The sequence below is a fragment of the Patella vulgata genome, chromosome 5 (assembly GCF_932274485.2).
Source record: "Patella vulgata chromosome 5, xgPatVulg1.2, whole genome shotgun sequence".
NCBI lineage: Eukaryota > Metazoa > Mollusca > Gastropoda > Patellidae > Patella > Patella vulgata.
The window spans coordinates 18980038-19052126 of record NC_065883.2 but is presented as its reverse complement, the minus strand read 5'-3'; the positions used below and the strand labels follow the sequence as shown (position 1 = coordinate 19052126).

Genomic DNA, 72089 nt, shown 5'->3' with positions numbered 1-72089 from the left:
GCAATTGTTTAAACGAGGAGATTCAGTCGCATTTCTTTCGCTGGAATCTCAGCCGTGACGAATCATTAAAATCAAAATACGGACTGAATGCACAAGGACAACCGATCCCGAAGTACCTTTCGACTGTTCAGCCAAGGGATCTTTTACATGCACGCCAATGTATACACGAGGCCTTGGTTTTCGTCCCATCCGACTAGACAGTTGTCCTTGACAAGGGTAAACCATGTCGGAAAATCCCGATGAACTTTCTCGGCCAATGCAGGGATCAAACACGCGACCTCCAGGCTAGCGAACCAGCGTCTTAGCCATAGTGGCTCCGCATGTGTGAGACAGACTTTAAAGTATGATATTGCTAACGACCTGCAAAATTCAAACGTAAAAATACATGTAAGCCTCTGCCATAGAAACATATGATGTTGCTGACACACACTGCATAGTAACTGCTATGTTTAAAATCAGAGATCGGTTCAAATATCTCGTACGATCGGTATCAAATATCTTTTCCCAGCAGTTTAATTGTCTTGGTGATATGATATATATTACTTACCAGTTATAGTTTCACATTTTCGAGTACAAGTACATATATTATTGATACATTTTGTCGTTGCAAAAACCACACAGGATAAAGATTTACAATCGCCGTCTTGAACACATGACTCACATGCTACGGTGGCTAAAATAGATAAACAAAAGTGAAAGAATACAAAAAGTTGGCATTGTGGAATATTCTGTTTTGGCGTCATTTACTGCTAAACGCTTTATGATCATCTCCGCTTTTAAAGGAGTCTTCCAGCTAGCTGTGAGTCAGCATAAGTATTCGACGTATTGCAAGTTGATTTAAGTAATAAACGAACTGCCGTGTAATATTGTGCAAGCCACATAATAACACGGAAGTGTCCGATGTATAGCAATTCACAACAACAGACGGCTGTCTAAAACAATATATGCACTAAAACCATTTTAGAATCTATACCGAACTCATATTAAAGTCTATCTAAGAGCAAACTATCCTTTTATATGGTTTTTGGTGTATATATATATTTGAAATATTGGAAAGTAGAACAAATTACCCGAAAAATTTGCACTGGTATTGTCTATTAGTTATAGCCGCCGATTGTTACTTTAATGATGATAATCAAATCGCTTATACCCCTGGTCATGCATCTTTATACAATCATGGATTCAAATTTACTTTCAAACCCTCATGCATAAAGTTATTGTTGCACACGTAACATTTTGATGTTCAAACAGACATCATGCGACGATTGAAAAACTGCGTTAGGCGCTCAGAGTTGCAAGAATAAACAATATTTTTAGAATTTCACATTGTACCAGTAGTGCATCACTGGGTAAAATCCAGTTATTCTATTTATTGTTGAACAACCCCACATCAATAACATTTCATACTAACCAATAAATACAGCTAGAAAGATCAGAACCTTCATTTTGCAAGAGAAGTTTTAATATAATGATCTCAAAAATTGTCTGATCTGTTTTTTTAAAAACATGTACCTGAAATATTACGTGCCTTATCTTTGACCTATAAAAGTGCTTCGTTTATGTTGAACAGCCAAAACGACACCCACGGTTCTAAATTTATCATTATCTGGATTGATAAAAACAATGCAGGTTGACCTACGGCATCATGGATTTTTCTCAGACTACTGTACTAAACAAGTACCACCGAACTATAAACCAGGAGCTGAGCACGGTGTTATCACAGTCAAAGGAACAAGTATGCTGAGATTATGACTATTTTCGAAGAGCGTCGCCGCCAAGAAGAACACGAACAACACGATGGGTAGCGGTTTGGGATCAGTTCCTGTTCCAAAAATGCATTCAAATGCGTTTTTGATACTGTACTTCCATTTTCGGCGACAGCAGTTAGTTTCATTAGTTTATAGGTGGGTGATTAAAAATACCCTATACGATAGCACCCAAGATGGCCCTCGATACCCTAAAATCATGTAAAATTCGTAATACATTTTAACGGGCATTTTAGGTGAACATATGATAATTTAACACCGTTGTAAATGGCAGCTATAGAATATGTACCCCCGAACACATACACATATTGACACATAAAAAACGACTACTTAATCAAATGGAAGGCATCTTTGAAAGATGCTAAATAGGCGAACATGTGATAATGTTACATAGTTGTAAATTGCATAAATGGAATCTGCTGCCCAGAAAACATATATATTGACACCCGAAAACCCGACGGATTTACAATACTATATGGACTATCTATCTTTCGCTTCATAAACCCAATGAAAAGACGTCTTCAAGAAATTGTGCACCATGGAAATGATAATTAGACCATTTTCAGATTCCATCTGCTGTGTCTCATTGTTAAATGGATTAAAACAACCCCTCTAAATTCGAAACAGGCTGTTATCTCCCAATTCACTGATAATATTTGGTTTATTATCTAAATAGTTCTATGTCAGTAAATATCTGTATTATATCACAACATTTAATCAAGATAGCTCTTCATCGTCGAATGACATGAATAAAATTATAGTATTCAAACCATGTTAACACAGAATTAAATGTCCAATAAAAACTCAGGGGCTATACTATATACCGGAAAACACCGGAAAACTACCGGAAAACACCATGTTACACTGAATACCGGTGTTTTCCGGTATTTAGTGGGGTTTTTTTCGGTGTTTTCCGGTATTCAGTATAACATGGTGTTTTCCGGTGTTTTCCGGTAGTTTTCCGGTATATAGTTTTGCTGAAACCCAGACCCAACAGATTAAAGCTTGTTATCTGTTCCACATACATAGTAAATACATGTATATATTTAATTTTCGTCGAAGTCACCGGAATCAACCGTAAATCGATAGAAACCACGGAGTTGTTCTACACGAAGATGCAGTCAAACAGAAACATTAAAATTTACAATTCAGCAAATCTGTTATATATTTAATCCCAAGTAAATTATTTTCAATTTTTCAGCTATGAGTGTTATGTTAACTCAGAAAAAAAAAATTATGACACTGTGTAATATTCAACTCTTCCTGCTATTAATAACGGGGGGTGGGTGGCTTAGTGGTTAGCACGTGTGCGCTGTATCATTAAGTCTGTCATTGAGTCAACTGGCGTGGTTTCGAATCCCCGGTTGTACGTGACAAGGAGTAGGGTCGCCTGTCCAACCTCGTGGGTTTTCTCCGGCTCCTCCGGTTTCCTCCCACTGCTAAAGACCCCTACGCGCAAGCGAATTATGGAAATAAAAATTGAACCATATGTTAGTCCCGAAATGACCTGGTTTGTGTCGAGTGGACGTTAAACCCCATTTCTCTCTCTCGCTATTAATAACCCGTTCAGCAAAGACTCTATGTGAAGTTTTGGGAAATCCCTTGCAAACTACGATATTGTGAAACTTTAATCTCTAACAGGAATATCAGTCCAAAAATTATATCAATTCCTTACAGTAGAAAAAATCCACCGATCTATGTATGACGGTCGGCATTTTTATTTGTGGTAAACAAAATCGATGAGCATCTTTTCAAACCTCTCGAACCCAAGCAGGAATATTATTTAGAATTATTTTTTGATTTTGTTTTCTTAATTAAATGTTAAAAATCAACCCGATTACATATTAGCGTGATATTTTACAACAAAAAATACCAACAAAAACACTTATCGTTACTTTAACTAGAAAATATGTTGTTTGTTGTATTTGTAATGGCATACATTAATAAAGAGAGGTAAACTATTTATCATATAGTATATATTTCAACACTATGAATTTAAGTAGAATGCAATGATAAATTTGTATGAATAGGAAGTAGGATAATGGCGGATTTGACTACCAACTTCTTTTACAGTGCTTAAAGGGTTACAGTTCTTATTTCCATGAACCTTAAATATCCAAATTTGAAAAAAAGGTATCTCAATAAAAAATGGTAACTATGTAATAATTATAAATTACAAATAAAATCATATAATACGATTTTGTTAATAATTGGTCTATGACCGCTCTATTTTAGAAATTGGGTTAATGATTCTTTTATAATAAGACGTGCACAATATGGTAAAAAATTGCATTTCGACAAAATGGCAATAATGTGGTAATAGAAATTTGGCGTCTTTATGACAGAAACACAATAATATGTGTTTCCCCGTTTCAATTCCAGTCCTGGACAAATAGAACTTTCCGCCGATTCATGTCGGTGAAAAGAAATTATTTTCCTCAAGAACAACCTGCAATCTCCACAGAGAATTGCCTTCTTTTAGTAATACAAGACAAGGCAAGAGCATTAATAATTTAAGCAAGGGCTGCACAAAATCTATATATACATGTGCGAATCATTCAGTAGGACATTACGATATTTAACTATTCTGCTACATGTTTGTAAATAATTCAACACGCTCGATTTTTATAATCACCCATTAGTGGAAGCAAAAAGAAAGAGATACTGCTAGCCTTTGTGGCATATATGATCATATCTAACAAATTAATGGAATATTGTTATTCGACCATGTCGAGTGTTTCATACTCGATAAAGCCTATTCTGTTGAACTCTCAGAGCATACGATGGCCGTTTAGTTATTGGAGAAGCAATTTTATGTCAATACCAATAGTAACGACAATAAATTTATGAATTTAAGTCTACTGGATATGTGTTTTCCTATTTTAAAGCTGTAGTATGTAAGAGATAATCCTGCCTATTGCAAATATTTCCTTTGGCCAAAAATGTTAGATGAATTAGTAATTAGACATTTATTCACATCACATGACAAGTTTATAATTATATAATTAACTCTCTAGACTATCGGATGGTTAGGATTTTAAACGGATTGAAACACGATCGCCATTTAATGATTTTCTTTATAAATGGATAATCGAGTCCCTGCTTATTACAACGGTCGCAATGAAAATCGAGACTACGCTATTCTTCACACATTAAAACTTAGATCAAGGCTATCCTACTTCTTTTATTATAGACGGTATAACGGATTTGTCCGACAATTAGGTACTCGGTTAAATTATTGCTATTACGAAGACTGTAAGGAGTTTGTGGAAAATGAATTAAATTATAGATGGAGGGCTTAGCTGATTAATAATTTTGTACATTAAGTTGAGTTCCTGACGCATTCGCCTTGTAGTGAGAAACACCTGGTACCCTTTGCATATCTGCTGAGTGTTCTAATTTAATTTTCAGTCCATCTGTGCACCCATCCCATATTACGTCACAATAGTCAAAATGTAGAAGAATAAGACTGGTATCCAGAGCGTGAGAGAAGGAGAAATGGAGTTTAACGTCCATTCGACACAAACTAGGTCATTTCGGGGCTAACATATGTTCAATTTTATTTCAGTGGGAGGAAACCGGCGGACCCAGAGAAAACCCATAAGGTTGGACAGGCGACCCTAATCCTGGCCACGTACAAGCGGGGAATCGAAACCACGCCATTTGACTCAATGACAGGCCTTATGATGCAACAAGCATGCGTTAACTATTCGTGATCTTATAAAAACCTAGAACAATTAATCATTGTACATTTCGACGAGTTTGTGACGCATTCGCCCTGCAGTGAGATACACATCCTTTCTTCACGGGACGTATCCAGTTTTTAAAGTATTTAAGGCGGTGATCTAAAGACCTAGGATAATTAATCATTTTACTTGTTTTGGCTAAAATAATGTTATCGTGTTTGTCCCATTTACAGTTTTTCTGAAAATTCAATCTCAAATGCCCGTGTTTATAAACTTTTATGATAGGGACATCGTCTAAATGTAGTGTAGGTAACAGTGGATCCGGTTTAGTAGTCAGTGCAAGTGTTTGAGTTTTTAGTCTTTTAGGACGTCACTATTTAAGTCAGCCGCGCATGCGGTTAGATAGTGTCAACTGTCATCTGCAAAAAATCTGACCTTCAAATTTATGTTCTTAACGATAACATTTATATAATTAAAAGAAAGGGAAGAGGACCAATGGCAAAGCCCTGTAGTACACCATGTTCCAGAAACAACGACCGCGAATTTTACAATATCTAGCCGTTACTAGATTATTCTGAAATTCCAGTATAGGAGGCAGACCACCATTAAATTTCACCATCTCGGTATTCACAAACTGTATTTCGTCTATTTATAGCAATTCTCTTTGTATCTTCTCTCCCCTTTTGCATGTTCATTTTTGTTGATTTTTTGGTGTAGAAAGGACGAAGAGGGTTTGGATTAACATTTTTTGCTAGGTTTTGGTAAATATTCATGATTTAGAGGCAGGCGGAAGGATAACGGAGTTATCAGGTTGGTTACGGTGTTATGTACGGCAAATAGTTACCTGTTTTTAGTATGCTTTTTCAAGTTTGTGTATCTCAAAATTTTGGTGGTCAACCTCATACAATTTGATGCATAGACATGACCATTTGTTTCTCTGTCTGTAGTGAAAAGTTCAGCCCAACTAAAATTTGGGGAAAAATTAGAGCCGGGTAAGGAGGCCAGAATTAACATTGAAGTCAATGGGGAAATTAATCGTGGTTTGCCTCCAGTATGTTTAGGTACGTTATTTCCCTTTAACACAGCCACGTGACCAATACCGCTGGCCTTCCGTACTTTGGTCCCTTACGCAAAACATATAACTTAAAAGATCGTCTTTTATAATAAAATTACTAACAAAACAAATAGCCTTCAGTCAATGTTATTAACGAGGCTCTGTTACAAAACCGGGTCAATGTGAAAAGACAGCAGGACATGGCTGATATCATGAAATGAAATTAAATGGTATTTTTTAACTACGGTTTATGCACCGCCTGGGCTAATATAACGACGACGGGCATGCGCCATACTGTCATGGGTTGTTTTACGTACAGGTGACCTTGGATTTTCGTTCCACATAAACGAATAATGGTGGCCCAAAGCCCAATGAACTTTCTCGACCAAAACCCGGAATCGAACACGGACCTCAGGGTTAGCAGGCCAACTTTTTAATCACTGAGCCACCACGGCTCTTCTGAATTTTACGAGATTATTATATATGGTATAGTTTGCGTAGGGGGAACGCGGGCGGGGGTAAAAAAATACCCCAGATTCTGCTCTGCAAATGAAGACCAATTGATTTTATGCATGAAGGATCTTGATGTTAACTACAGGTGATAGGGAAATCGTCTCAGAAAAATGATATCATGTTTGAGCTCGTATACCCTTTATGATATTTATCAGATCATTCTGAAATTTAATACCCTTAGAATTTTAATGAAAGGTTATAGTCCGACACAATGTCATCTCGCATCAAAATAACCCCCCGATATGGACGGGAAGCTAATTATTAGCCCCCCCCCCTCCATTCTTGTCGACAATTTGATCTATAAACAAACACAAAGAAATACAGAATGTGATTTTAAGTTACTTCTTTGTGATAATTCTTAAACATGAGTGGTTTGTGTTACCTGTTTATATCTGCGCACATATCTGCTGAAGTAATTCAATCCCCTATTGTTGTCATTATTAATGACAGCGTGGATCGGGAAGAGCAAGGAAAGTGTCCGGATGGGACGTAAAGTCCAGGTTCACCCAGTGAATATTGGCATGTACGTAAAAGTACTAAAAAACCCTTGGCAGTTGGGATTCAAAGAAAAGTAGGTGTAATCAACGCTCCCCGGCAAAATCTCCCCTCAAATTTTGCACGTAATCATCGAAGTGAAATTTAGCATATTATGTTAGATGACCAACATATTGTATTTAACGCATTCCTTTCTATTACATTAAATTTGGGACTGATATATATGTATACGAATATTCATTGTTCAGTCACAATTTGTAGGTCTGCCGTTACGGTTACAACCATAACAATCCTAAGCGGTCAATAGTGAAAGTCATTGCAATCCCTCGGCCAGGGATCAATGAAGTGTCATATTAAAATGAAACCCAAGCATGCTTACAAGATCATCATCAAAACATCGAAATTAACCAATCAAATAAATTTTTAAGTTGGCAAATGTCTTCTGAGTTTCTAAACTGGTAAAGTAAATGCCCGATTAATTCTATTGTATATTATCTAAGGTTACAAAGCAATAATTTATAGGATGACGGCTTTTATGCACAAAGGGCGACCTTGACATGTTCTGTAGAGTGTGACTTGATTTCAACTGAATACATTAAAGAGAGAGAGGAAATGGGGTTTAACTTTAACGTCCACTCGACAAAAACCAGGTCATTTCGAGACTAATATGGTTCAATTTTATTTCAATAATTCGCTTGCGCGTAGGAACCTTTAGCAGTGGGAGGAAACCCACAAGATAGGACAGGGGACCGGGCCTTACTCCTTGTCAGGTACAACCGGGAAATCGAAACCACGCCAGTTGACTCAATGACAGACCTTATGATACAACACGCATGCGCTAACCATTCGGCCATTCACCCCCTCCCCGCCCCCTTTTACTAGAATGGATGACCATAACCACCGTTGTGCACGGCACCTGTTACTACTGCTAGTGGATGCGGCGATACAACCTAATCAGCAGTAAATATTCGCGTGGCCGCTAATGTTACTGATTGGGATAACACCCGTAACAGTTAATTAGCTCTTAATATTAACTTTTTTATTCTGCAAATTAAATTCGAAAATAAGTTTTTAAATTATTAAAAAAAAAAAAAAATGTGCTGGATGTATATCTGGATAAAAAATATTTCCTATTTAGTGTAAATGGGTACATAAATAGTGTGCAAAATGAGTAAAAGGCACCAATTCTACCTGGACACACCTGGTGTAAAGTGCAATGTACGGACTATCGACCCCGCATGATGGGACGTCACACGCAGCCATATACTGCACTTGAATTTTAAGATAAGTCATCTTGCACGAGTTAAAAGAAGGCTTTCGCATTACCTATGTGTAACAGATTTGTGGCCATAGTATACAGTTTTATATAGTTTATGTTATTTTATTCATCCCTTTATGATCAGACATGATCAATGTGTATTACTTAGTGTCGTTTTGACTAGGATTCTATATTCATTATTGAATATCTCCAGGCCACCTTAATGCATAAGGGGGGTTGGATGGCTGAATGGTTAGCGTGCGCGCGCTGTATCATAAAGTCTGTCATTGAGTCAACTGGCGTGGTTTCGAATCCCCGGTTGTACGTGGCAAGGAGTAGGGTCGCCTGTCCAACCTCGTGGGTTTTCTCCGGGTCCTCCGGTTTCCTCCCACTGCTAAAGACCCCTACGCGCAAGCGAATTATGTAAATAAAATTAAACCATATGTTAGTCCCGAAATGACCTAGTTTGTGTTGAGTGGACGTTAAACCCCATTTCTCTCTCTCTCTCTCTCTTAATGCATAAATTTCGTTTTTTGGGGTGTTAGAAAATGTTCCGACATAAATTATTGCTCTGTGGCGTTAATTAATTTACAGTTAAGGTAATTAAGGCCTTTTTTTACCATGTCACGCTTTAAACAAAAACTGAACGTGAGAAAATTGTGTAATGTTCAATAGTTTCATTTGTTTTTTTCTCTTCTTTTTTTGTTCCATGTCTTAAAATGGATTTGTCTGCCCGTCACACTTTTTGGGACACAAAAACCCTGGTTCTTTTTGGGGGTTAAGGTTAAAACTTGTTGCAGTGGGTCATAAAATAATCTGTGAAAATCTAGGTGCTGTACCATTTTGGTCCTTAAGACAATATCGGTTCTTTGAGAATTGTTGCTTCACTCTGTCTATAGAGTCAAATCACACGTACATAATGAACATGAATATATAGTTATGAAAAAAATAAAACAGTGATATTTTGGTAAATCATAACCATTTTCAAAATATCCATCAAATTCTATCTGTTTATTGACCTATGGTTGGCAGACCAAATAAGGTAATATTTCCTCCTCTGGTCTTGTGAAATAAAGAGGTTAATTCCATATTTGGGATGGAAATTAACGTCAAGGCTATCTAAGACGTGCATAAATTAGGGGGTTATAAAAGAGGGTGTTGAGCGAAACTGGGCAGAGCTCACACAGATATTCCAAGCAGCTATTATTATTGAAAACGAGGAACCTTTAAAACCATTACAGTTTAACAGTAAAGTTGTAACAACCATTTATTTTGTAGTGTTATTACACAGACAACAAGGAAAGAAGTCCGATAATACTACAGTGCTAATATATATACGTAAAGTACAAACACCCAGAATAAACCTGTGTATATTATATGGACTTAATTGCATAACAATAACAGCCGTTCTTTTTTTTAAAGTACATATTGTTTACTTTTGAGATGTATGCGAATTATCTGTCCCGGTTTCACAAAACATTCTCAGACTTAGTTAAGAATTTACTCAAAATTGTTCCACTTATTTTAACTAAAATATAGCCTTATATAAAGCTTTTGTTATTTTAAAGGGCGTATGGCTCTATTTTTAAAAAAAAACATAAATGGTTCTAAAAGCACATATTAAAGGGACAATAACACTCTTGCTGGCTTGACAGCTCCAGTAAATAAATATTAGCCTTATTCTAAGTATTAGATATTTAAGTGTCTTACCTGTTGTGTAAATTATCCATTACGTCCTATTTTACTTGTCCAGAGGGTTCGAAAATATTTTTAAATCTAAGTCACATTTGAAAAGGTTTACGTCAGGCTTTTCAAATCATTTCGTTGAATTTTTCCATTTTTTAAATTAGGTGTGTTAAGATGAAATTTGTATCATCAATTAATTGGAATACTGTAAAATAGCACAATTTGTTGACCAGAATAAAGATTGGGACATATTATTCTGTTACAACAAGAGTGGTATTGAGCCTTTAAGTTAATATGAGTGTATATAAAGTGATTTATATTCAGTTTTATAAAAAAATTGTAATTTCTAATCAATTATGTTCGGTGAAATATGTGAACAGTCCAAACTGAACGACAGTTGTTTGCGCCTGCTTCGTCTGTTCTAAACGTTTTTATTATTATTATTTTACCATTTGTAAATCAGTCATTACTTTTTACCAGACATATACTAGATGAAATAAATTACATTGTTTAAAATTATCATCCAAATTTATACAAATGTTTCAACTACCAGAGAAAATAAGTTCTATCGGATATATATCTTTATCATGAAATGTTGGAATTAACCGACATTTATGTTAGATACATCTTTGTCATGAAGTCAGATTATACAGTTACATGTAAAATATGTATGTATACATGTATATTATTTTCAAAATTGTAATCAATCGAGGGTTATGTCATACATATGTTACAGTACAAATGGGGTTCAGATACATTAGGCAATATGGTTAGCTACACGATTATGTTAATGGTAATGGAGAACAATTTGTCATATTATGCGAAACCCATTCAGTTGTTATGTTGAAAACATTTCTATTATATTGCAAACATTCTATAGTTATATTGCAAATATTGTGTTTTTATATTGCAAACATTATGTTTTATCGGGATTTTCCGACGTGGTTTCCCCTTGTCAGTGGTGCAGAACGTAGGGCCTGGCAAGGACAGCTGTCTAGTCCTTCGGATGAGACGAAAAACTAAGGTCCCGTGTATAGATTGGAATGCACGTAAAAGATCCCTTGGCAGTTGGAATTCGATCTAAGAGTAGGCGATAGTGCCGCTGCCCGGGCAAAATTTCCCTCATAGCACACTGTATGGCGTATGCCCGTCTTCATTAGCCCAGTATAGGAGCAGAACAGTAGGACGTTAAACCTCATTTCATTTCATTTCATTTCATTATGTTTTATATAATGTTATATTTCAAACATTCTAATATAGGAACGATCTCTGTCTATAATCATGGTCCATGATATCTATAATCAATATATATATATATATATATATATATCCAAAATTATTTGCACAACCGCAAAGCTGCACTACTTTGTTTCACGGTAAATGATGAAAAGATAAAAAAAAGGTATGCCGACACAAACTAATTTCGAAACTGGTTTAATAAGATTTTAACATTTTAAAGTACTTTTCGTCCGTCTTGGGACTATTCATAAATAATGTCATTCTATATATATATATATATATTATATATATATATATATATTCTATGCAGCAATAGAATGTTTGGACATACCAACAAAATGGTTTAATAACATTTTAACATTTTAAAGTACTTTTCGTCCGTCTTGCGACTATTCATAAATAATGTCATTCTATATATATATATATATATATATTATATTCTTTTGTAATGCGTACCAATTTTTATCAAAGGAAATTCTTTATCTGCATGGTATACCACTACTTACATGAATACTCATTTTTCAGGCTATGAGAAGACAGCGCCAACACTAACATGGCACGCTTGAATGAGCAAGAAATGTGGCCATTTATTAGCAGTAGACATTGTATGTATATTTCATATTCATATACGAAGACGGAAAGCCCAAGGTTAGTCCATTTTTATTTTTAAGTTTGAACAATTTACATTGATGTGTGAAAAACAAAAATGTAAAACAAAATAATGAAATGAAAATGAAATTGCTACTGACGCCAAGTTCAAACACCATGAATAATTTACATTGAGTTTTAAAAAGCAAAAACATAAAACATATTAATAATGAAATGGAAATGAAATTGCTATTGACTCTTAAGATCAAACACCAAGAATGGAATTCAGATAATTAATTTTCAGTGTTATAAGCACACACGGGTTGTAATTTGAATATACATGTAGAAATGGTCAACAACAACAAAATAAAATATCTTAAAGATAATATGATGATGTGATCAGGTTATTAATCTTTTTCTTGTTGTATTGGTTGTTCTTTTTTTCTTACTGAGTTTAGTTTTTGTTTAAGTTTCAATAGTTTGTTTGTTTATCCCAATGAAATGAAATAAAAGGAAATGGGGTTTAACGTCCTACTTTTCTGCCCCAACTGGGCTAATGAAGATGGGCATACGCCATACACTATGGGCGGAATTTTATTTGGACAGCGGCACTTCAGCTTACTCTTATTTCAAATTTCAACTGTCAAAGGTTATTTTACGTGCACGCCAATGTGTACACAGTACTCCGGTTTTTCGTGCCATCCGAACAACTAGACACGTTCCCCCAAGATAACTTTTATTATCTCTAAATCCTAATTATTTGTAATAAGATATAGAATATTTAAAATCCATTAACCATAAACTTTTTTTTTTCCATTCATTAAACCATGAATCATATCTGTATATCAATGAAAGCTTGAACCATTAAGATAGTCCACGAACAATTTCTTTTCGTGCAATGTGTTTTACATTTTCGAGGCGACATTTTTTATGTACTCAGGGGCCGTTGTAGTTTTCGAAATCGCAGAATAATTATTATGCGGCAATGTTTCTCTTTTATTTCGATGTAGATTATGTGGATTAGGTAATAATATGTTACGCGTATGTGCAGGACCTTTTGGCCCTAGATTAATTGTAAATTAAGGGAGTTACAGCCCTATAATGTATTTGTAATCAAAACCTGTTTAAAGTAGCTAAGTCTCTAACTCAGTATCATTCAAAGTCTTCGACATTGAAAACACTAATTATTATTTGTCAATTTAAATCAACATTGATGTTGTAATCTTACCGGGAAAAGATGGGCTTTTTGATATCCAATATTTAAGACAAAATAAACATATTACCATTGGTACACGAATCGTGTACCATAATGCGTTTAAGGCCCATTTTTAACAAGGGACTCGAAGGACGAGGCTAGACATATTCCACAAATCATGTCAAACGGTGACGGCATGCGCATATTCATATCTGGAGAGTATGCGCAATAAATGCTATGTAGACTAGAATAACCAGATGCTAGAGATTGTCAGTCGATTGAGACTTCTGGCATATTTCGCCGAACATAACTGATTTGAAATCAGAGTAAAAACAAAAACGATTGAATGTAAATCAGTTTATATACATTCATATTACATTATTATATGCGTTGCGACCCATTTGTGTCAATTTCTAGGCCCCAAATAATAGCGATTTAGCTCCTTTAAAGGAAGCACTTAACCATCCACTACTGTAGCTGTTGTCAACGACGGAAATGTCTAGTAGTGAAACCATTTCTATAGGAAACAGAACGGTTTTATTTATTAATAGTTTTATTATAACAAGAGTTTAATGGCGACGTTTTCAAAGAAATGTATTGTCATGAATTGTTAATTACTATTAGTGTCAGTTACAAGAAAGTTTATCGAGCGCAGCCTATGGCCTTGGGGAAAGCAAATTATTCACGCGGAACTAGTTGACCACTTTGAAAATACATAATTGATTAAGACAAACTAATACAGTTTGCCATCAGAGTATCTTATCAAGGACAGCAGCACTACGGACTATTCTTATTTCGAATATTCCGACTGTAAGGGATTCTTTTAGGTCCACGGGACCTCGGTTTTTCGCACCTTCCGTTCTACACCACTGACAAAGGGTAACCGACCAGGCAGGAAAATACAGATGAACCTTCTCGGCCAACAGCGGCGATAACGAGAGCTTCTGGTTAGCGAACCAGTGTCTTACCCACTAAGCGCCCCTTATTTATTTTTAACACCGTAATTCATACACACTTTTCATATACTCAACTTACACTGTCTGTCTATAATTGTTATGTTTTCGAGTTTTGCCCCCCCCCCCCAACCCATTAAAGTGCAAGAAATATTCGAGCCGCAAAACATGCATGTACCTGAAGCCCGCGGCCTTCCTTGTTCACAAGGGTAGATACATGATTTTTCCATAGGGGTTGGGTGGGTTTCGTCGAGCGTATCGAGGACAGCATATTTGGTGACACTTTAAAGCGATTATGTAGAGAAAACAAGGCAAATTCGACCAGAAATGATATTCGCTGCATTAAAAGAGAGGGGGGGAAATGGGGTTAAACGTCCACTCGACACGAACTAGGTCATTTCGCTGCATTAAAAGAGAGGGAGAGAAATGGAGTTTAACGTAGGGGTCTTTAGCAGTGGGAGGAAATTGGAGGACCTGGAGAAAACCCACGGGGTTGGACAGGCGACCCTACTCCTTGTCACGTGCAACCGGGCAATCGAACCCACGCCAGTTGACTCAATGACAGACCTTATGATACAGTGCGCACGTGCTAAGCCATTCGATCATCCACCCCGCATTTCAAATTTACCAACGCTAGCAAACCTTATAGCATTGTTATCAACATCTGTTTTTCTATTGCATTAAAAGAGTTTGTTACACGTTTTGTTTTGCAGTTTCATATGTTCACACAATATTTCCAACAAAGAGATGTAAGAAATGAAAAAGAGCCAAGTTTTAAGCAGATCGAACTTAATAATTGTATTTTAGGTCTTTGAAGCTTGATAATTACAAATATACTGTTTATTTTTTAAATATAATAAACGATATTATATTTATTATATTTCATGAAATTTTATGTAATTGGCACTCAGTTATACATGTATTTATAAAAAATTGCAAAAGCAGTATCTAAACGGCCAATTAAATTCCATCGGAAAATGAAATAGACACATTTTATGTTATACATGTATAATGACGTTGGAAGCGGGGCGATGCGAACAAAATGAAATTACATTTTCATCTACCAGGTTTTGGCTAAATAACTCTTTTTATGTGTGAACTGTCAATTACAGACTAAGTTGATTTAGTACACACTATATATAATATATACGTGAATATGTGTGAAACTATTAATTTCCCAAAAATATTAATTAATGAAATATAAAGTCATCTTATTTCTCTATTCTTTGTCTATAAATTTAAAAACAATGTCGCAATGACAATATTGCTACATTTCTTCCCCCTTTAAGAATATATATATAAAATATAGATATTCTAACTAATTATTCACGCTTCAAGCAAATATAAATGATTACTATACTATAAAACTAAGCTGTGAAAACCCCCCACAAATAATCAAAAATCAAAAATCAAAAGTCACATGCAAAAGCGCTCCAAAAAGTTCATCACTGTAAAATCCTATGACAATTCACTAAGCCTAAACCTATACACAGAAAACACCAATTGTCTTTTTTAAATCTTCAAGTGTCCTAATTTCAAAACACTATAACACATCACGTAATATTTTATAAAGTTCAGTTTCACTTAAAATTCTGTCTCAAGATTTCTCAATTTGGTAAACTGGTAAACCATTTCTTCTTCTTGGATTTCTATTGGTCTGTTTCAGCTACCATAGTATCAAGTTGGATTTCTATTGGTCTGTTTCAGCTACCATAGTATCAAGTTGAAATTTTTTTTTTTCTTCTAAGTATGATTGGTTTGTACAATTTTATCCGTCAATTAAACATGTCATTGCCATCAGACCAAGAACTAACTATTCCTATATTTTATCATTAACTTTATTTGTAATTAAAATTTATCTTCATTTAGTTATTAATAAACTTTGATGTGTTTCTCTAATTATAAATCTTGAAACTAACTTTGACCTCTTGACCTTATGTTAGTAATCTACAATTTTATAATTTTATAATTTCCGTTTGTGTTTTAGAATTACGCCAAAACAATTTCAGTATTATTTTTTTTTGACCTAATCATTTACAATTTTGTATTTCGTTTTTTTATTAACGCTATCTACTATTACATAAACATTCCCTTTATTATTACATTAGCCAGGATGACACACAGATATGGCCACTATCTGAATGACAACCCATTTTATCCTACAGTAGGACGGTAAACCAAATTTTATTTAATTTATCTATAACTATGTTGAGAGAAAATGGCTGTACACTCCATTCAATCAGAACACAGTCTACATTTATATAAACATTACATTCCAAGCTTTCAGTTACTATATAATTTAATATCATTCAACTCATCACTGAAATCACGTGACTTTTACACACCTCAAATTTACACAATGTGAAAACTATTGTTTATAATAACCAGACATAATGTGAAATTACTCATTGGTAACCACCTCGCATGAACAATTTAAAGCAAAATTTAATTAATGACAAAATAGCATTTAGCAAATGTATATTTAACGTTTATATTACGTTTCTAAAGCAAAATTTAAAATACATAAAATTATATACGGATACAATTTACCGTATATTCCCACTTTTCTAAAAAGTGTCGTAGTCTTACATTAACCTCGTATAATGATAATCTCACAATTTAACGAGCCATTAATTTTAGTTTTCCGAGGAAAAACTATAACCAACATCCCTAGATTAACCATATGGGATTCAAAAGTTAAATTACTTAATTTTGAAACCTTGGACTAGAGCTTCAAAATTACACTACTCCACTTATCTAACCACAATGGACGACACAAAAACACGAATATTAGCAATTCCACCTTTAAGTCAAAAGTTAAATTACGCAATTTCGTCTAACTCGACTAAAACTAAAATCTTGAGACTTTGGACTAGAGTCCCAAAATTACATTAGCATTATATAGCTAATTAATCACACATACGAACGACACAAAAACACAAATAATAGCAATTCAACTTTTTATTCAAAAGCTGAAATTATTCAAATTTAGTCTTACCCGACTAAAACCATAATTCTTGAGACTTTGGACTGGAGCCTCAAAATTATATTATATACGAAACAACAAAAAAACACAAATTAACGAATCACAGTAGAAAGAAACGGCCATCTTGGAAACTAGAGTTAATCACTCACCAACATCATCCTTAGATCTGCCGTCTTTCTACTGCTATCCGGAGACAACATTAGTTCCTTACTTTATTCCCTATTCCGTTTCCTTATTATTATTATTCCTTAGCCATATCAAAAAAAAAAAAAAAAAAATAATTTAAAACCTACTCCCTAGAGACCCTCACTTTAACTTTAATTTTATTACAGGTCATGTTAACCCGATAATATACGCACCTAACCAGTAACATTATATTGTTTACTAAACCTGTCTATCAAAACTAATGAATGGCTATAATGTATTCTCTAACAGTTCAATTTCATATTTAGTTCCTATTCAGATTTTAACCTTAAATTAATATTATTTGGTCTGTAAACAAGTTTAACACATTTAATTTACCAAACAAAATGTATTTACCGACTTCTGCGAATATCTTCACCAGATTTCGTATTTCCACCAAAATTTGTTTTGTTGCTGGATTGTACAGGTTTTCTTCTTCTTAACGTCTTCCAGGGTACCCGATCTTTTAGTCACGGAGCCAAATCAAATATGTATTCTTCTTCTAAAGTGACTTCTTATCCTAAAGGTCGAAACTTCGGCACGGCACCAACTCGAATATGTAAGACTATGCTGTGATATGCAGTCGCTGGTTAGATGTGGAAAATATGCCGGGAGAACTCCCTACACCCAACGTGTGATGCTATGCAGTCGCTGGTTAGATGTGGAAAATATGCCGGGAGAACTCCCTACACCCAACGTGTGATGCTATGCAGTCGCTGGTTAGATGTGGAAAATATGCCGGGAGAACTCCCCACACCCAACGTGTGATGCATACTCTCTTTTCTTCTAATCTTCTTCCAGGTTACTCGATCTCGTAGTCAGGTGCACCAAATCGAATATGTATTCTTCAAGATTCCCTTGAAGGTCGATCCTGTTCACGGCACCAAATCGAATATGTAGTACCATGAGTCTTTAGTCAGACGTGAAGAGCGGGGTGGGAAAACTGGTCGCCACATCCTACATACGACCCATGCATCTTTTCTTACTACATATTTCTGTAGCCTGTGATCGTCTAGAATTTGTCTCTAGCTGTCTTTACTTCTGCTTCACGTTGTGTATTTACTTCTTACTGTTTTCTTAAGACGTTTGTCTTACCAGAAATAACAATGCAACAGTTCGCTTCTACATTTTATATAGCATAGCCGAATACATGTATACAAACACAGATTACAATACAAGCTAAAACCGTTTCTCAACCTCGCGGCTGTCTAGGAACGCAGATGGAACCTCTCTGGAATCTAATGGAAGTCTGATTTAAAAGTTTACTATGATTTCTTTTATAAGTCTTATGGATATCATGCACAATCAAGTCTGATCATGGCCCTGAACTTCTGCAATTAACGATATGATTGGTTAAATTAAGCCAAATGATGCAATGGTAAATTTCCATGCACGTGATATCTCGTGGTATTTTATAGACACATGTTTTGGCTAAATAACTCTTTTTATGTGTCAACTGTCAATTACAGACTAAGTTGATTTAGTACACACTATATATAATATATATGTGAATATGTGTGAAACTATTAATTTGCCAAATATATTAATTAATGAAATATAAAGTCATCTTATTTCTCTATTCTTTGTCTATAAATTTAAAAACAATGTCGCAACGACAATATTGCTACAGCCGGTGGTGACAAGCAGTATTATACGGTGTCCGGATTAAACCAGACTTTATTTTATAAAAATAATGTGTTGGTGAAATATACCTTGTTTACGTTGTTTTGACGTTGTTTACATCACGTGACCTTGACAAAATCTGCACGTGACCTTAATATTTAGATCTGAGAGTCGTTGAGCCCGTGTCCCTGTTCCGCACGATGGAGACGGTGGAGCGAAACCGGGAGTGGAAACACTCTTTAGCTTCGTTATAGTAGTCGATCGAGATAATTAAGTCGATCGATCGAGACAAGTCTTCTAATAACTCTGACGTCTCATCACGCGGCGTACAATCATTGACTCAATGGCGCGTGCATTGTTTACATATGACGTTACAGGTTCGTTCAGAATGGAGTGTTTCACTCAGTTTAATACCCATTTACAATAAATAGGAAATGATTTCTACCTACAAATACGCCAAACGTCTTTATTTATTTTTCAATACACAAAAAAATATTTTAGAATTTAATTTGCCGGAGGAAAAATTAAATATTTGTGGCTCGTAAGTCGCATCGATGTCATCCTTATCAGTGATTGTAGCGGCCTAGCGAATATTCACTTCTGATCAGTGTGCGATCGAGTGTAAATATAGGATTTATTTACATCAGGTATATATAACAGCTACAGTTACATACATACAACAACAATACGGGAACATAAACTATAAGGAACTAGTCTACGACAGGAACACCATTCTGCCCCTCTGCCAAGGCAGCGGCTGAACTTGGGTGAGTCCATGCACGCCCAAGCCTCTCTTCTCCGCCCGTCTATGGTCGTCTCTAGTCGACTGCTTAACTGTCAGCAAACTCCTCGTTATATACCTTCGGACAAATGGTCATACATGCAATTGTCTCTTTTATCTCGTCATGGCATGCTTACTGACCAGTGCGTATTCCTTTGCAGTAAAGCGGAACGTGTGCACAGATCATATGTAGTTTGTAAATGACATATGGGATTAATTACATGTTTAATTAGATCATCGCCAGTCCGTGCCTTAAAGTTGCAATTTCATATTTTTAAGTTATATTTTTAAAATTTATTAATATAAAGCCTTAAAATAGATGGTATCTATAAACAGTCCTACCTTGTTAAAGAATAATCTTATTAATCCTATAATTCACTATTGCCAGTTGAGAAATTGTCAAAAATATCATTTTCAACTTGAAATTCAAACGTTTGAAGATAGCTATTCCATGTGGGGAATAGAAAAACAAGGGAGGTAATTGTGTTATTATTTCCGGGGTCAAAGGATTTGTAAGTGGGAGAATAATACCTATGATCGTATAATAGTGAGTTGACAACCTATTGAGCAAAAGACATAGAAATAATTATGTTTTGACTTTCTTAGAAAATATGAAATTATCGCTTTAACAGAAGTTTATACAGAGTTGAAAAGTCAATATCATATATTTTCAAAACCAGCAGAGGTCATAAAGCTCTATGCACCTAAATGATCGTTCAATTTGATGAAAGGTATAGAACACTTTGTCACACAGTATACTAAGTCGATCGATCGAGATCCATGTAATTAGGAAAAAACAAAATCGTTGGATGTCTTTTTGCAGCCACCGTATTTTAAAGACTCATCCTTTTATATTGCTATATATATTCACCTTCACAGTTCAAGTTAAAAACTCGATCAGTTCTAACCATGGACGTTTAAAACTTACATTGGTTTCTTTTAATTTCACACAGTCATTTCTATGTGTATTAGATGGATACTGTAATAATGATTTGTACTTATGACATAATTATAACTGAGCCGTCTAAACCTTTCGTTCAGATCAAATCATGTACTACAATTATTATAAAATTACCCAAGCCTTTTATTTCATATAAAACTTGATGACGTGTTTTATACTACTTGTTTTTCCCCAGTTAATATTTAGAAACATTTAATGCAAGATGGAGCAATTACAATTTGCAAACGAAAAGGAAGATATGGTGATGGCAGATGAACAACCGCATAGATTAAAATGGAAGAACAAAATGGATTTTTTACTTTCCTTAATTGGATACGGAGTCGGACTCGGTAATATCTGGAGATTTCCATATGTGTGTGCTATGAATGGAGGAGGTTTGTATTCTATCAACAAATATGTTCTATGAAAAATAATTACCATCTGGGTCAACTTAAAAAATAAAATATAATAACTATTTTTGAAATCACCTCCAGTAAAATATAATCCACTGTACAGTTAATTAAATTTTCTAATGCATAAACCGTAGATTGGCGTCAATCATTTCGTACTACAAAGAAGTGACATCTAGGTTCAAGGAAAGTAAATGACCAGGCTATGAAAACAGAAATACACATTTAAAACGTAAAGGAAAATTACAGCTGTAGCATTTTTATACGTCCACATTTCAGTGTGGTATTAGGTTGTCACCCTTTCCGTCGGCCCGTCCCTTAACAAACAGCTTGTGAACGCGACAGAGGATACAGTTTTCAAATTTTGTGTGGGGCATTGTGATCATTTTAGGACGTGTCCTATCGATTTTAAGCGTTCCGTGAACATTTGTATCAGAGTTATGCCCACTTTCCCCAAAACCTAATGACGGGTGTTTTTTTTTTTTTAAATTTAATGGGGTGCATATGGGTCACGAGGGGGTTAACCCTATCGATTTTCAACGTTCCGTGACTTTACGTTCTGCAGTTACCCCTTTTCCGAAAACCCAGTAAACGCGATAGTTTAAAACGGATGTTTTTGAAATTTGGCGGGAAGCACTGGGGTTATGCTGTGATAAATCCACGTCTTCCCGTTCCGGATTTACCCCCTTTGCCAAACGCCTTGTGAACTTGATAGAGATTGCAGTTTTTAATGGAAGTCTTTCAAATTTGGTGGGAAGCTATTAGATCATGAGAGGACGAACACTGTCGATTTCCAGCGTTCCGGATGTTTTGAGTCCTATTGATTTGTAGCGTTGTTGTGATTCAAAACCATGCACATTGCGTATACCTAGTTCGATCTACAGAACAGAATTTAGATGTGACTACATCAAAGGAATCCTAGCAAGTCTTCCATCCTAAACAAAGTCGGTCTATTAAGTCTAGCCTAAAACTGAATCTGAATATTTTATCAATCTCGTTTTACCTATATGTACATAAATATAAATATCCTAACTGTGTGACATATGTGGTTGACTTTCAATCAAAGTATACATTGCTCATTAACATACGTCATTTTAATACTAGTTCAAGCATAGATAATGAATGGAAAGTGAATATATTATTGAATTTCTGAACGAAATTATCAGACTTTGAAGATTTTACGATATAGTTTCGATTGGCAAGTAAATTGGTACGATAATAAACAAAGTCCCGGTTACCCAGTTTTAAAGTAACTTATTAAATTGCGATCGTGTTTCAATCCACTGAAAATCGCTATCATCCGATGGTTTAAAGAGATTATTATCGGCTTGTTACACGAAATACCTGCCATAGACAGATTTATCTCTTGCACGACGCATCCTTAAGTTTCAAAGTATATGGTCACTGGAGCGTCTTGAGGTATGAAAAATATAGCGAAACTTAGATATATGCATGTTATTCAGAGTGCATACTAAACGCATACCATTTATTCGTTTCGGGTAAATGTTACCTTTTCGTAATTAAACATATGGATTATTATCATAAATGTCATAGAAATAATAATATACTGCAATTTGTTGTTTCAGCCGTATTCCTTATCCCGTATGGAATTTTCATGATATTGTTAGCTTTTCCACTGACCTTCTTAGAGCTATCTCTTGGGCAGTATTCCGGGAAAAGTACCTATGACGTTTGGAACATCTGTCCGGCATTCCGAGGTATCGTATGTCATATTCTAAATAAAACAAAATCAGTTCCTATCCCGGTTAACGAATTAACTCTCACATAATGTTGATACCCCCCAGCTGGTGTAAAATAATGTATCAGTACATCAGCTAATTAAATATGATTTATATAGTATTCGAGGTTATTGTTAGGTTAGGGGTAGGGTCAGATCTAGTCGTTTGCATTAGGGGTATGTCAAAATCTACTGATATTTACTAACATAAGTACACATATATAATAATATAGCATAACCTTGAAAAGTAGGGCATCAAACCCTATTTTATATGATGTAATATAATCATTAGAACTCTGTAAAGGACAAACACAACATTTTCAGGCAATGGCTATAAGCCAGCAACAGCGCTGTAAACGGGGACAATTATTCCAGAGAGGCAATCATCCTGCTATAGCTCTGATTAACGATATGGCTCCTCCTTATAATGTACTAATAATCCAATCTGACCTGAAGGAGTTCCCCGTATGACTATCTAAACATTGTAAAACTCCTACTGAATTTACAAGGTTTCAGTGTGGCAGCTAAGAACATCTGAATTTTGATAGACTTCACCAAAGGAACTCAACTAGAACAGGCTCCCGATTCATGAAATGCTTGGTCAGATATGATCCCATAGGCATAATAAGTTTGTAATTATTTGTAATGACCAGGGACACTTATAAATCATTGACTAAAATTGCCCAATGCGCACAACAAATATGCCTAGCTAGTTACCACAAAAATTTAAGTACGAGCCTGAAATGCAATGATGGAGCTTGCTTTAACAAATGTTACAAGATAACGCCAGCATAAACGCAGGTTAACTCTATTTCATCATGCCGTCTACGCTACAATTTGTACATAATATTTTCAAAATCATTTTTTCTGGAATGTTTTTTCAAATCTCTGGCTATGTACTAAATTATGTTAGCTGGGAATTATATATTTTAGATATACTCAAATTTGTAACCAGAGAGAGAGAGAGAGAGAGAGAGTGAGAGAGAGAGAGGGGGAAGTAGGGTTTAACGTCCACTCGACACAAACTAGGTCATTTCTGGACTAACACATGGTTCAATTTCATTTCAATAATTCACTTGTGCGTAGGGGTTTTTAGCAGTGGGAGGAAAGCGGAGGACCCGGAGAAAACCCATGAGGTTGGACAGGTGACCCTACTCCTTGTCACGTACAACCGGGGAATCGAAACCACGCCCAGTTGACTCAGTGACAGGCCTTTTGATACAACGCGCACGTGCTAACCATTCGGCCATACAACCCCCAAATTTGTAATTACAATATCGCCTAACTGTATGTAGTGGTTTATCGTTACATGACCAAATGAAACTCTTAATACAATTTTTAAGGAGCAAAATAAATGTTTTATATAGCCAGGATCCTGAATGTACCCTTGCTCGTAATATATTGCTTTCTGGTTTTCTCTTTGTAGGTTTAGGAGTATCTATGAGTTTTATGTCGGGAATATGTAATTTATATTACCAAATGATTCTAGCTTGGATTTTATACTATTTGATTCATTCCTTCATGTCACCGTTACCATGGACAACCTGTGATAATTGGTGGAATACAGACACGTGTTTTCTTCATCAAAAAATGGCAAACAATTATACGGGAATGGGGATGAATGTTACAACCAATGTAACAGATAACATGTCGAATGTTACAGCCTATACGTTAGGTGATGCTGGATATTCCCTGATTACAGGAGAAAATAATACCAACATTTCCAATAGGGTCTACACTGCTTCAGAGGAATTTTGGAAGTAAGTCATATATACTACATACGTATCGCTATTAGTTACGTGTAAATATAAAATTTATTTACATAAGGAAAAGTAGTATTCAACCAAGCAATTTTAAACCAATTCCATCTTTTTCAAACAGAAAATCTTTTAACTTCTTATTTTAAACGCCAAAATATTATAAGTTAAAAGCCAAAATACTTGTTAAGAGAGAGAGAGAGAGAGAAATGGGGTTTAACGTCCACATGACACAAACTAGGTCATTTCGGGACAAATATATATGGTTTTAATTTATTTCAATAATTCGCTTTAGGGGTCTTTAGCAGTGGGAGGAAACCAGAGGACCCGGAGAAAACCCACGAGGTTGGACAGGCGACCCTACTCCTTGTCACGTACAACCAGGGATTCGAAACCACGCCAGTTAACTCAATGACAGGCTTTATGATACAGCGCACACGTGCTAACCATTCGGCTATCCAATACCCCGAATTAAAAAAACAAACCATAGTAATTTATATTCTTATGACTCACCTTACAGTACATTTGTCCACATAATACGCTTATCTATGTTTTCGCGCCACCCTACTTCAACGCTTTTAAATGATTTTCAGTCCGTTTCTCAAGCCTTGCAGAAACATGAATTCAGACTAGTACAAGACACAAGGATATTCCAAGTCTCTAAACTCATTCTAAAGAAAATTATATATAGAAATCACTTATGATCGACTTTAGGTAAGATTAGATAAAGCGGTGACAGTTAACGCTATACTAGTTAAAAATAGATAATGAAAAGAGAATATGTTGAAAATTTTAGTCAAATTACTTCACTCTAAGCCTAGTTGTCGACGATACAATTATAGCTTAGCCTATAACCGCATCCACCGCAAACCATATATAGTCAAATCTATTTAATATCGGAGGCATCCGATGGCATCGAGAATTGATTATGGTCCTGGTAAGTTAATTAATGTCTAATTAATAATTTATATAACATTTAAGACTTAAAGAAAAAGTTGCAATAGTCAGATTTAGCTCTTGCTTAATGCCTGTTTAAGCTTTCACTTACAAACACTTGACTGACCTGCAATGATAGAAATTTCAAGATATCTTTAGAAAATTTGATATGCTTTATCATAAATACAGAAAAGGTAATTATAAAAATTTAACAGGTGTCAGTGAGACCTTCTTCTTACAAGAAAATAATATTTTTGCATCAATAGATGATAAGACTTGCATAAGATGGAATTAGACATGTGTACGGTTATTATTTCTTGACTTGATCTTGTGTTCTCTTCACATCTCGATTAGACCAAAAAGGTATACAACAATCATTAATCGTTTCCTGTCAGTTAAACTGACTACCTCAAGTGAGTTGGGGAAAAATTAAATTGCATAGTACTTGCATTATAAGTTGTATTGTTCAACTTGGCAAATTACCAAATTTGCCTAGTTTGCTTCTAGCATTTCACAATTAGAATATGCTCAAAATTGTATTATTATAGGTATATAGAAATTTAAATAAGATAAGAAAACTAAAGGTCTTTATTATTTCTTAAATCTGTATTATTGTTAGTTATTTATTAAAATTCCCAATTCTGCAATATGGACAGAGCAATATTATCTTGCACACTGCCTCTAACCTATAGACAAATGACACTGATGTAAAACACTTAGCGGGAGCGCCCGGTTTGGCTATTATAGACGTCACTGATATAAACTATGATACTTTATTACGAAACCATTATGGTATGAATATATACATAAATGTGTCATGTACGGACGTCGCGAATCTATTTAAAATATTTTGTCAGTTTCATTTCTTTTCGGTTAATTTTTGACAAAATTATTATGTGCCAACGTTAGATGAACAGTAGATACTTTTAATGATCGAAGTTTCATCTACTGGCAACAGATCAAATTAAACATGTAGATAAAGATTACTAATAAGCATGTTGTATAGAGTGCCGCCAACCCCCAAACAGATCTCCCTAAACCGACAAATCTTATTTTAAAAGATTAATATACGTTGTTTTCCAGCTACAATGTATTAAGGATATCAAGTGGGTTAGAAGAGTTTGGTAGTGTGCAATGGCATATGGCTGTTGCACTCTTAGCTGGTTGGATAATCATATTTCTTTGCATTGTAAAAAGTGTGAAATCCGTAGGCAAGGTTTGTAACTTTATATAGAGTAGCATAATGTCGAAGACGGAGATCCCCGCGAAAAGTTTAACTAATCATTTTTACCACCCAAAGAAAGCAGCTATTATCGCTTACGCATTTCGAGTATTAACAGAATGGCAAACATGTAAAATTCTAAATGTTGACAATACTGTTATCAAACCTTTGAGAGCTTAGATTGCATAAACTAACTGGATCATTTTTACAACTATTTTAACCATTGGAGGCGAAATCCATTTACTTTTTCAAATTTTACTTACAGGTAGTATATGTGACGGCTACATTACCTTACATCATTATAACAATCATCTTAATCAGAGCTGTTACTTTACCTGGTGCTATAGATGGCATCAAATTCTACATAATTCCTGATTTTACTAAACTAGCTAATCCGCAGGTAACGAATTCTACATATTCCTGAGTTTACTAAAACAGTTCCAGGAGAAAACCCCACGGGGTTGCACAGGACACCCAACTCTTTGTCACGCCAGTGACAGACCTTATGATTTCACGCGTAGGCGTTAAACCACCCAACCTCCCTAAACATTGGTTATAATCTGTGTAACTTAAGATTCAAATGCCGACACGGAACTACTTCGCAAAAGAAATCAACACATGTAATTAAATTAATTCGGCAATCTTCTGTTTGGTCTAGAATAAAGGGGCCTATTCACATTATGCTATCGCATTTTATAGAAACGCAGGCATGGTTGAGCAAAGAGTGTACTCCGATGGTTCGATGCATTCTGATTTGGCATTAATTGTTATTAAAAAAAATGGTTAATGGTCGCAAGCTATCAAAATCGACAACCCAATTATAGTGTATTGTGAGGAGATATGGTAATAAAGTCAGGTAAACTTTGGCTAAATGAACGCTGTACAAATCAGTTTAAAAACCTATTAATTATTTGTGGACATTTGAAACTTGACACAATATAGAAGATTTAATAGCATTATTACCCGATGTTGTGGTATCATGGTGGTTTTGAACTATTGTTATTGTTGTTTTCATTTCAATATACATTACTCTTAAATATTTATTTCTGTTTTTAGGTATGGTCCCAGGCTTTGGTGCAGATGTTTTTTTCTATGGGTATGGGCTGGGGGGCATTCATCACCATGGCAAGTTACAATAAATTTAATAATAATGTCTTGAGGTAATTTTTAAATGTTTATTGTTATAACAGAGTATACCAATATTTAATAATATTTAAAATCAATGGTTCGGATGGGACGAAAAACCGAGGTCCCGTGTACACATTGGCGTGCACGTAAAAGATCCCTTGGCAGGTGGAATTCGATATAAGAGTAGGCCGTAGTGCCGCTGTCCGGGCAAAATTTCCCTCATAGCACACTGTATGGCGTATGCCCGTCTTCATTAGCCCAGGTTAGGAGCAGAACAGTAGGACGTTAAACTCCATTTCATTTCATTTCATTTCATTAAAATCAATGTTTGTATGTATATAATGTATAATGTTTCGTTAACAAGTTGTGACGTATATTCTATTAGATTTGGGGGACGAAATCAGTATTATTAAATTCAGATAACAATTTCGTTTCGTTTATGTGACTTGTTTGGTGTCTCATTTGAGTACAATATAAACAAGATTTTGTTTAACTAATCATTTTGTGACTACGCAGTCCTGACTAGGCTGTTCCACGACGTTATACAGTGTCAAAGGTTGCTTTTTGAGTCCCTTTAATCAAATCTGGATCATTAATGTCTTTTTCCGTCATTTTTATCTCAGAAAGTGTTGTACGTCTAACTCTTCATAAAGTTTATCAACTTGTACATCAAGCGCTCAATGTTCGCGTGTGACCTTTGACATCACGCGTGCAGAAATTCCTAATCGTTGGGCTGTCGATTAGGGGAACACTTACATACCCTCCATGAGTGTTTTTCGGGGAATCCAGTATTTTTCTAGTAAGATTGGATATCTCTACTTTCCATATATACCAAAACAGGAATACTTTTATTGGAAATAATCACCCGATAAATACTTTTCTTGGAACCCATCATTAACTGAACGATAATAAAGATTGTTGTGTGTAGACGGGTCTTAAATGTTGTCGATTTCGCTTAATGATAGACCCATCATCACTTTAGCCACGTTGACTATATTGTCAACAGTTTCTTCTTGTCCTTCCATCTGGTTCCACCGATGGTGATACCTCAGACAAGTTGTCTTATCTTTTTATGCTTAGCGCACGCGCAGAGGTCATTCCTGTGGGATGAAACCAGAGTACCCGGAGTACACCCACGAGGTTGAGAAGGTGCCCTTATCCGCAAGTCACACACCAAGGGTTGAAACCACGACCGTAAGCCAGAGGTGGCCGGCTAGCTAGAGCTCGAAGTGCTACACTTTAGACCACTAGACCCCCACCCCCGTCAAAAGTTTAATTTTACACTACATTATTACATAATTATCTAATATACTTTCTATCAGAATCGTCTTCGGTCAATGACTGTTCAACGTGGATAAACCTAATCATACCATAACCCAAATCTTAAAATTTACTCAATTCACCACAAAACGAAACCCACCCCAATACACATAATAAGTGTATTGCAGTACATCATTAAATATAAACAAAGCAAAACGGAATTGTCGAATTTAAGTAAATATTCTCAAAATTTAAAAGACTAGGGAAAAGAAACATCTCTGACTAATGCTTATGTTATATTCATAAGCTTCTTGTCCCTTAACTCCCCACTCTGAGTGTCGGTGATCACTTTGCTATTTCGGTTTATCAAATTTCCGGATTCATATGTATTCCTTCTTTGTTTTTCAGAGACACTATAATATATTGCTTTGCTGGCGAGGGGACCAGTTTTTATGCTGGTTTTGTTGTTTTCTCTGTTCTTGGTTTCATGTCACATAAGACTGGTTTAAACATTGCTGAGATTGTACGCACAGGTAATTCGTTATTTGAATTATTAGTCGTACCCAAAAACCCCAAAAGAAACAAAAATACAAAAGAAACCCACAACTTACCAGCACCCGTGAGTTTTTACGGTATAGTTTTGGAAAAGTCTTAAGTTATTGTTTTATATTGAACAGGTCCAGGTTTAGTGTTTATAACATATCCAGAAGCTTTGGGCCAATTACCATTACCACAGTTGTGGTCGATACTTTTCTTCCTAATGCTTGTGTGTGTTGCTTTGGATTCAATGGTAAGCTCTCCTTTTGTTACAAATACACAGTCCACCTCCATATAAAGACCCACAGAACCCGCCAAATATCTCTATTCGAGGATGATCAGTATATACGAAATTGATATTTTGACTAATTCCGCTAGGTCTTCCCATATTTCCAGTTACTTATCGGTACGTCGACCTCACTGGGTTTATATCTACAACGCCAATCAAGGGAGTTGATTTTATGTCAGTAGTTTTTAACCGCAGAACCGGTCATTAAACAATGACCATGGAAACTACTGTTACATGTAAAAACTAAACCAGTGTCTTTCATTTCTGCCTTACCTTTCCCCGAAATATGTTTCCTATTTCCCGAGTATAAAAATGATGTAAACCACTGGTCAAAATGCAATATTCAAACCATTATATCTAAATTATCTGTAAATCAAACAGACCGACGCCCTGCTAATAGGAAAACATCTAGTATATTCGCATCGATTACAAAGTATATAATTATGTGTTCATCAGATAGGACTTTTTATACGTTGCGATCCTTTTACATCTCCAAAAATGTGAATTTCTAAATGGACGTCTTGATAATCTGGCACCTCTCTTGGTTGATATGGGAGACGCGGTGGCTCAGTGAGTCAGACGCAGGCTGGTTAACCAGGGGGGCTCGGGTTCGCTCCCTGGTCTTTGGTATTTTCCAACGTATAGTTTCTCCATATCAGTTATGTTGGGTGGTGCGTCTGACAAGGAACAGTGTGTAGTCGTTCAGATCGGACGAAAACCGGAGGTCCCGTGTATACATTGGTGTGCATATAAAAGAACCCCTCACAGTAGGAATTCGAAACAAAGTGTAGGCCGTAGTGCCGCTACCCGGGCAAAATTTCACTCATAGCACACTGTATATCATATGCCCGTCTTCATTAGTCCAGTCGGTGTAGGACAGTAGGACATTAAACCTCATAGCATTTCTTAATTGATACTCTTAAACGCACAAACGGATCGATGACGTTTACCATAGGTTTTCAGGCACAAGTTTAAAGAAATGATATGATCAATACATTTCTATTTGTTATACAACAGTTTGTTACCGTGGAAGTATGCGTCACGACAATCACAGATTTGATACCAAAAGCTTCTTCAAAAATACGTGTTATGATAACAGCTGTTACTTGTTTACTGATGTTCCTCGTCACTTTAATATATGCAACTCAAGTAAGTTAACCTTTAAATAATACTAAATTAAAAATAGGATTCTTGAAATGTAACATTGACTACTCGCCTTGGTGTTCTTGTTCATGTTTTTTTGGGGGGGAGGGGGGAGGCGATCTGCCAATTCATGCATGATCGACATTAAACCAGGCATCACAATTTCAGGATGCCTGCGATGATGTCATACTCGGTTCCTGGTCCATAGTAACCAATACTTGTTCTGTGATCATTTTTAACATTTTATTGTTATTGCACATAACTTTTTAAAAGATACATGTACAGTGCTGTTTACTAACAGTTATAATTTCTGTGATATATTTTACTGTTTATTATGTTCGGTTTCTTGTTTTGCAGGCAGGGATATATATATTTCAATTAGTGGATTGGTACATAGCGGCCTTTACACTATTTCTTGTAACTGGTCTTGAGGCGGTTGTTATTGGGTGGATATACGGTAGGTGATTAAAAAAAATGTTCAGACGCAGTGTTTCGACTGACATTGGTGGACGTTTCATTGATGCTTGATTGACGTTTACATTATGTTTGATTTATATTTAGTTGATGTTAAATTGATGTTTGGTTGACTTGTAGTTGGTGTTTCTTTGATCATTGTTTAGTTGATGTTGGTTGATGCTTGGTTGATATTTGTTTGCCGTTTAGTTGATGTTTGTTCGATTGATGTTTGGTTGTCATTTAGTTGATGTTTGTTTGATTATTGTTTAGTTAATGTTGGTTGATGCTTGATTGATATCTGGTTGCCGTTTAGTTGATGTTTGTTCGATTGATGTTTGGTTGTCATTTAGTTGATGTTTGTTTGGTTGACGTTTAGTTGGCGTTTGATTGATTGGTGTTTAGTTGGTATTGAGTTGCCGTTTAGTTCGCGTGTGTTTGACTGATTTGATAAGTGATTGTGTGGTTAATGATATGTCTATTCCATATTTGGAATTTAGTACTTTGGTCAGTATATGACGTAAGCAACTAGGGCTTTGGCACCTGTAAAAGAGCAAAACCATGACTTGAATAAACAGACGACCATTTGATTCTCAGAAGGCCATGATGTAGTGGTTTGCAGAGTCTAGCCGTGCTTGTTAGACTGCTCATGAGTGGGGTGGAGAGAACGGCTTTAATGTATACCATTGCTTAAACCTATGTAACCTGTTTACATATAAAACTGTATACAAGAAACTATTGTATTGTTTTTTTCTCATAATCATACGATTTGGTTGCGGTAAATATGTCAAAGTGAAGTCCAAGAGTGGAGAATTACAATAACATCCATGCCAGAGTCAAACCACTAGACGACCAAGACTATTAAAAGATATGTAGCAGGGGAGTGCTACACACAGGGGTCCTTTTGATATTGGCATGTATCGAGCCGTAACTTCGTGGATTATGGCTCCTGATTGTACGAAAAATCACTCTAGAGGTCACAAGTCTTATCCAGTTGTTATGGAACTTAAAATGTATGTTTATAACCCAAAGATCTCGGTTCCTTTCGATATTTGCGCATATCGGACCGTAACTTCAAGGATTATGGCCCCTGATTGCACGTTAAATCGCGTTTATATCTGTCACATTTGGTATCCAATTTGGATAAAACTTAAAATATATGTTTATATCCCAAAGATCTTGGTTCCTTTTGATATTGTCGCATGTCGAAACGTAACTTTCTTGCTTATGGCCCCTGACTGTAGGAAAAATTGCTTTTTTAGCTTGTTTTCTGCCAATGTCTTGCAAAATGTGGGCGTATCTTGCATGGAAACCGTTTATAATTTTTGTGTATTTTATATTTTTATGTATTTTATATTTTTGTGATAAATGTCATATATATTTGATTACACCAATGACACGCTTTGTTGTTTATTAATTATATACTTACTACTTTATTAACAGGAGCTGATCGGTATTTTGATGATATGGAAATGATGTTAGGAAAACGACCAACAATCTTGATTAAGATTCTTTGGAAATTTGTGAATCCGGCCATTTTATCTGTAAGTGTTTACTACAAAATGCATCATGCCTCGTAAGGTACCCGTCTTCATTAGCCCAGTAGGCGCAGAACATTTGATTTCTCTTAATGGAACGAATCTCTAACAACCACACAACTATAAAGCAAACGTACACAAAGGAATATTTAAAAATAGACTTATTACACCGATATCTAGATTTAAATATGAATTTAAGCCCAGTTAATTAACTTTTGAATGCATTACATTTGGCCCAAGTGTCTAATCCTCGAATCTATTGAACGCGTCTGGAATTCTTATAATTTTGAGATTAACCTGTGGCTATTTGTATTTTTCTATACATATGTGCGGAATGTCAAAATATCTCTGGATTCAAAAGGCCAAGGGGTTTCTTTCTTACTTGCATCAGTTCCGATCCGAACTATTAAACAATCTATTTACCCCACGGGCATCAGAACCGGACTTGGGCAAGTGCATTCTAAGGGTATCTCGGCCAACTGCATGGATACACGCCAGACCATTATAAACATTGATTCCATTAAAATACCATTAAGGCACTTTCCATTAATTCACTGTCATTAAATGTAATTAAAAGTAGGACCTTAAACGTCCGTTTCAGTTCATTTCATTTATAATTATTTTTTGTTAACATGGATATATTTTGTAGATTAACCAACACAGTTTGTGGTATATATGAAGGAGCCATGCACTTCATCTTCAGATTATTAATAGTATGTTTTCTTCGAGAAATAAAAGCTCCCCACCCAATCCTCCTACGTATCCTAAAAATATTTTAAAACTTGTAGTAGTTGGCATCATATGCCTTCTTATGAGGTCCACGGCTGTCAGTCTGATTAAAATGTCTGTAAGCATTTTCACTTGTCTATTGATATCGAAAATAATGTTAAACTGGCAAAAATATTTCTTGGGGACGATTCCGGTATATCCGGCCCCACTATTTTACTAACAGGAAGCTGTTTCTTAGAAAAGAGACACAACGGCCCCCCTGTTAGCCCAATGCTAGATCAGAGTTTCAAGACTGTCTTCTAAAACATATTGTACCAATTAAGACAATGACGTAAATTAGAGCAGCCTCAGTTTAAAATTATATGATTATGTTGTTTTAAATATATACGACCTGGATACCAAAAGGAGGATGTTATTTTCTGATTTCAGGTAATTCTTGTATTCACTTTAGTTCAATACCTACCACCTACTTATGGAGACTATGTGTATCCGCCATATACTAGTGCTATAGGATGGTTTATAGCTTTAATATCGGCGGTACCTATACCTATATGGATGATCCGAGAATTCATTATGAGAAAAGGTCCATTGTTACAGGTAAGCTTGAAAAGACAGTAGCCTGATTTTTTTATTTATCCTGCCTGCAAATAGAAAGGACTAAATTGTCCTGCCGATTCGTCACAATACAATTGTAGCAAACATGAATAACTATGTCATATATTCAGTAACAAATATCAACTATTTATGATTGCTATTTATTTAATTTTCGAAACACTTAATTACCTACTCTTTGTATATACATTGTAAATGCAAACAAACCTTAAAATATTTTAATCTGTAGTAGTCTACAGCAACGGCCAGCTCTGTCAAGGTATCTTAACATTTATCGAATACAACGAACGTACTTTTCTGTACAGGTGTCGGTGCAGAGTTATCGCCCTTGAGACACGATCGAAAATAACCCATAAAACATATTCCTGTATACTCTTTAATTCCCTTATTAATCTACATACATCGGATGAGTAAATTTTTATATCGATCTGGGAATGGCTGCCATGATTGGTGCACTTATCTGGGCAATACGCGTTTATGGTAACTATCACAATACAATAAAGCCTACCAAGGGAGTAATACCATGACGTGTCAGTCCACCCCTAAACAGAAATGAAATGGGGTTTAACGTCCTACTGTTCTGCTCCTATACTGGGCTAATGAAGACGGGCATACGCCAATTAATATACCTAGTCACAGAGAAGGAGCCCGCGAATATGGTAGGCCCGGGGGCCCCTTAAGCAGTTTATGTTCTCGCATAGTTTTAGGGCAAATTATAGTCTTGTGTTTACGTCGTTTTAAATAATTGGTCAGATTACTATTTACTAAGTGTGTACATCATCTATGAACACCAAAAGAAAACAAAATTCGCGGGGTCAGGCTCGTGGTCCATCCCTGCTTAGTCGAATACGAAAAGTATGTCTGTAAAATATTTACCACCTTGTATTGACTTGTTTAATTTGGAAAAGGGTCAGGGATTAATGCTAACTTGGTAAATCGTAATTTCAGTAGGGTCACCCTTATTTGTTTGTTTCAGAGAATAAAATCATCGTTTGAACCCAGCGAAGAATGGGGCCCTGCAAAGGACTATAAACTTGCCAGTGAAGCAAGTTCTGAACAAAATCTCTGAAAATTCTACTATTTATGCATTAAATGGTTTGTAAATACAGACCTGGAATGATTAGTCATTTTTATGATAATAGTTTCTTTTGATTCATATTTTACTTCATAGTCGTTTTCAATAATTGCAGCATAAATCTCTGATTGACTGAGATTTATCATCTATTGGACAATAGAATATGGCTTCCGTTTTTGAAATCCACATCAGTTTAGTTGACTTGTGCCTATTTCAACTAAGAATGATTTTCCAGTTACTTAATTGGCTGCTGTATCCTTCATTTTATCCACTACATGTCTTCGTCGTTGTTTTGGTTGGTGGCAGAATTTACCAAGTGGTAACGTAAGATTACGTACGTAGGGTTCAGGAACGTTGTCAATATTTGACGAAAAGTTCCATTGCCAATGCGTAACGGGAGTTTTTTTTATGTGGTTGATTATCCAGAATCTTTGGCCAAGTCAAGTAAGAGTTGCACCCCTTCCCGCAATAAATCCCATAATTCTTGCATTATCATAAACAAACATAAATCCTAACGACGAATTAGGATTAATTAAAAAAACATATGGCCCATGAAGAGAGAAATTTTACAATAAAAAAAAGATTAAGAGTGTTGGATTGAACTGGCAATGCAATAAAATGGATTTTCTGAAATGACATGATTAATTTCATGGGCGTAGACATCTTATTTTAGGACTAGTTACCTCCTTTAGACTTTATTTATTTTAATGTAAAAGACCGGATAATCTAGCCAATGACCAATTGTTCTCGAATGTTAACAACGCATCCAGACTAATATTCGTAGAATATTTTTGGGGGATGATAGAGACTATACTGCTCTATGTCACAGCACAGAGCAGTATTAACGGCATCACCGATAACAGATGCCCAATGGTCACCAAAGAAACATATGTTATGTGTTATGTTTTTTCTCGAATAGAGAAGATTTGACTTAAACTCAAGATATAAAAATACATCTTAGTGAGAAATTTTATTTACAAAATAACACCAACCAAATTATTTGATAATGTGATTTTGGGTATGTGCTAACGAGACCAATGGATCTAGACAGTGTTATTGTTATAATTCTTTGTTTTGTGTTGATTTTACATAAACATTAATAAAATAAAGTGTAATAAAAACAGTTTGTGTTTGTCAAACAAACTCCCAACCTTAATGGTTAAATGTAGGGGTTTATTTTTGCTGTGTTTTGTTTTTTTTTCTTTTGGAGGGGTGGGGGGATGATTTCGTCTTTTTTGATTAAGGTTGAACGACTTCCCCCACGCCCTCCCCTCCCCTCCGATCTCCTATGGTGGAGGCCCTTAACAATTTTCTACAAGTACATACAGTTGTTAACGGAAATAGGCCTGTAGATCCACTTGGTACGGCAGCCAAACCCCAATATAAGCACTGACATGGACACAGAGTCCCTCTAATGTATCATCCTTGTGGAATATTCGAGATGCCCTCCATGGAGCATTTTCTGTTTATTTAGTCAGGTAAAATTTAAAACATAATAATTCTCTCGGAACTCGGTTTGAAGGTGGTTTCTATAAGAATGTGACACTCTGAATCCAATTATCTTTGGTAACACTCCTAAAAGTGACGGCTAAATCCGGTAGGGAGTCAAATTCAACTCATTTTGGCGGAAAAATCATAAACGTCCCTCATATGGGAGTAATATTTTGAAATATGGGTTTTCGAGATTTCCTAATTCAGATATAAACGTACATTTGGATTGTCGTTATTACACTCGCTGTTAATCCAATACCCTGGCCCTGTTGTGCTGGAACGGACCCGAATATAATAGGAACCCCCCCCCCCCCCACCTCTAAGCGGAAGTTTGAGTGGAGCGCAACCAATGGATACAAGATTTCACCTTGGCTTACACCTGTTGTGCTCCAAATGAAATTTGAAAAAAAACATCATTATTGTTCTTCTCCATTCGAAGAAAGCAAGTGACTGTCGTAGTGCGTGTCTGTCTGTCCTTCAAACTTTTCAGCCAGCACTTACTCACTCTACTTCTACTCTTCTACAGAAAATCATTGGATATGGACTTGGAAGTTTTAGGTACCACCTGGATGATTTTGTTATATCAGAAATGGGAATGGGACTCAGTGGTCCAGTGGAGTCGGGGATTTTTTAAAATATAGGGGTTGGGTGTCAAGTGCTCCATTACAGTCAAGGATTTGTTCCTGGGGTTGCAGTCTTTCATAAATGAACAAGCCAACAGTGAGGCTGATGTCCCCCGCCGAAATCCCCAAATAAATAGATGGCACATATTAATTAATCGCACATCTATTTTTAACAAAAGTATCGAGCAATCAAACTGATTATCAACTATACACTAAGTTTCATCACTCTCTATCAGATTGAATCAAAGTTATCTTGTCCCTTTAACAAAGTATCGAGCAATCAAACTGATTATCAACTATACACTAAGTTTCATCACTCTCTATCAGATTGAATCAAAGTTATCTTGTCCCAAAGCATCGACCAAGGAAATTGTTTATCTCTGCTTAGCTTTAGCTCAATATGTTAATCATTGAACTCAGACAAGACGAACATCTACATCAAGTTTAAACATTCTACCTCAATTAAAAGCAGAGTCGTTATGTTCGAAAGTCTTGACCAATCAAAATGCTTATTGCTCCTTAGCCTAAGCAGACAATTCTCATCATCGAACTTAGTCAAGGTATTGATGTAATAAAACTATACACCAAGTTTCATCACTCTCACTTAATTAGAACTAAAGTTATCGTGTCCCAAAGCATCAACCAATCAAATTGCCTATCTCTACTTACCATAAGCAGAAAATGCTCATCTTCGCACTCTATCAAGGCATTGACCTCATAAACACCTACACCAAGTGTGAACATTCTAGCTCAATTAGAAGGAGAGTTATTGTGTTCCAAAGTCTCGGCCAATCAAATTGCTTATCGCTCTGCTTACACTGAGCAGAAAATGCTCAATATCGAACTTAGTCAAGGTATTGATGTAATGAAACTATACACCAAGTTTCATCACTCTCACTTAATTGGAAATAAAGTTATCGTGTCCCAAAGCATCAACCAATCAAATCGCTTATCTCTATTTACCCTAGGCAGAAAATCCTCATCTTCACACGCCATCAAGGCATTGACCTAATAAACACCTACACCAAGTTTGAACATTTTTAGCTCAATTAGAAGGAGAGTTATTGTGTTCCAAAGTCTCGGCCAATCAAATTGCTTATCGCTCTGCTTACCCTGAGCAGAAAATGCTCATTATCGAACTTAGTCAAGGTATTGATGTAATACAACTATACACCAAGTTTCATCACTCTCACTTAATTAGAACTAAAGTTATCGTGTCCCAAAGCATCAACCAATCAAATTGCTTATCTCTGCTTACCCTAAGCAGAAAATGCTCATCTTCGAACTCCATCAAGGCATTCACCTAATAAACACCTACACCAAGTTTGAACATTCTAGGTCAATTAGAAGGAAAGTTATTGTGTCCCAAAATGTGTGACGGACAGACAGACAGACAGACGGACGAACCCATTTTAATAGTCCCCTGCTTTCTTCGAAAGGCGGGGGACAAATATGTGAGTACATGTAGGTCGGTACAGTACAAGTCTGTCACGACGATCTGTGTATACGCCGGTTAAATTTACCCTTCCTGGACCCGACCTTTGACTTAAAAACTAATTTAGAAGGGTTGTGTTACCCTGTTACATCAGGATTCAAGACTAGTTATTCTCTCCCTAGTGACTTCAATGTTAAAATCTATGACATTTCTTAGACTGTAACATTTTTTGAACATCCTGATGATCTTAATCTATACTTACAGCAAAAAAAAAAACGTCAGTACGATTTCAAAATCAGAGAGGCACTTTAATCAAATCATCCTAGAATACGACTTACTAAATGGATCAAAGCAATTTTTTGTGAACAGTATGTATGTTGACACATTAGTGATTAATGCATCACAATTCCAAGACATTACGAGAAGGTTTAGATTCTGTACACAGTCTATACATCAGTATCTGGCGTGTCCACCGCAAGTGTCAATAACAGCAGCGCAACGTATGTACTTGGAGTAGACCAGACGATTGATGAACGCCATTGGCACCTGGAACCACACTCTCAGAAAGCCTGGCGCAATCCATCGGCTGCGTTTCGTCTCGGTACGACGTTATTAAGTCTCCTCTGAATTTCATCCCAAAGATGTTCAATCGGGTTTAAGTCCGGACTAAGGAGTAACTCTGGCGGTGTACGGGCGTTGTCATGCTGGAAAACATTGTTTCGATGACGTGCAAAATGTGGTATGACGTGGGGTCTGAGAGCTTGATGGATGAAGTGCACTGCTGTGATGCCGCCTCCTCTCCCTGGACCAAGATTTTGGAACACCACATTGCCTGTGTCACCAGTTCTGGTGTTGTTGGGCTAACTGTAGACGTTCATGTCGATGGCGAGGGTGAGGATAGGTCCACGGTAAGGTCTACGGCAATGGATGTTCTCTCTGGTAAGACGTCGGCGCACTGTATCGGTACTGATGGCTGACGTGCTGTCTCAGATGCCTGTGTGAAGGGATTCTGCGCGTGCTGGCGCACAACATGGCGGTCTTGTCGCCTTATGGTAACCCTTGGTCTACCAGTTCGGGGGAGATCAATCGTTGTGTTGGTGGCCCGAAAGCGTTGCTGAAGCCTGTAGATGGTCCTAACATTGACCTGGAAGTGATTGGCAACGGCTTGGGCAGTGTGGCCAGCGTCGAGTCTTACAAGCGCCTGGTTCCTCTGAGCTGTCGTGAGTCGTGGCATGCTGCTGACGTTGTAGTGTGAATGATTCAACCAGGTATGGGGGTGCATTTTATAGGGCTGGTCCCGGCGAAGAGCACGTGCAGCATGAGTTACATGAAAATCATGGTTCACACATTACCATGTCAGAAGTCAGGTTGCGTTTTTGAGAACATTTCTTGGGTTCAATTGTCTGTTTGGGAAGGAGCCTTATTGCTCAGGTAAAGTTGGAGATGTTGTCACAAATATACAATAAAAACATTTGGCACGTTTTATGCAATGCGTCTTTCAGATTAACATACCAACATGACGTTTCCTTGGCTGCTTATTATATATTAAACTATTGAAGAGTGTTGACCATTAAAGGATTTTCATAATTATGTCCGCATATTTCTTGGTCCTTAACCCCAATTTTGCAGAAAATACCATACAAAAGTGTGTAAAAGGGGAAATTACTTAAAGATACATTATGGACGATTAGATAAAGAACTGGCAGTTCTTTCTATAATAGTTAAAAACTAAATAATGAAACGGGAATTTGCTGAAAATTGATCCACTCTGAACCGAGATTTTAGCGATTGCATTTATGGCCTAGTCTCGATCACCATTACTACAATCGGTACGATTATTCATTTTATGATTAAATCATGAATGGAAGTTGAGTGGCAAATCGGATATTAATCCAGTAAATATCACAGGCTAGCGTTGTCATCGAGAGTGGATTATGGTCTGGATAAGTTAATTAATGTCTAATTAATAATTTAGATAATGTATGTTTAATTAGAATCAATGTTATCGAGTGTCAAAACATTCAGCAATCAACTTTCTTACATAGAGTTTGAAACAAAAAGTTGAATTGATCATTTGTATTCTTTGATATGGATAAATGTCACTGTAGCACTGTTTAGTAAATAGAGAATCTCCTACCAGTCTCTTTTAATATCAAAAAATATCAACACAAGTTATAAAGTAACAAAAAACGAGACTCTGCCGAGTTTTTTTTTACTTTATCAACGAGTGTTGATATTTTTTGATATCAAAAGAGACTGGTAGGAGATTCTCTATTAACTAAACACAAGTTATAAAGTAACAAAAAACGAGACTCTGCCGAGTTTTTTTTTTACTTTATCAACGAGTGTTGATATTTTTTGATATCAAAAAAGACGAGTAGGAGATTTTATTTATCACCCAATCCCTTCTTACATGCACAAATAGATAAATATAATTCTTTGCTGTAGATTTAACTTTTACTGAACATTATGGCGTAGTGATACATCATTTTTTGACAGCAATTCAACCATTGCAAAGTCCTTTATATTGACCCAGTGTTTCCATCAAGGTCAATTGAATAACAATAGTTCATTTTTAATATTAAAAAAAGGTACTTTTAATAAGAAATGAACTGTTCTTTGAAAATAAAATCAAATTCATATCACACAACCGATATCTACTGTAGAATGTATTATTTGGTGATAAAGCAGATGTAATCTACACAAGCTAGGATATGCGCAAGTGGCCCTTGGACACGCTTTATGAAAAATAGTCACGCATTGACGAGTAGCCATTTATATCATATAGCGACTGGGACCATCAACATTTCACAACGATAAACTATTTTCAGATCAGAAAATTTAGAGCGTGGGAACAGATAACATGTGTGAAAAACAGAGGGTAGCTATGGTACAAACCAAACCTGACAGGTTGAAGTGGAAGAGTAAATTCGAGTTTTTACTGTCCCTTATAGGATATAGTGTAGGATTGGGTAATATTTGGAGATTTCCGTACCTATGTGCTTTGAACGGTGGAGGTTGGTATCATTTATATTTTTTGTCATGTCCCATATACAATACACCGAATATAAAACGTATACTTTAGTGATCGTAAATAAAACTACAGGTTAGTTCGTTTCTACAGCTTTATTATTAAACTGCTTGCAAGGCGTCTATGTTTATCGTTCTTAATAAGGTATAGATGATAGCTGCTAGGAATATCTGGGTGAGTTCTGACCAATTTCGCTCAACACCCGCTTTTATAAGCCCCTTATTTCTGTACGCCATATACTGACCCTGGCGTCAATTTCCTTTCAAAATATGGAATAAACACCCCCATTCTCCCAGGACCGAGGGAGGGGCGGGATTGGTCGGGGCGGAGAACATTACCTTAACTGGTCTACCAAACACGTGTCATAAACAGATAGAATTTGATGGATATTTTGACAATGGTAAGGATTTTACAAAAATATCACTGTTTTTATATATATAAACATGTCAATCACTTTCATTAGTACGTAGGATTTGACTCTATAGAAAGTGTGAACCAGAGAGAGAGAGAGAGGGAGGAGGTTTAACGTCCACTCGACACAAACTAGGTCATTTCGGGACTAACACATGGTTCAATTTTATTTCAATAATTCGCTAGCGCATAGGCATCTTTTAGCAGTGGGAGGAAACCGGAGGACCCGGAGAAAACCCATGAGGTTGGAAGGCGACCCTACTCCTTGTCACGTACAACCGGGGAATCGAAACCACGCCAGTTGACTAAATGGCAGACCTTATGATATAGCGCGCACGTACTAACCATTCGGCCATCCAACCCCTCAAGTGTGAACCAATAATTAGTTAAAGATACAATATGGTCTTAAGGACCAAAGTTTTACAAATGCAAATTCGTGACAATACATATTAATCAAATTGGAATATATGAAAATATCCATAAATTAACAGGTGCTGTAGAAATAGTAAGCATGCCCTTTCCGACGCCCAAAACCCCCATAACTAATTTGATCGCTCGTTTTTGCTAAACAATTTTTATGTTTGGATTTACTGTTCTATTGTACAGTTTCGATTGTTTCTTTTTTTTTCAGCGGTATTCCTTATTCCGTACGCCATATTTATGTTTTTATTGGCGTTTCCACTATCATTTTTGGAACTGTCAATTGGTCAGTTTTCTGGTAAAAGTACATACGATGTGTGGGATATCTGTCCAGCATTCAGAGGTATAATATATATTAATAACATAAATAGTATTCTCAATTAAGCATGCTTCTTTATGTAATATGTCATCCATGGCTGCGCATTATGGCACCTATTGAATAGGGCCCTGCTCTTAAATGAATAGAAATTTATAGAATTGTTATCCAAGCTATTTTCGTTATTGTTTGTAATCTTTTAAAATGTTCACGTGTCATTTTAACTATTTTCGTAAGACTTCTGTTGCAATAAATCGTACAATGTTTTAACAACGAACATATTATTGCTACATGAAGGACTGAAAAATAAATTAGCTGTAGTAATAATAACTAGATCTGCAAGGCAGATATGAAAGCTTTCATATTCATCGTCACATGTCTTGGATTATATCAAGGATCTTAAAAAGAAGAAATACTTAGAGAGAGAAATGGGATTTAACGTCCACTCGACACAAACTAGGCCATTTAGGGAAGAGAGATAAATAAGGTTTAACGCCCTCTCGACACAAACTAGGTCATTTCGGGAGTAACATATGGTTCTTTTTTTTTAATAATTTGCTTGCGCGTAATGGAGTATGATGGAGTATTGGAATGAGATGAAATGGAGTTTAACGCCCTACTTTTCTGCTCTTATTTCGAATGCCAACTGCCAAAGGATCTTTCACGTGCAAAGAAATGTGTTCACGGGGCCTCGCTTTGTCGTCCCATCCGAACGACTAGACAACTGTCTTTGTCTTGCTCTCTGTCTTGCACTACTGACAAGTGGAAACCATGCTGGAAAATCCCAATGAACACGTGCTAACCTTTAGACTATCCAATCCCCTCGAAAGAATTATCAAAATCGGTCACAAATTATAACGAGAAACATTTCACCCCTGCGAAAAAAAATAATCTGAAATATAAAGTGAAAAATACTGAGACATACTGGAAGTTTAAAACGAGAAGGTCATGAAATGAGCTGAAAATGGCGGGAAACAATTTTTAAAAAATTAAGTGGAATCGGATCGACATGAGCTATTCGAATATATAGGTCAAAAGTTTTTGAGATGATTCAATAACTTCCGGAAGATGTTTCCAATGTTTAGACTCATTCAAATTGGAACAAATAGTTGTATATAAAGACCGTCCCATTCTTAAACCTATTTTCGTACGCCCAAACGTATCTTGGGCGTGTATTATAGTCGTCGGTCCTTTGGTCCGGCGTCAACATTAGAGGCTAGAGTTTTTGACGGATTTGGTGTGATCGCTGCAAACCTTGAGAGGATAATCGCCATTCGATTTTTTTCAAACTTGGTATGAAGAATCGGTACCAGGATCCCTGATGCTTTTCGGCTTTCTCTGATTTTCTGTAGAATACATATATTCTGTAGAATACATATATTCTGTAGAATACATATATTCTGTAGAATACATATATTCTGTAGAATACATATATTCTGTTGAATACATACAAGGGTTATTTTAGTTCTAAAAACATAGTTATGGCAACACTGTGTTCCAGAGTTAATTGATCACTGAGTAAAAAAGTACACAACTAAAGTGAAGTCCTACCGAAATACACGACAGTGTCAGTGTCACATTATTCTTTTTGGCGACCAGGATAGTGTCACGTCAAGAGCTAATCAATTAACACGCTGAGACGAAATTATGAAGAGTATTCTTTTATTGATTGGTAGTCAATGGAAATATTTAAAGGGGGTTGGGGTGGTAATGTGAGTGTATTTTTCTCCCTCTCGTTCTAGATATCTATACTAACAATCTATTGCAGTAATCAATCCTCGAAAATACCAAAGAACTTACGATATTAATAACTGTTTCTTGGCTAATCTAGTGCCTTATATAACCAATGTTCCTTAGCTGCAATAAGCATTTACGTCAAAATTCATGATACATTTGGCTCAAAGCGGGACCCTTAAATTATCCAAAATAATACAATCGTTGCATCCTTAACAACCGCATCACTCGAACATGTATATTTGTTTCTAATAGACGACTACACGTTTAAATTGATTGTCATTTACGCAATTTAACATCTGAATAATTAGACCGTAGAGCAGAGGGTAATTTGCAATCATTTGTGTATCATCTGCTAATGAATGTTGTTATATACAGTAATTATCGATCAGCTGTCCTAAATTCTTGGTACACGTCACAAAAGGAACAGGTCCAAGGACTCATCCTTGTGGAATTCCTCGTTTAACTGTATCTACTAGAACATATTAGAGTATTAGCGAGGTGAGAATCAAACCTCATTTAAGGATGCATTATGTAAGATTTCGATAGAGTTAAGAGGGAATATATTTAAAATTACTTCCTTCTGAGCGAAGAATAGAATAGTCTTGATCCAATATCAACTGCCGTTCGCGTTGTTTAAATCCGTTGAAAATCGCAACCATCAGATGTCTTAGAGAGTTGATTATGGCCTTGACATGTGAATAAATATCCAATTAATGATATATATTTGCTGCCAAACGAAAGATCTGCTATAGGCATATTCAGCTCTTACATAATGCAACTTTAACGTGATACAGTTTAAACAACCCAGTAGCTTGTCATGATTAATAATATCAAAGACAGTGGCTAAACCCAAGATGACCAGTAGGAAAATACCTCTAGCATCTACAGACATTTGAATTATCAATGATAACTCTTAACAGTCGTATGACTGTGGTGTGTCCAACGCGATATGGCGATTGAAGATCATGATGAATTATCCGTGGGTTGAGACTTGTAAGCCTTCTCGTGTGAAGGGCAAATTGGAGATTTCATAACGATTGTTTTATAACAATGAAACTTGAAGATCGGGTCAATCCCATTTCTTTCCAGCAAACTCGGAGGTAGTAATGGAAATAAATAGCATTTCATCGAATTACTTCATTTTCGTAAAATAAGCCTGATGCACTGCGATAATGCCCTACCAAATTTTAATTGGAAATAAGATATCCTGCTGTTTGAGGGTTTATCCATTCGTCGGCATGAAGTCCTGGGAAAAATAACCAGAATTCATGAACGTATAAAGAATGTCCTTATCTGTAGTGAAATGGGCAGGGTATTAGTTTATTCATAATGTAATTGGAACGAAGAAGTCGCTTTAAAATGTTTTATAAATCACAGATATATTATTTTGCCAGATAGAAATGAACATGCTATAATTGCTGATAGGATATCATTGTTATGGAAATAGGTCCACATTGGTCTTCTTAAACATATATAAATCTCATACTGTTATTATAAAAAACAAAATTGTTCAGCCAAGGGAGTTATTAATTTACCTAACAGGATCTTGCTTTATGTCTACCAAAGAAATTAAATGAATAGCAGCTGGAGACATGGGCTATCTTTTTAACAGTAATTTTATCTGATTTTCCTTTGTAACTTAAACCATGTCTAACCTAAAAAAATATTGTTAAATGCTATACGACTCCTTGGATTGTTAACATAATGTTTTTTTTTAGGGATATCATCCGGATGGTCGCGCTCATTTTATGCCGAATAATAACATGATACTGATTCTGTTTGTCTTCTATATATGGAAGGTTGCTCACATACAATAACAGTTATATACAACGCATATACACGCAAGCCCGGCTAAGGAGAGACCTGTACTTGTCTCCCCTCCAGTCTGGAGCCCCGGTTGCGCAGTAAGTAAGACGTTGGTTTGCTAACCTGGAGGTCCCGCGTTCGATCACTGCATTGGCCGGGATTTTCCGGCGTGGTTACCCAGATGTCAGTGGTAAAGTGGTATAGTCGTTCGGATAGTAAAAAACACTGATATCATTTGAACAGATTATCGTGGTCGTAAAGGAACCTTGGCTATTGGAAATCGATACAAGAGAAGGTCGTAGCGCGTCTGTCCGGGCAAAATGTCCCTCATAGCACTCTGTATGGAGTATGCTCGTCTGCATTAGCTAAATCGGAGCAGAACAGTAGGACGTTAAACTCCATTTCATTTCTGCTGCTGTTATGCCGTTGTTATTACAATTTCAACATTTATTCCAATACATTAGTTATGATATTATGAACAGGTTGATTTAATAAAATCATTTACATATTAATCGGGCAACAAACGACAAAAACTAAAAAAATAGTTCTTATGAAACAAATAAAATGTCACTTTAAAACACGGCGTATAAATTCGCTGTTAGGTGGGCCTTCGATCCCCTTCGTCGTTAAAAAGTCCCTTCTACAAAATAAAATCAAGTCAACACATGAGTTAGAAAAATGCGGGTAGAAAAATAAAATAGTCTATTAAAAGTTACCTGAAAATAGCAACATAAAACAAAACAATTATTAGCATATATAAGAGCAATAGATCATATCAAATCTATTTCTTATACACATATCCATACATATGTATATGCATTATCACCATTAGTATCTCGTTGTGTATGGCCGTTTTCTTTCCTAATATTTTATATTAAATCATGCTCCGGAGATTAAACCGCCACGCTGCCCCACAACTAGATATGTACTTGCATTATTGTTAATTTATTCGGATGTTATTAAAGCACCAAAATGGTTTAGCCGCAAACCCGGTTCATTTCTCCATGTCCATTTAAGGGGTGCTCCATTTAGCGCAACTAACTTCACAGATAATTCACGATCTTCTATGAATTTGTAATTCACCCTATAAATCTTATAGATAGATAGATATAATACTAAGGAGATAGAGGGTTGTATATTAAAGCTTCGTCTCTTCAACTAAATGTTTTAAAGGAGTCTTTTCTCTACCAATTTATTGCACGCAGTAACGCATGACCAATGGTTAAATTGTTGCCACATCCGCACTTCACATGGTTATAGTTTTGATCCACTATTAAATGTTTAGTTCTCAGTCTTGAGATTAGCCCACTAGACTTACAACTGGATTATTATTCAATTTGAATCTGATAGTATATGTACTTGTCAGCTCATTTCGCCTTTCTGATTTACTTAATTATTGTTTTAACAATACTGTTAAGAACGCGTCCGCGAGAAAAACCTAGGGGTCAGCCACTTTTATTCATACTTGATCTATAGGGACCCCTAGGCGACAGAAGTCACGCGATGCAGTGGAGAAAAAAAATTAAATGATAACTTCCGGTATAACTGGAAATTGTTGTTTTAGGTCAAAATTTGACATATTTCCACCAGTTGTTTGCCCAAATTTCAAAACGCCCTTACTCGAAATGTTGTGACCCTAAAATTTTGATATCGGTCAGGTATGATAGGGCAAGTAGTCGGCTTAAAATCCTGCAGTCGTTTGGGAATGAATGGATAGTGTGGCATTTTCTATGAGTTACCTTAAAGTAGCCATTTTACGTATGTTGAAAACTATGTCACCCTAAAACCTAGAACTGATGGGTGTGGTTATGAAGGGCATTCGTCCTAGTATATGTCAGAAGAAACAAATTGACCGGCGCTAAACCTAGTAGTGTGCTACAATATTCTGAAAATGTGTAAAAATCAGTATTTTCCATGCGATTCTTCTTTTACTAATCACCGATGACGATCTTAAAGAGATCAAATGACCATCGATTATCAACATTAGTACTATATTTTATTATTTGCGCGGTTCTGGTGCCAAATGTGTTCTTTTGTTTAAAAATCATAAAGTTTTTGTGACAAAATCGGACGTTCACGATCATCGTAAGGAAGGGGCGTAACTGGTGTATAATTTTGCAGAATCAGACAACGATTATTTTCATTTGTATTCTGTAGCAGGGAAGTGTATAAATGTATAGGCTGGCGTGGCAAGCTTTTATATCAGCACAATCTAATCAAAGCAGCGTTTTTTCACTAATGACCATTAAAATTTTACAAATGACCACTGATCATCACCATTACTACTGTATGTTTCGTTATATGAACATGCCAGTCAAATAGGGTATTTTTGTCAAAAATCATAACGTTTTCGTGACTTTCATGCTCGCTGAATAGCCGAAGGGAATGTTATAAGTCATGCATAATTTTGCAGTGGTCAGACCATGGTTTATTAAGATCTGTATTTAGGAGCAGATCATCGTATAGATTTATGGGCTGCCATGACTAACACGAACTTGATATATCTATTATCCAAATTCTCATGTAAGAAGAACCACAAGAAAAACATACTTTTAAGTGTTCATAGAGAGGCATTTAGTATCTGGCGGTGTCCTTGGTTAAGAGACCGTCATGCTTTCCATATTGAAATCTCCGAAGGAGAAGATGACATAGATCACAACAGATTTCATGGCACTCCAGACAATCCAGGATAATTCTGACTGCATATGCCAACCCCTGACTTATACCTATGTTCGAGCAGAAGTGTTCACTTACTTAGATTCTGACCTGCCTTCCTATGTTCTTAGTTTTGGGACCCCATTTTTATACGCCCACATGATTGTCGTCGCCCCTGTCCGATCGTCCGTCCACAATTGTTGTGGACACTCTACAGGTCACAATTTGTAGGCCCTATTAGATTTCAACGAAACTTGAAATATCGGTTTATCGCCCTAAGATCTCGGTTCCTTTCGATATTGGCATGTATCGGACCGTAACTCCTAGATTATGGCCCCTGATTGTACGAAATATCGATTTTTAAGCCCGTGGACCGTATAGAAGTCACAATTTTAACCCGATTTGGATGAAACTTGACAATTTTTATCCGATTTAAAAAAAATAGCGTGTGAATATATCACCGTTACACACTAAGATATTGGTTCCTTTTGATAATCACGCATATCCGAACGTAACTTCCTGGATTATGGCCGCTGATTGTTCGAAAATCGCATTTTTAGCTTGCGGATTCTCTACAGGCTACAACTTTTTTTCCAATATTAAAAACCGTTTAAATATATCACCATTCCGTCATAATGAAGGTTGAATTCGAATTTCGGGAAAATTTAAATGAAACGGCCCAACAAAATGGTCGCTCTTTGTACGCAAATTGTATAAAAGTATTTAATACGACGGTTATGGACACACTAGAGGTCACAATTTTTATCCGATTTGATGAAACTTGAAATGTATGTTAATAACCCACAGATCTCGGTTCCATATCGAACCATGTCTTCCTGGATTATGGCCCCTGGTTGTACAAAAAATCACATATAATTTGTTTTAGCTCGTTCTCTGTCCATCTCTTGCAAAATGTGGGCGTATCTTGCATGGCAACCGCTTGTTGTAATGATGTTTTTGGCTTATATGTCATGTTCTCCTTCAGTAGATTTCAATATGTAATTGTCTGCTGATGGGGGGTTGGATGGTCGAATGGTTAGCACGTGCGTGCTGTATCATAAGGCCTGTCATTGAGTCAACTGGCGTGGTTTCTATCCCCGGTTGTACGTGACAAGGAGTAGGGTCGCCTGTCCAACCTGGTGGGTTTTCTCCGGATCCTCCGGTTTCCTCCCACTGCTAAAGACCCCTACGCGCAAGCGAATTATTGAAATAAAATTAATCCATATGTTAGTCCCGAAATAACCTAGTTTGTGTCGAGTGGATGTTAAACCCCATTTCTCTCTCTCCCTCTTGTCTCCTGATATTCAATAACTCTCCATTAAAACTTCCAAATGTTTCTATAATTGGTCGGCTTCTAAATACCATACCATATTTAACAGCTCTATATATGTATACATATGCAATTCTAACCTTTCACCCATTGTTAATTTGAAGGATATAATGGTAATCAAGTTAAGCATGTGTAGTCATGCTGATCATGTGTGAATGGCTCAATGCCACTGGATCATCTATAATCCCCCTCTGCTTTAAACCTGTTACACGCGCGAACGTGTACATCCCTCAGAAACATTTCAATTTCTTCAAGCCACGAGCGACGTAACAGTTTGTGATCGGTTGTCCGGTTCTCCACGGAACATTTCCAGCCACGAGAACGTTCTGTAGGTGCTGCTGCGAACCCTCCGCAGCTATTGACAACGTAGTGATCTTTTACCCGAGAGCTGAAATATGTTTCATTTCAGTACTATACCATATTCGTATAAGATTTATTCTGTGTAAATTTCAATTCATTGGACATTCGTGAAACTTGTCCCTTAGTTAAGTCAAAAGTGGTCTAACACATGCGGTTTAGATCATAAGGTATGTCAGGCAGGCTTGTAGGTAACATGGTCAAGTGTTGTCTGTCCAATCGCACATATTCTCTCTGGTCCTAGTCCCTGCCAAGAACGAACTATAGCCTCTCAAACTTTGTTTTTCATTAAATTCAATTTTCAGAGCGAGTTGAGTATCTGGCCAGTACCAAGATATCATTGGGTGGCCCTATTAATGCCCAAAATTTCCTCTGTCCAAATCATTTATTGTCCGAATAACAGATCATGCAAATGTAGTTCCAAATTAGCCCATTCTTTGAGTATTTTTCTATTCAAAAAATATTTTTCCAATTTGCCAGGTTGGTATTAACTAAATCAACCTAATATTTTGTGGGGATGTATCTGGGTACTAACCGTTTTGGTCCAAATCCACGACACAAGGGTCATCACCCTCTGCATGGTGTTCTCGCTCTTAAATTCCTGGACGCTATACTTTAATTGCTACTTGTGAAATAAAAATTTCTAACGGTCTGTGGATTTGTTCGAGATTTTCGCCATTTTCGGAAAATAATGTTATTTATCAAGTTCTAACTTTGCGTAGCTCTATCATCTATAATTTGAATGTCACGACTCACAATCGGAAAATTGTATTACTTTTTTATCTAAAAAAAATGTCAGTTTAGTTACCAAACCACCCGGGCTTCCGCCCATGGCCTTAGTCTCGGAATTCCATTCCCATACATAAAGATAATGTTGGTGTGAAAGAGCAGCTCTATTAGTTGAAATTTAACACGCAAAGTGCACAAGGTAATATATTATATGTGTTTGCACATAATTGCAACAGTTTATAACGATGAAAATGTATTTTGTCTTTTCTCTTGTAAGCATTAAATCGATACTTTATTTTGCCTATCAAAAACATATAGTCTAAAATCTCGATTCAATGTAGGGAGTCGCTACATTCTATCGTTATCTACAATTATTTACTTTGTCAGACTTACGTATTTATAACCCAGGTGTGCAAAGGAATCTGTCATAACGTGGGTCAAATTGCAATTGATCAGATCCATGTTGCGACATTGTTTTAACTGGAAATCGTAGTTTCTATAAATATCCTGTCGTCAATGCCCCCTCCGTTTGTCACGTCCCTATCCACATAGCACTGATTTGTGTCGCTGACATCTCTCGAAATTTATCAGAAACGCATGTAGGATTCACTGACACCGAAGTAGTTTCGGGAGAGTTACCAACCCCCAATTCAAAACAACTTCGTCGAACAAAATGAAATGAAATGGTTTAATATTCTACTGTTCTGCTCCAACTGGGCTATTTAAGACGGGCATACGCCGTACAGTGTGCTATGAGGGAAATTTTGCCCGGGCAGCGTCACTTGCCCTACGCTTATACTGATTTCCAACTGCCAAGTGATCTGTTACGTGCACACCAATGCATACACGGTACCTCGATCTTTCGTCCCATCCCGTCCTTGTCTGGCCCTCCGTCTTGTACCACTGAAAAGGGGAAACCATGTCGATAAATCCCGATGAATTTTCTCGGCCAATGCAAGGATCATACACGCGACCTCCAGTCTAGCACGGAGGACCTGACAAGGACAGCTGTCTAGTCGTTCGGATGGGACGGAAAACAGAGGTCCATTCAGCCACCCAACCCTTTACATATTTGTAAACGGAGTACATGTATAATTACCATAAAGGTCCCGTGTACACATTGGCGTGCACGTTAAAGACCCCTTGACAGTTGGAATTCGATATAAGAATAGGCGGTAGTGCCGCTGTCCGGGCAAAAAATCCCTCATAGCACACTGTACGGCGTATGCCGGTCTCGATTAGCCCAGTTCGGAGCAGAACAGTAAGACGTTAAACTCCATTTTATTTCATTTCCAGACTAGCAAACCAGCTTCTTACCCACGTAGAAACCGTAACTCCGAACAAACGAAAACTACGCTATATACTTAGCACTGATTGGAACAAAGCCTCTGGCAGTATCGCTGGCATGTCTCGCAAAATTACCAATTTCATTTCGATAACATCATACAGTTTATCAGACACGCAAGTGCGATCTATGGACATCGAAGTTTCGGGAGAGATTGTCAAGTCACCAACTCCCAATTCAAAACCAACTTTGAACAAACGAAAACTAAGCAAAACCACCTTGGTTGATAAATTGATCGCCAAAGATTTGGCAAAATTCAGTGCTGACAAGAGGCTGACTATGCATGGATCAGCAAATCTAAGGTTATCAAATCCAATTGACCATTCTACTTCAAAGAGCCATACGAAAACTTATGGACTCCATGTCAATGAAAAGGGGAAAAATACTGATGGCCATTGTCTTCTTGGTCAGCAAACAATTGATGAATCAATCTCCAGATTTTCGATTTTCAGAAACTGTTAATAAACAATTCAAAAATAATGAAATAGCAATAAAAGCATGACGTCCTCATAGCACTTTATCGGGACATAGTAAAATTAGAAGTAGACATGGGGTTGATTGGACATATAAACTATCGTCGTAGATGGAAGCACAGACAATTCTATGAGAACGAAGTTGTTCATATGCTTTGTTTTAAAACTGAATGGGATACAACTGATGTCACTGTCAACCGTTTCGTTGTATATTTAAAAGACATTAAAAATGCAACAGAAAATAGCTTTGCGAAATAAGGAATTTTAAAATCCAATTTTTAACCAAAAGTTTTTTGAACAGTCAATGATAAAATGATAAAACATTGAATTCCTGTGATCGCAGATTTCTTGCGAATGGATCGTCAGATCCGTTCGTGTATATCTTTACATTTTGTGATCTGTCTAGATAATTAAATCAATCATTTGTCTGTTCTGTCTCCTACTTTATAAGGCTATCAACCCTTCCTTGTTACCTGATATTAGAAGACACCAAGACCTTAATTTATTACCTAAAGGCCAATTTATTTCTACTAGGTATTACTCTTCACTTTCACTCGTCTGTAAAGTGTATGTTCGTCTTCATGAACCCATCGGAGCAGAACAGTAGGGCGCCAAACCCCATTTCATTTCATTTTTTCACCGGTCTTCTTCCTTTTATTATTTCATACAAATTATGACGTCAAATTATTCATTTGAGGCTATTCCTACCTAGGCAAAGCATCAATGAATTTACCAGTTGTAACTGAGACGGCGTCGACGCAACAATATTGCAGCTAATAAATGTTGCTTGACTGATAAATTTTTTAAAAAGTTTCATAATTTTGATTTGCTCTTTGCAGGTTTAGGAGTAGCAATGGTCGTAGTTACGGGCATCACTTGTTTATATTATACCATGATCCTAGCCTGGATTTTATACTATCTGTTTCATTCCTTCATGTCTCCATTGCCATGGACGACCTGTGATAACTGGTGGAATACAGACACGTGCTTTATTCACCAATCCAGAACCGACAATTTGACCAGCACTGGTGGGAACCACACCAATAATTTTACAGTCAGTGTCAATAACAGGATCGTTCAATACGCAACAAACCATTCATCATTGATGGGTAGAAATGTTTCTTCGACGCATGTGAATATTTCAACCATTGGTCTTACTGCACCTGAAGAATTTTGGAAGTAAGAAACGAAAGTGCAATACACTAAAAATTGGGTCTGCAATCGTCGTGATTGTAAATTGAAGGTTTTTAAGGCCGTGGAAAGGTGTTGATTGTATCATATTACCTGGCCCTTTGGCAAGATTGAAAACAAAGCGGGACAATATTTGGTAGAAAGTACCTTCTCGGACATTTATTTTAAGTCTATACAGGTATTTCACTGACAGAGAGTAGGACTTTACGAATGATAGACTTTTTTTTATGAAATTGTGCTTGGTTATTGTTTTCGCAAAACTCAAAATCCCCACAAAAACATCTGCAATGGAATGAAATGATATGAGGGTTAACGTCTTACTATTCTGCCCCTATACTCGGCTAATGAAGACGAGTATACGCCATACAGTGTGCTATGAGGGAAATTTGCCCGGCAGCGGCACCATGACCCCCAGGCTAGCGAGTCAGCGTGTTACCCACCGTGGCTAACAAAAACAAATCTGCGAATATATAGCCATCGGACTAAAGTTTTAAGAAAAATATCCATAAAAAACATTACAGATAGGTATCCAATAGGGGTCTTCTAACAAAAGGAAACATAAGCCGTGTTTCAGTGTCATCTCGTATTTTTCAGCTACAATGTATTAAGGATATCAACTGGATTAGATGATTTTGGCAGTATGCAATGGCAATTGCTTGTTCCGCTGATACTTAGTTGGATAATTATATTTCTCTGTATAATAAAAGGTGTCAAATCCGTTGGAAAGGTTTGTGATATAACACTAATTTATCATGGCCTTATTTGAGAGATGTATTGGAAACTATTTATTTAGACGTGTAAGCCAAATAAAAATTTAAAGATATACAGTAATATAGATAATCTCTTACTGGCTTTTTCAGTGAAACCTGTGTCATTACAGACCCGGGACGTATAGCGCAGTGGATCATTACCACCGGCCTGATCGCTATTACCCGTCAAGATGCTACCCGTTTCCATGTTAACGGCAGATAATACATAAATAATCTATGAAAGACACAATAGTTAAAACTAATATTAACTTTCGGACGATACATGCCAACTAAACAGTGGTCCAACGGTTTTTGCTTTAATCGACAGTCTGTAAATTATTACTATTTTTTTTATAATATATGTATGTGCAGGTTTATATTTCACCTGTTGTTTAGGTCGTGTATCTGACAGCTACAGCACCGTACATCATTATTACAATACTATTAGTTAGAGCTGCTACCTTACCTGGTGCTATAGATGGTGTCAAATTCTACATAATTCCGGATTTTAGTAAATTAGCTAATCCTCAGGTAATATACTCTTCAAAAAAAAGTAGGGGATATTGAAATGCAAAAACCTATTAGTTCTTTAGTTCTTTAATCAGGTTCTGGATGACAAGATTAGTTTAACATCTTATAATACTTAATCTCTGCTTCTTCTAACATATTATGTACAATACGCTCTCCCTCATTCCGTCTCGTCTGTGCCAAGGCGCCCATGGCCTCCGCTCTCGTGTCCTGTCCGGACCTCTGGGTCTATTCGTTTGTTAATCTGGGTTTATATACCCTTCCAAACAAAGGATCTTATTAGGCTAATGTATCATATCAGGTTTAACATTCGATACATGCTAATCAGACAAAGAAAGTTTAAATAAAACATGCCATTTACATAATCGTCGCATAGACCAAGAACTCCAGGGATGTCGATATCGAACAGGTGTCAAGTTGGCAGGAAGCGTCTATAACATCAGATAATCTGTGATTATGTAACAGCAGGTTGTCATATGATAAATAGTCATGGACACTTGACATGCTTTGAGAGTATGTTCACAGATGAAGAACTTATCGCCGCAACAGAACCACTGAGCTGCACATGCGATACACACGGAAGGGTTCATAGTCAAATTTGACACTTCAATGAAGGGTTGATGAAAACTGCCTCTTGCTGGTTTATCCTATCCATGTTTGCTTTCCTATCGGTTCCTGCATAAGATTTACTGTTTAGCGTATCTTTGCTCTAGTGTGTTACGTTTAATTTGATCGGGAGACGTGTTCGTCGACGTTAAAATCAACCGACAACACTGCAAGAATTGGCCGTGGCACTGTAAGAGGAGTGGGTCAGATTGCCCCAAATCGTGATTGGACGGTTGATTAGGAGCATGTCACGACGAATTGCTGAATGTCTGAGGATTGGTGGAGCAATTACACATTAAGACAAAAAACAAAAACGTCCATTTTCACTTTTGACAGTGTATCTCTTTGCGAGTGAAATGGGGCCGTCAGATAAGCCGCCCATATGAACTGTTTATGTTCATGTGTAGGCAATTGGCCCGCTATTAACATACACTGGTTACCTCTAATAAAAACAGCAGTGCATTTCCGCAGTTTTGTATTGTTTCTGAATATCCCCTACTTTTTTTAAGAGTATATAATTAATTCTACATAAATCTATAATTGTCTAAATGCGTTAATTTAGACTAATGATTGACATTTCATTTTTCAAATTTGTATTGTAATTTCCTCGGTATATGGTTAGTCCAGTCTGTAAGTGTATCTATTTCTCTTTTGTTTATCGTTTTTAGTTACTAAATACACTTTGTTAATAACTGCATCAGAACTTTTCTTGGGGTTTATTTACTGGTGATCTTATATTGTTATGAATTTAAATATTGCCACAGTTTTGACAAAGCAAGCACTAATGAAAAATAACATACCAGTTAAGGAATCTATAAATGTTACGTGGAATATTTCTAGAGGTACAGGATAGCTTGATAAGAAGTTTAGATTCTTAATTTCTTCTTTTTACAGATGTGGGCACAGGCGTTGATGCAAATGTTTTATTCTACTGGTATGGGGTGGGGAGGATTCATCACAATGGCTAGTTATAATAAATTTGACAATAATATTATGAGGTAAGGTTCACAGTCGTTACAACATTGATTTATCAGCTCATGGAACAACATCACACCATAACTTTTCCGCGATCTTGCAGCTCCTTGAATAGCGAGGTGTTGTTGCATGTTCTGCAAGTATTATACGGTCGAAGGTGAATTAACATTATTATGGAAAATCATGATTGGTCATATTTGGCCTTTGAGCTACCGATTATGTGTACTCATTTTGAGCTTACTCGGAAATTTAATATAACTTAGCTCGCCAATACTTCGTGGACCGTGTTACTGGACAAAATTGTCTTTACCAACCGCTCGGCCGTGTCGGCTAACCAACTTAGGATTCTCCGTCGCGTCGCAAACGACATAATATAATTTAATATATAAGAAAATGGGTGCAAACACAAAATAAACGTGAATATGACAGGGGTAATAATTACTAATTTAACCATCTCATCGTTCTTTCAGATCATAACCATCTCCAAGCTGGGAGAATATTAACCGTTGATATTTTGATTTGTTTTCTTAATTAAGTGTTGAATAATCACTATGAATACATTTTGGCGTAGATTAAACCTGGGAAATTACCCCAAAAAACGCAATTGACGATCAGCGGCTTTAACATTGGCGACAATGGCTTGTACCATTTCAGAGACACCATCATTTTTTGTATTGTTGGAGAAGGCACAAGTTTTTATGCTGGTTTTGTGGTATTTTCTGTGCTTGGCTTCATGTCACACCAAACTGGTCTAGAAGTAGCTGAGATTATTCGTACAGGTGAATATTACAATTACTATCTATATTTGCTTTACATATATGTACACTGTTTGTTAGAATTTAATAATAAGAAGGAGGTTGTCTATCCATGATTCTACTTGTTTTGTTGTTGTTAGGGCCCGGCCTAGCCTTCATTGCTTACCCAGAAGCTCTTGGTCAGCTACCAATACCTCAATTATGGGCGGTATTATTTTTCTTGATGCTTGTTTTTGCTGCACTGGATTCAATGGTAAGAGATGCGCTTTCATATAACATATTGTGTATAATTTCCCAAGACATTATTCTTTTATTGTTTGAGGTTTTCCCTTTGAGAAGGCATAATGCCACAAACTGTTCATGATATGCGAATATTAAAACAGTTAGCAATTCCCTCGCCGTAACAAAACGCTTCGCACCTTTAAATAATTGGCATTAATTATATTATGGAAAACCATTTTTCGCAGCTTTTTAAATTTCAATATTTATTTGAAACCGAGCATGCCCCTTTAAGAGATCTATCATTTACAGAAGACGAATCGTTCAGGTTTATTTCTAAAGATTGCTTTTAAATCAAATAAAGCTATATTAGCAGCAACATTTTTTAATACGATTTTATTTAATAGTTTGTGAATGTTGAAGTATGCATAACCACAATATCAGATTTGATACCAAAAAAGACCCCGAAAATACGCTTATTGGTTACAGCAGTCACGTGTTTCCTGATGTTCTTAGTTACCTTAATATATACAACTCAAGTAAGTTATATTGATTATTGGCAAATGCTCACTTATCTATTATTGTCATACGATTGATGATCACATGTAATGCACACCCTTAACGAACTCTGACAATAATACTAACCCACCCACCCTAACGCTTACAATAGACCACCCTGGCAATGAGGCACTCACCATGGCATAACGTACTGACCTTGACAATGAAATGTTAAGCACCAACCCTGACCGACAATGAAATGTGTAATACACCAACCCCGACCATTCAATGTAAGACTCGACAGATTTTCCTTCCTAGAAAGATATTTGCGTCAAAAATGAAACTTGTGAGGTATTTGAATTTAGGTTTTATCATTCGATGTATCGTGATTTATGTGATATCCATGTCTTGCATTTTTCAAATCCTGGTAGTTGTTTCGATTGATCGATATCTTCTAATATTCGAAATATCGTTCTAATGGTTTGTAATATACTCTTTTCATATGGGCGGCTTATCTGACGGCCCCATTTCACTCGCAAAGAGATACACCTTCAAAAGTGAAACTGGACGTTTTTGATTTTTGTCTTAATAATGAGTAATTGCTCCATCAATCCTCAGACATTCAGCAATTCGTCGTGGCATGCTCCTAATCAATCGTCCAAAAACGATTTGGGGGAATCTGACCCACTCCTCTTGCAGTATCACGGCCAATTCTTGCAGTGTTGTCGGTTGATCAAATTAAACGTAACACACTAAAGCAAACGATACGCTAAACAGTAAATCTTATGCAAGAAACGATAGAAAAGCAAATATGGATAGATAAACCAGCACGCGGCAATTTTCATCAACCCTTCTTATGGCGCTATTGCGTGTCGCATGTGCAGCTCAGTGGTTCTGTTGGGGCGATAAGTTCTTCATCTGTGAACATACTCTCAAAGCATGCCAAGTATTCATGACTATTTATCAGATCACAACCTGCATAGGTATTTGCATTTCAATATCCCCTACTTTTTTTGAAGAGTATATTACAGTATCGTGGTGTTGTGTTCATATAAAATGTTCTGAAACCTTCAGGAGGTCACCTGATCGTTTTCTTTTGATACCCAGGTAACAATTATATCATTTTGACCCTTGACTTCCCTGTAATTTTAAATATCATTCACTACGTCTTGATGTCCGGTTGGGCATATTTCCTGTCAGACAATTTAGGAAGTTTGGAAACTAGCGTCGGACATGTCCGGAATATACGGGCGAAATCCCATTACTGACTTGGACCGTAACAAACACGGCCTGTAACATTCAGTATATCGTGCTGGATTTTTTGATACCCATATTTATAGTATTTTTATAGTGACAGACTAGTGGACCCTCTCTGGATTATTATCACACACAATCGGGATTTAAAATACATTTCTTTTATCCATTTCGTCAAAGTTATGCCGATTTTCCTGCTGAATGGATTTATAATCCAAGCCTCTTGGTAACATGTTCACTTATTAGAGGTTGGGTTAGTTTGCTACAGCCGATGTCTATAACATACTGTTTTCAAGGGACGTCACTTCTTTATCTAAGAGCCACGTGTTGGTTAATTTTAGGCAGGAATATACATATATCAACTGGTAGACTGGTATTTGACCGCCGTGACTGTGTTTTTGGTGACATTTCTGGAGGCTATTATTATTGGATGGATATACGGTAAGTGATAAACTGTAAAACATCGGTATGTAATGTTTTATAGGTCATTTGGATTAATATTCCCTTTCTATTTTAATAGCACGCGTTTGTGAATTTTTGTCTTTTTCACATTATGTATTTATTCGAACGTCTGTTGTGTATTTCGTAGTAAAATTGATAGAATTTTTGCTCTTTTAATACTTAAAAAGAATTACAAAACTAAAACATAGCTAGTTTTATGTGAAAACAAAACATCACCAGATAACACGTCTGACACTACTGGTAGAAAGTTTCCATTGTCCATATAAGTTGGTTTTCGACTTCATTAGGCTAATTAACCAATCATCATCATTAACTATGTAATATTTGACCAATTAGATTATTAAAAGTTCAAACCCAAAGCTTCAAAACTATCTCTGGGCATTTGTCAGACAACCATGTAGTTCTTGGAAAGCATAGACCGTTATTGTATTCTATGTTGGTATCTTATGTAACCAGTGCGTGATATAAAATTTAAAAACTAACTGATGCATTGTTATTTCTGGTAGATGAACGTCTTAACGGCGGAGATAAAAAAAAAATACACCACGTGAGTCACGAGAAGAGAATAAACACGAATACAACCAGAGCAAATATACTATTCAAAAAAAGTAGGGGATATTTGATTTTGGGGGCATAATACTAAAATATGCAAATGACTACGAAAAAAGTCACTATATAACCTAACAGAAGAAACATTTCCAGTTACATGTGACGCCCAAACGCACCAATAGCTACCGCATGGAATGCAGGTGATGCTTGGGATCATCATGGGGGTCCAACCCAAGATTTGCACGACTCTGACTTTGAATGTTACAGTCATTGTGGCATTGAATTCCAGGGTGGAAACATCAGTTTAATTGTTTTAGTGACCAGAACACAAATATTGATATGCATCGGCTTACCCAAAATGAAAGGTTACGTGCCCTTGGCATGCTACAGATCGGCACAACACAGGCGGTTGTGGCGCGGACGATGAATGTTTCTCAGTCTGTCATAAGCAGGCTATGGTCCAGATACCGTGATACACAATCTGTACAGGACAGACCACGCTCAGGTCGACCAAGGGCGACAACTCAAGCCCAGGATCGATTTATCCGTACCTTGGCCTTGAGAAATCGTGTCATCACAGCAAATCAGATCAGCGCTCGTCTTCAAACAGACACTGGTGTGAGAGTGAGTGGCCAGACGATTCGGATCCCTTGTTTGAGAGATCATCACATTCAGGCAAGACGTCGTTGGTGTAGGGATCGTCAACACTGGGATAATCGACGCTGGAGGAATGTGATGTTTTCAGATGAGTCAAGGTTCACTGTTGATTTTTTGGACAGACGTAGGAGGGTGTGGCGTCGTGAACGGCTTTACATGTTGTTGCAGGGCGTGTTACAGGCCAGTACTACCGGGACAACATCTTGGCAGTCCATGTTGTGCCGTTCACACGACGTCATGGCCGCCGTTTCATCTTCCAGGATGACAACGCAAGATGTCACAGGGCCAGGATCGTTACAGGTTACCTCCAACAACAGAACATCACCACATTACCTTGGCCAGCACTGAGTCCCGACCTCTCCCCCATCGAGCATGTCTGGGACATGCTTGGACAGAGGTTACGTCAACGTCAACAACGTCCTGCCAATGTCCAAGAGCTTGCTGCTGCGTTGCAACAGAAATGGGACAATCTGGACCAAAATGACCTTAGACGTCTCATTAGGAGTATGCCACGTCGGATCAATGCTTGTTTGGCAAACAGAGGAGGATTTACCCGTTACTGACTTGGTTGTGATGCTGTGGTAACTTTGCTATTTGACCCCGGGTATCATTTTACCCTTATAATGGCCAGTCTGTGCCTTACTTAGTCTAACGATCATTTGGAATAAATCGATGAATGTGAACTTCATTTCATTTTGTCATTGGTTTCTTCGTCAGTTTCATTAGGTGACTTTAATAACACTTAAAAATCAAATATCCCCTACTTTTTTTGAATAGTATACTAGACAATCACAAGGCTATTAAAATATGTAGCAGAAGAGAGTATGCGTCTCACGTTGGATGTGTGGAATCTTCGGCTTACTGACTTTCCCCATCTAACCAGCGCCTGCATAGTGACGCATAGTGCTACTACATTTGTACACCACAGACGTATATTATTTATGTTGGCACGCGAAGACGCATTTTTTGTATAATTTAAAAAGTGTACATTGTTTACTTTATGATTCTAAACTTTGGATTCTCTGTGTATTTTATCTTCACGTTCATGATTTCTTGCGAATACTCTATTGGTCAAATATGCTAGACTTGTTACAAGGAAGATTCCTGTCAAAATTCAGACTTTTTCGATCTTGTATATCTTTAAAGGGCATTTCACAGGAGACCGTGTATTTTCTATTTTATATACAACACCTTTAATTTGTACACTTTATATATTTATGTCATCGGGCGCAAATGTCTTTATATCAACAGGAGCTGATCGGTATTTTGATGATATGGAAATGATGTTAGGGAAACGACCATTGTTCCTGTTTAAGATTCTTTGGAAATTTGTAAACCCCGTTATTTTATCTGTAAGTATTCTTACTGGCTAAACACGAGTACCAATGGATTAACTCCAGCCTATTGACGAACGTAGTGTCAGTTACATATTGATGACCAGTTTCTACTTATTTTATGCTGGTAAAAATCGACCATGTTAGCCAATGCATGTATGATACGTGGAAATTATAGGTTTCATTCTTAAGCCACACTTAAAAACCCATAAAAAAACCATGCTTCAATTTGCAAAGAAACTCTGGTTCAATATGTTAAGGAGAAAATCTATAAATGGTCAATGCAGCTGAGATTTATATGTCAGCGATATCACTTCGGTGGAAGCGAGCGTTAAATAAAGCCATTTCACACATTCAACTATTTATCACGCCAAAATGGGATTTACACTAATACACTCGTATTTTACCGTATTTCAGGCAATTCTTGTGTTTACTCTAATTAAATACCGACCACCAACTTATGGAGACTATGTGTATCCACCATTTGCTAGTGCTATAGGATGGATTATAGCTTTAATATCGGCTGTACCTATACCTATATGGATGATCCGAGAATTCATTACTAGAAAGGGCCCAATGTTACAGGTATGTTGAAGGCAAACTAAAAGTTCATGAAGAATCTCTAGGGGTCAGTCGATAAATCAGACGAAAATTCAATTTTTTTCATAAATCCAAAAGAGTTATAAATAAACTCGCGCACAACGAAATAATGTGGATCAACAATCGACTTAATACATCAGTCGAACACATTGTGAGCTTTTAATCTACTCAAATGAGAAGTAATATCATAATTATAACATTAGAGACTGCATAGATACATATTAGACCTACAGAGAAGTTACCCCCCCCCCCCCACACACACACACACACACAGCCCACATAACAATAGTGTCACACCAACCAAGGCAAGTCGTCAATAGGATGAATGAAAAAAGTAAAATACTTCTTATCATTCTGTTAATTTCATGAGTTAAATGTTATTTTGAATATGAAATATTCTTTTATTTAATGGTATTTTCGATATTTCTTTGTCAAAAGCTTTGCATTTATTTGTACAAGCAAATGTAGATAAAATTCCATGTCGGCCCAACAGTCCGAGATACTCTATTCCACCTGTCAGGTCTCTTTACATGTCTATTTTTTGTTTTTCATTTTAGAGAATAAAATCATCATTTCAGCCTAATGAAAAATGGGGCCCTGCCAAAGATTATAAACTGGCAATACAATCTGATTGTAGGGAACTACAGAGTATGAAATCTTGAAATATTACCATATTTATTTACGTATACAAGAGATGTAAAATTAGAATTCAAAGGATTATAAACTGATTATACACTCAAATTCTGAAGAACTACCTATTATGAAATTTCGATATAATATATATTTATTCTGATACTTAAAGAAAATATAAAAATCATAATTCTTACTATTGTCCGCTTGTCTGTATCATGAAACGACAAAATCGATGCACGCTATGTAATAAATGACTTAGTCCGGTAAAGATACCAAATAACCTAGAACAAATTGCAACATAATTTTTCTTTTCTTGGTGGAATCTTATAGAATGGTCCCCGAAGGTATTCCAAACGAAAATGTGAGAGGATGGACAGTATTGATTTTAAAATTTGATATGAAGCATTGGGTCAGTGTCAATGAACCTGATTTATTTTCAGCATTCTAGATATTTCTGAAGTAGAGATACCGGGTGACCCTACAAAAAAACATACACTTTTTAAAGTATTGTTTCTATTACATATCCCAGGTCGTACAATATTGTGTTTTGACAATTTTACTCCAAACTACAGGTCCATCGCGTAAATAGTGTTATCATAGTACGAGTTTAAAAACAAAATGTTAAATATAGTTTTGATAATAGCATGCTACTAATGGGTGATCAAAGAAACAGAAAAGATAAAATGCTTCAATATTGATGTTGATTGGATTAACACACTAGTCCAGAAGATAGGTGACATGTCCCCAGAAGGTGTGACGGTAGCCGAACATACCCCATCACTATTTTCAGACTGATCTGTATAAATAGGAGCACAGTCACCATATTTAGACCTGAAATATTGAAAGAGAGACTGAAACACGATGCGCTGGGTTGTTTTTCATGTTCATTTAGATCGAATCGATCTTGGGGGGAGATATAGCTCACGATGTTGTCCTAAAGAAAGGGGTATACGCAATACTGTCATGACTGATGCTAGCCAAAAGGGGTTGAATAGGAATACTGAATAATGGAATAGCTTTAGGGTTAAGCAGCTGTGATGTTATATGTTTAAAAAGAGATGGAAGCTTTGTAACATACTATAGTTGCAGTTTATCACGTCTGTCCACTGGCGATGTACCGAATGCTTCTAAACTTATTATGTACGGTGTCAAGTTCGTTGAGATAATCGAGTTTTGAGCTTAATAAAGCTCGATATAATCCGAGGAAGACCTTATTATCTGCTCACCAGTCAGTTTTTGATTTGAGGGGGTAATATTAGTGCTTTTCTCTTTTAATAACTTGTAACAAATGCGATTGGTGATAATTTTTTCGTTTATTGGTACTAGATATTACTACTTACAAACTAGTACAATTGTTGAATCCTTAAAAACCTCATCACACGTGTGTATGTGGTTCTAGTAAAATACATTCGAAGAAAGCAGGGGACTATTAAAATGGGTTCGTCCGTCTGTCTGTCCGTCACACTTTTTGGGACACAATAACTCTCCTTCTAATTGACCTAGAATGTTCAAACTTGGTGTAGGTGTTTATTAGGTCAATGCCTTGATGGAGTTCGACGATGAGCATTTTCTGCTTAGGGTAAGCAGAGATAAGCAATTCGATTGGTTGATGCTTTGGGACACGATAACTTTAGTTCTAATTAAGCCAGAGTGACGAAACTTGGTGTATAGTTTCATTACATCAATACCTTGACTAAGTTCGATAATGAGCATTTTCTGCTTGGGGTAAGCAGAGCGATTAGCAATTTCATTGGCCGAGACTTTGGAACACAATGACTCTCCCTCTAATTGAGCTGGAATGCACGTAAAAGATCCCTTGGCAGTTGGAATTCGATATAAGAGTAGGCGATAGTGCCGCTGCCCGGGCAAAATTTCCCTCATAGCACACTGTATGGCGTATGCCCTTCTTCATTAGCCCAGGTTAGGAGCAGAACAGTAGGACGTTAAACCCCATTTCATTTCATTTCATTTCTAATTGAGCTAAAATGTTCAAACTTGGTGTAGGTGTTTATTAGGTCAATGCCTTAAAGGGGTGTGGAGATGAGCATTTTCTGCTTAGGGTAAGTAGAGATAAGCAATTTGATTGACTGATGCTTTGGGACACGATAACTTTAGTTCCAATTTAGTGAGAGTGATGAAACTTGGTGTATAGTTTCATTACAATGATACCTTGACTAAGTTCGATATTGAACATTTTCTGCTCAGGGTAAGCAGAGCGATAAGCAATTTGATTGGCCAAGACTTTGGAACACAATAACTCTCCTTCTAATTGAGCTAGAATGTTCAAACTTGGTGTAGGTGTTCATTGGGTCAATGCCTTGATAGAGTGCAAAGATGAGCATTTTCTGCTTATGGTAAGTAGAGATAAGCAATTTGATTGGTTGATGCTTTGGGACGCGATAACTTTAGTTCTAATTAAGTAAGAGTGATGAAACTTGGTGTATAGTTTCATTACATCAATACCTTGACTAAGTTCGATGATGAGAATTGTCTGCTTAGGCTAGGGAGCAATAAGCATTTTGATTAGTCAAGACTTTGGAACATAACAACTCTGCTTCTAATTGAGGTAGAATGTTTAAACTTGATGTAGATGTTCGTCTTGACTGAGTTCAATGATTAACATATTGAGCTAAAGCTAAGCAGAGATAAGCAATTTCCTTGCTCGATGCTTTGGGACAAGATAACTTTGATTCTATCTGATAGAGAGTGGTGAAACTTAGTGTATAGTTGATTATCAGTTTGATTGCTCGATACTTTTGAAAAAAATAGATGTGCGATTAATTAATATGTGTCATCTATTTATTTGGGATTTCGGCGGGGGACATCAGCCTCACTGTTGGCTTGTTTTAACATGTTTCTTATCATTCAGTGGTTAAAATCATTTCTTCTGGACCCGAGTTCCGACTACACTAGAACACAAATGAAAACACCAATATATAGAATACATATTGTTTATGCATCTTGATATGCATCTCAAAACGGACATTTCAAATGGTTCGTTAATTTACTAGAATAGAATAGATTGAATCCAATGGCGAGGTAAGAATTAAACCAACTGAAGTGTTACCATGTAGATCAAAGTTACATTTTAAACATCCCAATAGATGGCTAAACAAACAAAGTGCTGTTGATAAACCAAATATGACTAACATAAAGATACTTCTAGGATCTACAGGCATTCCAGTACAATTAATAACGGGGCCACGACGAATAAGCGAGTAAGACCCCGACCAAAAATCCCGGAGAACTTTGATGAAGTAAGAGAACAAACGCCCTGCTCACTGAGCCACTGTAGCTCCCACTTTATTTAGATTCCGGACACGGGATCTCGGTTATTTGTATTCCAGCCGAAGGACTATACGCTGTCCCTTGTCAGGCCCTCCGTCCTACACCACTGACAAGGGTGGACATCGCCAGAAAAATCACAATGAACTCTAAAAAAGTTAGGGAGCAAACGTCCTACTCAAAGAGCCACCGTAGATCCAACTTCATTTCGATTCCGGACACGGGACCTCGTTTTTTTAATGCTATTCGAACGACTATACGTTGTCCCTTGTCAGGCTCTCCGCCCTACAGCACTGACAAGAACACGCATCAAAAAACCCGATGAACGTTGATGAAGACTTAAAATCGACTGAAGACTTAAAATCGATTACAGAATACAAAACTCTCTGTGCAAAAAGAGATTAAAATTGTTTAGGACTATTAAATTTTCTAGAACATTAAACATTTCCGTCTATTTGAATCCATGTCCAAATATAAATGCCGATGCGGTAGTCAGTGGACATGCGCATAAACTGCACTTCCGAGGCGAGAACACGAGAAGTCGAGATTGTGACGGAGCGAGAACACGAGACGACGAGATTAACTCGAAGGCGAGAACGCGAGAAGTCAAGGATTTTCAAAGGTGAGAACACGAGGGAGCGAGAAATCGAGGGCCAGAGTGCGAGAACACGAGGGAGCGAGAAGTCTCGCCCTGTTTTCTCGTGTTCTCGCACTCTCTTCCTCGACTTCTCGGTCCCTCGTGTTCTCGCCCTCGACTTCTAGCTCCCTCGCGTTCTCGCCCTCGCAAGAGGCTTCCATACCGTGTCGTGTACACATTGTCAGAATTTCCCTCATAACACACTGTATGGCGTATGCAGAACAGTAGGGTGTTATAACCCATTTTATTTTTTTTCATTTACAATTAATAACTCTTATCAGTCTTATAAACTTCCATGTTGTTTTACAGGTTATTCTAAACCATAATTACATAAATTCAGTATAAACTGTAATTGGTCTTTAACTAAATTAGACTGTTAAAATTATATGTATATTTACAGTTATAAGTATAGTAAAATACAGTGTCAGATTTGTCAGATCACGTGGTTTTTTAACTTACATTTAAGACGATGTAAATGCATAATAATACAAGGCTTATGTAAGATTATATCAAACTTATGTAGAAATATAATCACATGTTAGTTTACAAAGTGTGAGCTGTACAGTAACAGAAATGCCATTTGAAATATTATTTTCCAGTAAATTGTTAATTTAATGTCAAATAGTGATCACATCGGTTATTCCCCCTTTGACCACATACCGGATTTTGTGCAACATATTTACTGTTCAGTCATACCGAATTTTGTGCAACATATTTACTTTCCTGTCAGTCTGTTTAGTCTATTTTTGATAAATAGGTTATTCTAAATCTATATGCACCTAACTGACTGATGAAGACAGACATAGGCCATACATTGTGTTGTGTGGGACATTTTGCTTAGACGGTTTGATCCCACCTACTCTTATTTTATATAATTTCCTTCCATTGTCGAATGCTGTTTTACATTTTACATTATCGACTGAAAGGTTCCCAAAATGATCGAACCTAGGATTACTTATCAATTCCCTTTAATAATTTTACCATGGCAAATTACATAATATGTAAATATACACTAAAGTGGTAAATTTATTAATTCCCTTTAATAATTTTACCATGGCAAATTACATAATATGTAAATATACACTAAAGTGGTAAATTTATTTTCAGAAACATTGTCACTTGTTATGAGGTATAATTACATAAATGTAAATTAATGTAAATTAACTTTATGGTAATTGAAATCAAATGGGGTTTAACGTCCTACTGTTTTGCTCCGAACTGAGCTAATGAAGACGGGCATACGCCATACAGTGTGCTATGAGGGAAATTTTGCCAGGACAGCGGCACTACGGCCTACTCTTATATCGAATTCCAACTATCAAGGGATCTTTTACGTGCACGCCAATGTGTGCACGGGACCTTTATGGTAATTATACATGTACTCCGTTTACAAATATGTAAAGGGGTTGGGTGGCTGAATGGTTAGCACGTGCGCGCTGTATCATAAAGTCTGTCATTGGGTCAACTGGCGTGGTTTCGAGGCGTGGTTTCGGTTTCCCGGTTGTACCTGACAAGGAGTAGGGCCGCCTGTCCAACCTCGCGGGTTTTCTCCGGGTCCTGTTTCCTCCACTGCTAAATATCCCTACGCGCAAGCGAATTATGGAAATAAAACTGAACAATATGTTAGTCCCGAAATGACCTAGTTTGTGTCGAGTGGACGTTAAACCCCATTTCTCTCTCTCTCCAAATATAAATGCCGATACGGTGGTCTCTCTCTCTCTCTCTCCCTCTCTCCCTTTCTCTCAGTCTCGCTAGCCTGGAGGTCGGGTTTCGATCCCTGCATTGGCCGAGAAAGTTCATCCAGATTTTCCGGCGTGGTTCCCCCTTGTCAGTGATGCAGTAGGGAGGGCCTGACAAGGTCAGCTGTCTAGTCCTTCGGATGATACGAAACACCGAGGTCCCAGGTATACATTGGAATGCACGTAAAAGATCCCTTGGCAGTTGGAATTCGATATAAGAGTAGGCGATAGTGTTGATGGCATGTCTTATCTTACTTCTTTGTCTGATAAACTATACTGAACGTTAACTGATATGAAACATGATACATTATAGCAGATGCCTAATGAGATTCCTTTGTGTGTGGAAAGGTTTATAAACCCAGATTAAGAAACAAATAGACAGGACACTGGAGCTGGGGCCATGTAATGTAAGTTAGTTTGGAGTTGGCACACGTGCCTAGCCAAGCTAAGGCCATGGCTCACTCAGCATATGTTAGTTATGGAGTCTTTAAGTTTTGTACATAATATGTTTAGAAGAATGAAAGTATTAATAGAAGCTGAAACTAGTCGTGTCATAAGGACCTGGTAGAAAGAAGAACCAATACTGTCACACAAATATGGAAATTTATCATGGATGCATAACAGCTAGAGGTAAATTTACCCTCCTATCAAATTAGTGATCGCTGTTTTTAAATTCTTTGGAGTGTGAAACTAAAATATGAAACAATTACTGGCATGGGTGAACATTATATATTATGTAAAAACCTAAGACTGCAGCATTGTTTAGTTAACCGGATTTACTCTAAACAAAGTTACGTGTAGGTCTCGTTTGGACATGCCTCTGTGCGTTTTATGAAAAAGTGCTACGATTTTATGAATGTTAATGTTACTGGCGCTATCGTCATTTCACTTCTTCTTTTCGGGTGACATCGCAGTCAATCATTTCCAGGCGGTAAACTATTTTCACATCAGAAATGTTTTAGCTTCGAAACAGATAAGATGATTGAAAAAGCGGGAGTAGCTATGGTAAAAACCAAACCTTACCGGTTAAAGTGGAAGAATAACTTGGAGTTTTTACTGTCCCTTATTGGATATAGTGTAGGATTGGGTAATATTTGGAGATTCCCGTACCTATGTGCCTTGAACGGCGGAGGTTGGTATTATTTATATGAAATAATAATAATAATAATCATTTCGAAAGCGAAAATTCCGTTAAATTAATTTTGAAAAGTTTTAGAATTCGGGAGGTTTTTATCGCATATAAAATGAAATACTTGATAGCTAGCAAAAGAGCGAACAGGCAAAATCGAGACAATCTATACGGGTACTAATATTTGTGACTGATGTTTGTTTGTCTGTTAGTCTGTTCATGGTTGACGGCTACACTAGGGCTATCCCAAGGCTGAAATTTGGTGAATAGGAGTAACATGGGCAAGGTGGCGTTGGACTTCCGGTTTTGGCACGTGCAGTGCCGAGTCATCCGCTAGTATATATAATAAATGTACAA

General features: G+C 36.7%; 3 protein-coding genes and 2 long non-coding RNA genes across 6 annotated transcripts in view; 4 read left to right on the top strand and 1 right to left on the bottom strand.

Moving 5' to 3' along the window:
- Positions 1-1446, bottom strand: part of LOC126821137 (uncharacterized) — a 2825-nt gene extending 1379 nt beyond the window's left edge. The window contains exons 1-2 of the long non-coding RNA XR_007680267.1: positions 1412-1446; positions 548-673 (exon numbers count right to left, since the gene is read on the bottom strand). This is a non-coding gene — a long non-coding RNA (uncharacterized LOC126821137). The remainder of the gene's footprint in view (positions 1-547; positions 674-1411) is intronic.
- Positions 1447-12239: 10793 nt separating this feature from the next.
- LOC126821902 (sodium- and chloride-dependent GABA transporter 1) lies at positions 12240-36896 on the top strand. Its single transcript, XM_050550515.1, has 14 exons — positions 12240-12345; positions 21143-21341; positions 22943-23074; positions 24521-24854; positions 26871-27003; positions 27275-27409; positions 28066-28169; positions 29806-29930; positions 30075-30187; positions 31241-31372; positions 31724-31823; positions 33263-33363; positions 34516-34683; positions 35675-36896. Exons 2-14 carry the CDS (start codon positions 21170-21172, stop codon positions 35765-35767), a joined length of 1842 nt encoding a protein of 613 aa, XP_050406472.1. The 5' UTR covers positions 12240-12345; positions 21143-21169; the 3' UTR covers positions 35768-36896.
- Positions 36897-42144: 5248 nt separating this feature from the next.
- LOC130012974 (uncharacterized) lies at positions 42145-55013 on the top strand. The gene is made up of 3 exons (XR_008788224.1): positions 42145-42339; positions 43396-43527; positions 54772-55013. It is a non-coding gene; the product is annotated as an uncharacterized LOC130012974 (long non-coding RNA).
- Positions 55014-55047: 34 nt separating this feature from the next.
- LOC130012880 (sodium- and chloride-dependent glycine transporter 1-like) lies at positions 55048-65059 on the top strand. The gene is made up of 11 exons (XM_056100944.1): positions 55048-55064; positions 55718-55850; positions 56269-56403; positions 57901-58004; positions 58636-58760; positions 58877-58989; positions 59363-59494; positions 61049-61148; positions 63627-63727; positions 64127-64294; positions 64867-65059. Exons 1-11 carry the CDS (start codon positions 55048-55050, stop codon positions 64969-64971), a joined length of 1233 nt encoding a protein of 410 aa, XP_055956919.1. The 3' UTR covers positions 64972-65059.
- Positions 65060-70985: 5926 nt separating this feature from the next.
- Positions 70986-72089, top strand: part of LOC130012973 (sodium- and chloride-dependent GABA transporter 1-like) — a 19567-nt gene continuing 18463 nt past the window's right edge. For both annotated transcript variants that reach the window (XM_056101244.1, XM_056101245.1), the window contains exon 1: positions 70986-71735. In XM_056101244.1, the coding sequence (XP_055957219.1) occupies positions 71582-71735 (154 nt within the window). In that variant the 5' untranslated portion in view covers positions 70986-71581. The remainder of the gene's footprint in view (positions 71736-72089) is intronic.

Coding starts and splice junctions, on each gene's coding strand:
- LOC126821902 (XM_050550515.1), top strand. CDS start 21,170: ATGGAGCAATTACAATTTGCAAACGAAAAGGAAGATATGGTGATGGCA. Junction 28,170..29,805: donor TTTAATAATAATGTCTTGAG/GTAATTTTTAAA, acceptor TTTGTTTTTCAG/AGACACTATAATATATTGCT. Junction 34,684..35,674: donor GAAAAGGTCCATTGTTACAG/GTAAGCTTGAAA, acceptor TGTTTGTTTCAG/AGAATAAAATCATCGTTTGA.
- LOC130012880 (XM_056100944.1), top strand. Junction 58,005..58,635: donor TTTGACAATAATATTATGAG/GTAAGGTTCACA, acceptor GTACCATTTCAG/AGACACCATCATTTTTTGTA. Junction 64,295..64,866: donor GAAAGGGCCCAATGTTACAG/GTATGTTGAAGG, acceptor TTTTCATTTTAG/AGAATAAAATCATCATTTCA.